Here is a 71,383-nt window from a genome sequence, read left to right on the forward strand (position 1 = left end):
CTGTAGAATTTCTCCTTCTAGCAAATGATACATCCCTTTACTGTTGAAGGCATTTCCAGTCAAGTCTTCTGTTACCTGCAGCCTGAAGCATTCTAACCTACAGAGAGCCCACTCCTAGATTCTTCCTGGATCTGGTTTGTAAGAATTACTCAGACTTAATGACTTTGATCCACGAAATGATGGAGAAACACCTTTCCTGGGCTAAAAAGGGAAGAGGTACCAGCTCTCCCGTTCTCCTGTCCCAAACCCAATGGCTTTAGCCCAAAGGGCAGAGGAAAAAGTGCAGAGCAGACGAAGCCCAGGAGTTTGAGCAGTAGATGTGCTGCATTTAAATTCCAAGTGCCACCTGTCTATTCATAGGCACAAACCCCAACCCCCAGGAGATGTTGGTTACTTTACGGTTGCTTAGCAACCAGTGATCACCCTTCTCCTGTACTGCAGTGCCCAGCTTTACTTTTGGGGGACCTCCTCTACCTGATTCTCAGCAGTTAGCTCAGAGAGGTCTGACTTCTTCCTACCTAATCAGGATACCCCATCCCTCTGGAAACAGTGGATGGTTCAGAACTAGGCACACAACCTGAGCCAGTCTGATGAGACTCCACCTCGGTCCTTGCAGGGCAGTCTGCGAAGGGTGAAGCCAACACAGCGAGAGGCAGAGCCAAGAGCTAGAGAATGGCTCAGGCTTAAAAGCACAGCTGGATCTCGGCTTTTCAATTCCACAAGCCAGTGAATTTCTCTCTTTCTTTTCATTATCCAGCATAGCTTGGTCTTCTGCCCTACCTATCCAAAGGAATCTTAAGTAAGGCAGTTCCCCCACGAGGGACACTGACCCAGACGCTGGGAATTGGATTTGGCTTGTACCCCTCTCAAGACCCTGCATTGAGACCGAGGTGCATTTCTTATGTATAACATGGTAGATTGTAGTAGTGATAATACGGTTTCCCATAACATTCCTTGTTTCCTTTTGGTAATGGAGCCCCTCTTTCTTCCAGGGAGCTGTACCATGTAGTAGAGATGAGGTTCAATGAATCTTCCCTCCCACACCCTCCCCCCTCAACACCCTCCCACACACACCCAAAGAGTCCAAGACCTCGGCCTGTCCAACTGGAACTAGTCCATTAAGAGCGGCTAGTTTAGGGGCGAGCCCATGACCCAAACTGGGCCATTCATACTGCTTCATGGGACTTTTGCTGAAACGCATGGAGGAAAGGGTCTTTCTTAAAAGGATGCTCTCAGCTTGGCATTGCTGGGGCCGTGTTTGCCAAACTGGGGTAAGCCTTGAAGAGAAGGACACAGCACAGAGGAAAACGGGGCACAAATGTGCGTCCTCATTTTCCAGAGCCAGCCTCTGCCAAAGCGTCACCCTTTATACTCCCAGATGCAGGACTCTTGTTTAGTGTAAGCCAATTTGAGTTGGATTTTTGTCACTTCCTATCAAGACTCCTAATGAATGCATTCAATAACAAATGCAGCAACACCAGCAAAGAGCAGCACTTGTGAGAGTCCCCGTGGTAGATACTGTGATAGGCTTTTCTCATGAGTAATCTCTCATTACCCATTGAGGACACAACTCCCATCTTACAGATAAGGAACTGATGTTCAGAAAAGTGTCCTAACACATCCAAGGCTATCTACAAGGTAGCCACTAGCCTTTGTGAGAATCAGGAAAAGGTGTCCCCTCTCAGAGGAGGCCTCCGAGGGGCACATGGTTAGGTGGATGGGATCTCAAGGTCTCTATGCACATTGGAGAGAGAAGAGAGCCCTTCCCCGAGCCAGACACATGCCAGGGGGTACGGCCTAGGAGTTCGGTGTGGGCTGCATGGCAGCCCCCCCCCCCCAGGCAACCAGGCACCTTGGTGCAGGTCACACTCATGCTCCTGAAGGACGCCCCAGCTGCCCAGACCCAAATGACCTCACTCATATGCTGTACAACCAAGCCTGGAATTTCAGTCCTCCTTGTCAGTTCCGGTCCAGACAGAGAAACACAACCTGTAATAGGATGTAAATATATTAAAAGATGCATTGCAAGGAATTGGCTTATGGGATTCTGGGAGCTTGGAGGCAAGTCCAAAGTCTGAAAAGGAAGCTGGAAATTCCCAGGCAGGAGGTGACGCTGCAGTCCGGGGGCAACACTTCATCCTCCTCCAAAATCCTAGTTCTGCTCTCAGGGCCTTTCCGCTCCCTGGACGAGGCCCACCCACATCCTTGAGGATAATCTCCTGTACTGAAAGCCAACTCATTGTAGATGTTAATGGCATCCGAAGACCTCCCCAACAGCACCTAGGTTCATGTTTGATGGGTTTACTGGGGACTGTCACCAGCAGAGTCAGTGCATAATGAATGCAGGTGGTCTCGCCACTCAGATTCCTCTCCAGGAGTCTCCAGCCCTCATCTTCCGGTGTGGGGCCATGGCCTAGACTCGTCTGGCAGGGTCCTGGTTCACCCTGCCTGCCCCAGCGTAATTAGCAGCCCCCTTTACACTTTCAATAATGTCTCATTTGTATTGTGGAAGACAGCATAGAAATTCCTTAAAGACCTAGAGGCAGAAATACCATCTGACCCAGGAATCTCATGACTGAGAATACACCCAAAGGAATACAAATAATTCCACCATAAAGCCAGGCACGCGAATGCTCATTGCAGCCCTAGTCACAGTAGCAAAGACATGGAATCAACCGAAGCACCCATCAATGACAGACTCGATAAAGAAAATGTGGTACATATACACCATGGAATACTATGCAGACATTGAAAGGAATGAGATCATGTCCTTTGCAAGGACATGGATGGAGCTGGAGGCCATTATCCTTAGCAAACTAATGCTAAGGATAATTGGGTGGAGGACACAATCCCACAAGGTGCTGTCCCTTGCATGGCCACGGTAGAGGGAATGAAGAGGCTCCTCTGCATTGGAGCCCTGGGACTCCTCCTGTTTCCCACATCCCTCCTTGGTGCATAAATATGTCAGCAGCCAGCCCCACACCTCCCAGCTCCACACCTCCCGGCTCCAGAGACAGCAGGGCCGAGTGTGTGCGGCATCAGAATAGGTCAGGAGCCAGCTCCACACCTCCCAGCTCTGGAGACGGCAGGGCCGAGTGTGTGCGGTGTCCGTGCAGAATAAGTTGTTCATTGAATTATTGAAGAAACACACACGGAACACTGCCCTTGAACTGGAAACACATGGAGGCTCCTGTTTGGTTCCTGCCTTTATGCAGCTCACACTTTTAGGGGGAAGCAGGTGGGCAGAAGAACGGATGCAATACCTCACACCCAGTGCCCTGCACAGGGAAGGGAGGGAAAGCCCGGGAAATTTCTAGCCAATTGCAAGATGCACGGATCCCAGCCCCAGTGAAACTTAGGATCCGAGGTGGTCACAGAGGGAAGCCACTCACTGTCGTCTTCACAAGCACAGCTGCAGAGCTAAGGCTGCAACGCTGGCACCGCCACGCTGCTGTCTTGGGATCCACTAAGCGCACGTTCAGGCCGTGCTCCCAGGCTGAGCTCCGGAAGAAGAGCAACACACCGTTTTTGCTTGACTCCACTAATGGGCAACCTTGAAACCGAAAGACTGGCTTCCCTTGTCTTCTAGGCCAGAAGGCCCACTCCCGGGCCTGGGAGAGATGAACAGGCATCCTTGGCATAGGCCGCAGGCCCCACTGGGAAAGTGGGTTCTCTAACCCCATGAGGGCTGGGTTAAAAGTTGGGCCCCGCCACTGACTGGCTGTGTGCCCCAGAGCCTCCGTTTCCTCCTCTCTGAAGTGGGAAGACTATGGCATGAGCCCGGGAGAGGATTCGATGACGTGACACTTGGAGACCACTTGGCAAAAGGTCTCGCCCTATTTGGGCTTTCCAGGGGCACACATTGGGTGGCTTAAAACTACAGAAATGTATTCTCTCACAGCCCTGGAGGCCAGAAGTCCAAAACCAATGTATCTGCCAGGCTGTGCACCCACCAAAGGCTCCAGAGGAGGCTTCTTCTGCCTTTGCCAGCTTCTGGTGGCTTCAGGCATTCCTTGGCTCACAGCCACATCACTCTAGTCTCAGCGTGGCCTTCTCTCATATCTTAAATCTCCCTCTGTCTTTCCCTTACAACATCACCAGTCACTGGATTTCAAGCGCAGCCAGATAATTCAGGGTCATGTCCTCTCAAGATCCTTAACGTGATTACTTCTGCAGCGACATCATGTAGAGCTTCTTCCAAATAAGATCACAGCCGCAGGTTCCCAGGATCAGGACGTGAACACGTCTTTTGGGTGAACACCACTTAACTCACTAGCAGCACTCAGCAAGCGACTCTCAGAAACGGGGGCTCTGAGGACAGCGGCTGTTCGGATTCAGTTCTCTGCCTGTCTCTACCCTCCCTAATTCTAGGGAGAAACTTCATTTACTCTGCAAACCCTAGGACTCCCTAAACCTAGCTGAGGTCTCTCCCGCATCGAATTTCAGAAGGCTTCAAAATAAAGCTGTACAAATGTGTGGATATGAAAAGTCGCGGAGAGGGTGCCAGCTTTTTGCTGTTGGTGGTGGCGGTGTTTTATTTTTTCTCTCTTAGGGAAAACAGTAGGATGGAGTAGAAGAATGAGTTTTCTGGCCGGGCACGGTGGCTCACGCCTGTAATCCCAGGACTTTGGGAGGCTGAAGGGGGTGGATCACAAGGTCAGTAGATCGAGACCATCCTGGCCAACATGGTGAAACCCTGTCTCTACTAAAATACAAAAAAAAAAAAAAATTGCTGGGCATGATGGCACACACCTGTAGTCCCAGCTACTCAGGAGGCTGAGGCAGGGGAATCGCTTGAACCCCGGAGGTGGAGGTTGCAGTAAGCCTAGATCGCACCACTGCACTCCAGCCTGGTGGCAGAGCAAGACTCTGTCTCAAAAAAAAAAAAAAGAATGAATTTTCCATCAAAATGGACAGACTTGGTCCATGGTCAAAATGGACAGCCAGCCCAGGTTTGCGTGGTGGTTCTCTAAGCAGAACCCAACCCCTGCTGACGATGTTCTCTTCTGCTTCCGGGGTCCAAGCCACCATCCTGTCTCCTCTGAACCACTGTGGCTGTCTCCTAACTGTTTCTCTGCTTCACTCTTCCCCTGCCGCTATATGTCCTTGACACAGTAGCCAGAAGGGTCTGGGAAGACTGAAGTCAGAGCATGGCTCTCCTCTCTCTCCAGAACCCTCCATGGCTCCCCATTTCACTCAGAGTCAAAATCAAAAGGCCCGTAGATGCCATCATGGCCCGATTTCTTTCCCTCCCGCTACCTCTCTGCACACCTCTTCTGTCACCTACCTTCTGATGCTGGCCCCGATGCCCTGCCTTCCAGCCACTGGCCCTCTTGTTCTTCCTCAAAAACCCCAGGTACAGTGGCACCTCAGGGCAGTGGCACTGGCAGACACCCCATTATCCCAGCAGGCACTTCCAGAAGTACCCTCAGCTCTCTGCACCCACTCCTGGTGTCTTTGTTCAATAGTCTCCTTCTCATTAGAGCCTGCCCTGCTCATCTTGCTGAAATCTGCAACCCCCTTTCCTAGCCCTCCAGATGGCACTGAGCTACTCACCTGCCCCACATGCCACTCACCGTGGAACACGCTCTACCACGCACACGTGCAGACCCCTGCCCATCGCCTCTTCCCACTGGAAGGTGAACTCCGTGAGGGTGGGGACGTCTGTCTGTCTATCCCCTGCTCTATTTTAACCGTCTGACAAAGCAAGCACACTCAGCGCAGTACTTATTAGAAGGCAGGGAGCAGAGCAACTGTTCTGGGACTGACTTCCTGGTGGAGGAGGAACAGAAAATAAACACGTAAGCAGACAAGTAAGATAATCGACGGGTGGAAAAAGTACAACAAACAAAATAAGAGTAAGGCTGCTCCAGGACAAGGGGCTGGGGAGGGGACCCCTGAGTAGGAGGCAGCCTAGTGGACGTGTCAACCATGAGCAGCCATCAGTCAGCCACGAGGAGGCTGGGGACGCAGCCTCCTAATGTGTCAGCTCTGAAAGCTAATGACTGTGCCTGCGTGTGCGCGCACGACATGCATGAGCTGGAAATGCAGCTCCATAATTAGATTACATATGTCTGTGTGTATATATATGTGTGTATGTATATGTATGTCTGTGTGTATAATACACACACACGTGTACATATATAACCTATATATGTATATAGGTTGTATATGTGTACAGTATACACATAATGTGAATATGTGTATTATATATACACACACACTTATATGTACACATATATAATCTCTATATCAGAGAGACTGACCTGCCAGCAGATGGGCAGACATCTGTCAGAGGGGACAGAGTGGACATCTGTCAGAGGGGAGAGAGTGTCTTTATTCCTCAAGTTGGTTTCTCAGCTGCCAGGGCAGTGGCCAAGCCCTTCCCCAATCTCACCTTATGAAACAAGGGTGACAGGCATTCAGGGATAGCAAACCCATCTTTCCTATCCTATTTTGGGCCCTAGAGAAAAGTGTAATTGTGCATTTAAATTGTCGTTTGGGATAAGGGGAGCAGAGCACACAGCTATTGGAACCACAGTTTCTCTTCATGCTATCACACGAGGCTGGCACCTGAACTATATCTGGGAGGCTGCGGAAAGTGGGAACAGAGTTTCAGATCCATGCTGGAAGAACAGCGAAAGGCTCCCGAAGGGCTCCGGGTGGCGTCTGCTGCTGAGTCAGCAAAGGACTTGTCCTGGACACAGGGGCTGTGGGAGCTGAGCATGGGATTTCAGGTCCTGCTTCACCTCCTTCTCACAAGGAAGAAGCTGTCCACTGCTCACTCCTGGTTAAATTCAAGGAAGAAGGGACACACAAGTGTAGCAGCCCTACAGAAAAAAGGAAGACTTGTAAGTGATGCTATTAGTAAACCATCTTGCCTTCCAGCCCGTGAAAACAAATGACTTCAACAAAGAAAAGTCAACTAACCAGAAAGTTTACAGACCAGTGAATCCCAAAGAGCTAGCATTATGTGCCCGACTGGGTTCTCAGAGCTTACTGAGTTATCTCACTTAATCCCTACCCCAAACCTGATAAAGTAGGTGTCATTGTTCCCATTTTACAGCAGAGGAAACAGTCTCAGAGAGGTTAAGTAACTTGCCTGGGGTCACACAGCTGAACACATGGCTAAACGAACACACATTAATACCTCCCACATTGCTTCTTCCAACATTTCCTCCCTGTTTTTGGCTCTGAAGGATCCCTTCAGACACCATCACAGGGAATATCAACATGATAGGAAAGTGGCAGCCTCGCCCCAGGCCAGGAGTCCCTGATCAAAGCCATCGGCTATGACTTGATCTTCACCTGGCTACGGACAGGAGAGCAGAATGGGGCCCCATTCTGAAAGTCAGCCTCCACCACAAGTACCGACTGTGCCTGCATCTCCGTGGACAGCGGGAGGCCAGGCGTAGGTGCCTGAGCCCCTGGGGGAGTGGAGTGGTGTTGGTTCCAACCGTAGTAGCCCCGTGGCCTGGGTCTAGTGACTCGGACTCCCCAGCCCCAGTTCCTCATCTCTGAAATGGAAACCTTCTCTGGACCAGCTTCCCAGGGTACCTGTGAGGAGGCAGCGAGCTGCTTCCTATCAAGGCTTAAGGCAGCACCTGTCAAATGCTCTGTCAGCCTTGGCTCTTGTTAGCCTTTTCATTATTTGCTTGCCTGATTCTCAGCTTGTGTTACTGTGTGCATGACACCGACGTGTCCCCAAACTCCTCCCCACAAATGTCACGTTCCAGTGCCTCTCCTTATTGTGTTCTCTCCTTCCATTCATATTGCATTTCAACAGTAATGACAGCTACTCATTACTGCACTTGTAATGAGCACTTGTTTGGTGCTTGGTATTATGATCAATGCTTCCGAGTGTGTTACGACATCATCCTCATCGTGCCTTGGGAAGTGGGAACTCTGCTGGTCCCATTTTACAGATGAGAAAACTGAGGCAAGGCGATTAGAAGTGGCATATCTGAGGTCACAGGGCTAGAAAGTGGAAGAGGGGGAATCAGACCCACGCATCTGGATGGTTTCCTGCCCTGCTCATCACTGTGGTGTCGGGCTGCTCACGTGTTTGGTGAGTAGCCGCAGACTCAGAGTCCACCTAAGGTGAAAAGCAGGAACAGGATTCCTTCTCATTTCTTTGTAAGGCAGAGCCAGGCTCGTGGGTGTCCCCGCTTTGTCCCTGAAGGGACAGCTTCTCTGTGTCATCTTTGCCTCCTCTGTCACTTATACAGGTGCCGCAGGCCTGTGAAGAGCTGACCCACTCAGCTCCCAGAGCAGGTAAAAGAAAACGGTCCCAGGGTACAGGAGGGAACCTGAAAGAAAACAGATGGGAAGGTGAGTGAGTAATTAAATCAGCACATCCCAAACAGCTAAGGGAGGGGACAAGGAGCAAAGCAATTAAGGCCAAGTATGAAGTCTGAACTCACAGAATGGGCACGTGCTTCCGATAAACCCTCTACTCAAGCTGCTGGGAACACAAACACCAACCAAAACAACACATGCACATGCTCTTTTGTGTTGTGTTTCTGGAATTCTGTGATGTCTCTTTTCTCATAGAATTCTTCCAGAAACAGCCCAGTACAGAATTACAGGTTGAAGCACTGTGAATAGGGGCTAGCTCTGCCCCAGGTTAAGGGTTAATTTGTTTGAGTTTCAGAACAGGCAGGTGAAGCTCTCCTGGATTTTAAACAGATAATGTCCTTGTCATGTAAGAGCACTTAGATAGAAGGCTGGCTTTGTCTCTTAAAAATAAAAAATAAAAATAAAAAATATATATATATATATGATGATGTTTGTTGTTATTGTCGTTGCAGTTGTTGCAGAGATGAAAAAGAAATCTGTGTCTTTAAATGAGGAGGGGCTGTGTAAGGAGGCTTGGGCAGCAAAAAGGCTAATACGCTGTGGAAGAGAAGGAGTTTAATCTAATTTAGTTGGAGGGTGTCTGTCTGCGGTGTTGTTTTTTGGAGTGTGGGAATAGAGGCGGGAAGCTGCCCCCTTGAATGGTCCCTCCTGAGCCAGGAGCAGTGGGGAGCCAGTCGACGCCAGCGATCCAAAGCCCGGCCTTGAAAGAGGATTAAATCAATGCTCTGATTTGCAATTCACACTAATGCACCCCGTGGAACCTTTGGTAATATTTCAAACCACATTTCAAGGGAAATGGCCATAAAATAGCTGCCTAAATTGTGCTGGAGCCACGTCGGACACCCCACTCACCCGCTTCAGGATAGGGGTGCTTTGGGGTTTATTTCTCACCTTCCCCAACCCTCCACATCTCACCACCAGTGTTTTTAGGCGGAATTAAAACTTCTGCGCCTGTTGAATTCGCTGCAACTTGCATGGCCTTTCTGGTGGAACAAAGTGTGTTTTCTTTGCTAAGTATCACTTCAGATCACTAAAGGTATTTTCCCTGGAGAAAAAGATGGGGGCACGCCACGGGGAGCATGCCTACTTGATCAGAAAACATAATTTTCTGTGCATGTTTTATATCTGATAAGCTTCTGCAGAAACTTGATACTAGATGAGGTCAGAGAAAATAAGGCCTATTCACATCAGACCTGTCTGCATGTGAAGCAATTATTGGTAAATAGATCAGTTTTCATTCTTATACTTGAAGGTAGAATTGGAAATGTCCCGGACTAAATACAAAGATTGACGACCCGAGAAGACGAGAGAAGAAACACAAGAATCACTTAACGTGGATCCTCACACTTGAATGTGGCAGGAGAGCTCATTCAAGCAGCAGTTACTGAAAAGGCATTACCACAGCCTGAACCACTTTCTAGCTCAACCCTCATCAGCACGATTTCTGTTTATGAGCTTCCTTCCCCTGCCACGAGTTTACTCTCGCAATCAGCTTGTAACATGCTAAGCTTATGGTTTAATTTATTTCTATTGCTGAAAGACTCAGTACTTTTTTATCTTAAAGAGATTATTTGGGTTTTCTCTAATCCCATTTCAGAAAACCTCGCACAGTGTTTATAATTTCCATTGACTATTACATAATGAGAAAAGATACAACTTTGATTTTTAGCAATATCCGTGTCAAAGTACTTTATACTTTTGACTTTGTGAGTTTAAATGGAATGAAACTGGGCCTCTCTTTCAATTCCCCTCCACCTCCAAAAAATATTTAGTTCTTGTTCAAAACACTGCCTGACTCCTGAAATATTCTCTTTCAAAAACCTCATACTTTCCCCGGTGAACGTTTGCAAGAACTTGAAGGTAGATAGTGTTTACTGATAGCTTTCTGATAGACAGATATTTTTAGGTGGTTGGGGGTAAAAACATATTCCTTGTCTCTGCACGTTATGTGAAATCATGTTTAATTATAAAGTTTCATTAAAAACCTTTGCTCAAAATTTTAGAAGCCTAATAAGATTTCCATTAATTTAAACATATCACTATTCCCACGACAGCTCCAAAGCTTTCTTTTCCCTCTTTCATCCATGGTTAAATATGTAAATAAAATGTCTAAAGTCATTCTTCAAAGAAGACAAAAGAAAAAAGAGCTGAGGGAAAGACAGCCATAAAATTCCTCCCAATTCTCCATAACATTTGCCAGAGGGGGGTCGGTTGCCAGCCAGGGCTGAGCAGCGGGGGACCCCGGCTGCTCCTTAGACTCACACATCTCAAATCCCACACACAGGAAAAAAATAAAATAAAATATCTTTTCAGCTGGGGCCATCAAAAGAGCCTTTTCATTTATTAGTTACAGACTTATCTTCCAGTTGCTGATTTCTCAGAACCCTCATTTCTCTATAATAAAGTCTATTTGTTGGTTTCCATCTCAGCTGGACAGGGTGAAGCACTTCTGCCTACATTTTTATAAAAAACGAGAGAAAAAGGCAATCTGAAGTGGTTATAGCTAAAATAATGGGCCTGAACACGGCTGAATTAAAACAGCACAGAAAAGATCAATTAGGAGGCACTTTCTCAAATACTTCACACCCAGCTCCTGGCGTTTGGCTCTCGCCCTTGCACTAAATATTTCCAATAGCTGCTGAGGGAGAGACACTAAAAAGGAAAAGAAGGAAAATGGGGCCCAGGAAGGACCTTTGCAAGGAAAATTCTAGAAAAGCCAAGTGATTTCCGCTGAATCAATTTTAATTTAAAGGTTCTGAAAATCACCTACTAGACAAAAACAAAACAAAAAAACCCACTATCATAATAAAAATGACATTCTTTTAAAAATGAAATCATGCGATTTTTCACTTGGGAAATAACACAGTTGAAGGTGGTGTTCTAACTGCCCAGAGTTTCTACCTTCTTTTTCACTTTCTCCCTCACCCGACTTCCTCCAGCACCTCCCAGTGAGACCCAGGGCACCCAGGGACAGGGACTCAGGGGTGGGTGCCTGAACCTGCCTATTATTTCTGGGATTCTGGGCGCTCAAATGTCTGTTGAACGGATGAATGAATGAGTGGAAAGGTGAGACTTCCCCAAGTTTCTTACCGCTGTAAAAATTGTAGGGCTTGTTTTAATTAAAAGCCAATACTCTCCGAGGAAGTGGCCCACTTCTGCACGGCGTGCAGAAAGCTGGTCAGTGACGGGGGTTCCTGGCGGGCCCCTCTCCTTCCCGGGCGCTTCCTAGGGAGACCTTGCCCCGTGCGCAGCGTCCCCACCGCGAGGGCCTGTGCAGCCGCCCCCCAAGCCGGGTGGAGCGCCGCCAGCCCGGGAAGCCCCAGCAAGGCCTCCGGTGATGTCCGCACACCCCACCCTGCTCCGTGGAGTTAACCTCAAACGGGCAGGGGGGAAGCGAGGCCGGTGGACGCGGGACTTGCTCCTCTGACCTCTCACCGCCACCCAGACCCCCGCCCCGGAGGTAGCGGGAGATTGCACACGCGATCCTGGGAGTTTCCGAACTTTGAAAGATCGTGACCCGGAGAGACCCTGGGAGGAGAGGGCCGCCCACCTCCTAGGGGTGCTGTTTATTTAAGGGTCAACCCAGGACGCTACGGGAAGCACCTGGCGCATCCTTGGGAACCGTGGGGCTTGGGGGGCGGGCGCCCACCGCGAACGCCCTGGGCGGGGAAAGGGAATGGGGAGGGGACGTCCTGTCCTAAGTGACCCCGTCACGGACGCGCCCCAATCCGAAGCGGGTGAGCTCAGAGGACCGGCCCAGGACGCTCCTTCTCCACTTTCCAGGAAAATCGAACGGCGTGCGCGCCTCCGCGTCCCCGCGGGAGCTGGAGGGTCCCCGGGCAGGCGCTAACGCGCTCCTCCCACGACCCATCCCATCACACCCATCCCACCCCACTCCGGGTCCTCCCACGGAGCTGCAGCCAAGGAGGGCGCTGGCCGGGCACATCACTCGCCAAATCACATAAATACCCCACGAGCGAATGACTTCCTATAATAAATAAACTCAGCCGCCGAGAAGGCATCTCCAGCCCTGCTGGCGCGAGGCCCCAGCTCTGCGGCTTTGGAGGGGGCGGGGGTCACCGCGGTACAAACCAAGCCCCCACTTCCCGCCGGGTGGGAGGCGGTGTTCAAAGTCCCGGGATGCTTCCCGCCCCTCCCCCTCCCCGCCTTCTTAGAGGAGACCTCGGAAGAGCGGCCCTAAAATCCGGATTCTCAGAGCCCCTCCCCCTCCCCTTGGCTCGTCTCTTTGAAATTTCAAAGCAAACCCCTCCTCGGAGCCCGGAGCCTGGAGCCCTGGGCTGCTAGCAGCTCCCCAGCCTCGGGAAGATGCGGGCAGGTTTACAAGCAAGGGGCCACTTTATGGCCCAGGCTATAAAACGCAAATCCCACCTCTCTTTGAAAGCGCCCTCCGCCCGGGACTCACCATAAAAGGAAGATGCGCCCCGCGCCCCTCGCCGCGGACAACCCACCCCCTTCTCCCGCCAGTCCCCGAACTTCCCGTAACCTCGGCGTCCTCGGGGTTCCAGGGACCATCCCGGGGACTGCCAGGAAAGGGGCCGCCGGCGGAGAGGGCAGCGAGAGGCAAAGTCGGAGGCCAGGCAGAGAGAGGGCGAGGAGAGGCGGGCGGGACTGCCGGAGAGGGTCGCGGCGCGCAGAGCCCCGCGCGCCAGGCGGGCTGTCCCGGGGCTGGCGGGCGACGCGGGCGGGACTCGGCGCTGCCCCCCCCGCGGGCTGGGCTGTGGGCGGGGGGGTATCGGCCCCCGCGGGGCCCGGGAGCCCGCGGCGGGGCGGCGGGGAGGAGGGCTGCCCCGGGCCGCTGCGCTTTCTCATGCAAAGCAGTGGCGGGGCGGGGCGCGCGGCCCGGGGGCGGGGCCTGTCAGCGCTCGGCTTTTCTGCCCCCATTTGCCTTTTTGCGAGTCTTCTCATCCCGGGACGCAAACCTCGAAGCAGCTGCCGGCTGGGCCCGGCCGAGGCCGGCGCAGGGAGGGAGAAGCCGCGCGGGCCGCGGGGGCGCCGCTAGCTGGCCCGGCCTCGGTGAGCCCGCGCCGCCCGCCCGCTCCAGACGCGCCACCTGGGCGCTCCAAGAAGAGGCCGAAGTTTGCCGCGGCCGTGAGTTGGAGCTCGCGCCGGGCCGCTGCGCCGGGAGCTCCGGGGGCTTCTCTCGCTTCCCGGTATTGTTTGCAAACTTTGCTGCTCTCCGCCGCGGCCCCCAACCGGGCGGACGCCGGGCACGGAGAGCCAAGCCGGGGGCGCTGTGCGCAGCGCTCGGGCCAGGAGGGGCGGGCATGGGCGGGGGCCCGAGCAGGGGTAGAGAGCGGGGGCCAGCAGCAGCCCGTGCCCGGGAGCGGCGGCGCTGAGGGGCGCGGAGCTCCCCGCGAGGACACGTCGGACGCCAGCATGCAGCGCCCGGGCCCCTGCCTGTGGCTGGTCCTGCAGGTGATGGGCTCGTGCGCCGCCATCAGCTCCATGGACATGGAGCGCCCGGGAGACGGCAAATGCCAGCCCATCGAGATCCCGATGTGCAAGGACATCGGCTACAACATGACTCGCATGCCCAACCTGATGGGCCACGAGAACCAGCGCGAGGCGGCCATCCAACTGCACGAGTTCGCGCCGCTGGTGGAGTACGGCTGCCACGGCCACCTCCGCTTCTTCCTGTGCTCGCTGTACGCGCCGATGTGCACCGAGCAGGTCTCCACCCCCATCCCCGCCTGCCGGGTCATGTGTGAGCAGGCCCGGCTGAAGTGCTCCCCGATTATGGAGCAGTTCAACTTCAAGTGGCCCGACTCCCTGGACTGCCGGAAACTCCCCAACAAGAACGACCCCAACTACCTGTGCATGGAGGCGCCCAACAACGGCTCGGACGAACCCACCCGGGGCTCGGGCCTGTTCCCGCCGCTGTTCCGGCCGCAGCGGCCCCACAGCGCGCAGGAGCACCCGCTGAAGGACGGGGGGCCCGGGCGCGGCGGCTGCGACAACCCGGGCAAGTTCCACCACGTGGAGAAGAGCTCGTCGTGCGCGCCGCTCTGCACGCCCGGCGTGGACGTGTACTGGAGCCGCGAGGACAAGCGCTTCGCCGTGGTCTGGCTGGCCATCTGGGCCGTGCTGTGCTTCTTCTCCAGCGCCTTCACCGTGCTCACCTTCCTCATCGACCCGGCCCGCTTCCGCTACCCCGAGCGCCCTATCATCTTCCTCTCCATGTGCTACTGCGTCTACTCCGTGGGCTACCTCATCCGCCTCTTCGCCGGCGCGGAGAGCATCGCCTGCGACCGGGACAGCGGCCAGCTCTATGTCATCCAGGAGGGGCTGGAGAGCACTGGCTGCACGCTGGTCTTCCTGGTCCTCTACTACTTCGGCATGGCCAGCTCGCTGTGGTGGGTGGTCCTCACCCTCACCTGGTTCCTGGCCGCTGGCAAGAAGTGGGGCCACGAGGCCATCGAAGCCAACAGCAGCTACTTCCACCTGGCAGCCTGGGCCATCCCGGCGGTGAAGACCATCCTGATCCTGGTCATGCGCAGGGTGGCGGGGGACGAGCTCACCGGGGTCTGCTACGTGGGCAGCATGGACGTCAACGCACTCACTGGCTTCGTGCTCATCCCCCTGGCCTGCTACCTGGTCATCGGCACGTCCTTCATCCTCTCGGGCTTCGTGGCCCTGTTCCACATCCGGAGGGTGATGAAGACGGGTGGCGAGAACACGGACAAGCTGGAGAAGCTGATGGTGCGTATCGGGCTCTTCTCTGTGCTGTACACCGTGCCGGCCACCTGTGTGATCGCTTGCTACTTTTACGAACGCCTCAACATGGATTATTGGAAGATCCTGGCGGCGCAGCACAAGTGCAAAATGAACAACCAGACTAAAACGCTGGACTGCCTGATGGCCGCCTCCATCCCCGCCGTGGAGATCTTCATGGTGAAAATCTTCATGCTGCTGGTCGTGGGGATCACCAGCGGGATGTGGATTTGGACCTCCAAGACTCTGCAGTCCTGGCAGCAGGTGTGCAGCCGCAGGTTGAAGAAGAAGAGCCGGAGAAAACCGGCCAGCGTGATCACCAGCGGTGGGATTTACAAAAAAGCCCAGCACCCCCAGAAAACTCACCACGGGAAATATGAGATCCCTGCCCAGCCGCCCACCTGCGTGTGAACAGGGCTAGAGGGAAGGGCACAGGGGGGCCCGGAGCTAAGACGTGGTGTTTTTCTTTTTCTTCTTCTTCTTCTTTTTTTTTTTTTTTTTTCATAAAAGCAAAAGAGAAATACATTAAAAAGTGTTTACCCTGAAATTCAGGATGCTGTGATACACTGAAAGGAAAAATGTACTTAAAGGAGTTTTTGTTTTGTTTTGTTTTGTTTTGTTTCCAGCAAAGGGAAGCGCCCCCAGTGAAGTAGCCTCTTGTGTAACTAATTTGTGGTAAAGTTGTTGATTCAGCCCTCAGAAGAAAACTTTTGTTTAGAGCCCTCCGTAAATATACATCTGTGTATTTGAGTTGGCTTTGCTACCCATTTACAAATCAGAGGACGGATAACTGCTTTGCAAATTCAAGAGCCTCCCCTGGGTTAACAAATGAGCCGTGCCCAGGGCCGACCCCCAGGAAGGCCACAGTGCTGGGCGGTACCCTGCAGAGGAAAGGTGGGACCTGGGGCCGCCTCCCGCCCCAGTGGACTTGGAGTCGCTTAAAATAGACTCCAGCCTTCACCAGTAGTCTCTCTGCAAGACAGAAACCTCCATCAAACCTCACATTTGTGAATTCAAATGATGTGCAATACATTTTTTTTTCTCTTTCCTTGAAAATAAAAAGAGAAACAAGTATTTTGCTGTATATAAAGACAACAAAAGAAATCTCCTAACAAAAGAACTAAGAGGCCCGGCCCTCAGAAACCCTTCAGTGCTACATTTTGTGGCTTTTTAATGGAAACCAAGCCAACGTTATAGACGTTGGGACTCTGATTTGTGGAAAGGAGGGGGGAAGAGGGAGAAGGATCACTCAAAAGTTACCCAAAGGGCTTATTGACTTTCTATTGTTAAACAAATGATTTCCATGAACAGATCAGGAAGCACTAGGTTGGCAGAGAAACTTTGTCTAGTATTCTCTTCACAGTGCCAACAAAGAGTGGTTTCTGCTTGTATGTATTTGTAATATATGATATTTTTCATGCTCCACTATTTTATTAAAAATAAAATATGTTCTTTAGTTTGCTGCTAGTCCCTGGTTCATGGTGAGGTTTCCCTTCTCTGTGTGTGGAGAGAATACAGGACACTTTCTCCCTTTGCTTTTTAAGCAAATTCTAGGGGTGTGCTTCTAGCCAGAGAGTACTGGTTAGTTATCTATATAAAATTGCAGATCAGAGGATTCCAAGATGGGAAGAATGATTCACTTGTGGGTTTCAGAGGAAATGCAGGCAGGCAATGTGTGAAGTTCAAAGTCGTTTCTGTGACTGTTGGTAGCTGGACATGAGGGCTTAGTTGTAGACACACGTCACCAAGGACAGCCTCACCACTAAACATGGACCCACTCATGAGCCTGGATTAGCCTGTTTTAATATATTTAGAGAGTAGAGCCAACCGATTAGGAGAATTAAATCATTTGTATTCAATTGACCTGCTGGCCTCAAATGGTACCTAGACAGAGCTGTATACATCAGCTCGAAGTGTGCTGGCTTTGCAGTGACTCTGAACCATGAAGACATTTACAAAACAGATTATAGACCTGGACGGGATAAAATACCTGCTCAGGGTGGCGAATCCTTAAGAGGAAGTTAAGCAGCTTTGGAACTTCATGGTACTCGGTTCTCCAGGGTTTGCTGTTAGAACTGGCCCAGGTCTGCTGGTCAAAGGCACAGCTACACTCAAGTTCCAGCCAGAAGGAAGCAAGGGCACAGTACAGTCCTACTGTGGTGAGGACTCTATTAATATAAATCAAGCCAAGCTGCCTCTGGGGCCATGCTTTTGTCCAGCTCCAAGTTAAACAAGGAACTCTGGAGAACTTGGAGCATGGATGACAAGCTTACCAACAATGAGGGGAGCCTGGAGCCAGTGCAGTCTGTTTTCTGAAGAGGGTGTTCAGAAATTCAACCTGGTAAACATAAGATCACCCATCAACACTAGGGCTGGAAACAGACTTACATTGGTTTTGGGGGGCTACTGCACATGGCCGTGAATATTTGCAGGGCACAGGAGCAGGCAGATCGGTGGTTTGGGAAACACCAGCTAGGTAGGCAAAGTAAATGAATCCAAAATTCCAAAGAGCTTTCAGTGCATTAAAAAAGAATGTGGGAAAGCTTTAGAAATGCCCCCAAATACAAATTTCTTTGTTGATTGCTTTCACCTAGTCCCCCAAAAGACTACATAGAAATATTGATGTCTCTGTGCATGTATGTGTATAGCGTTTCCTTTTTGTCACTCTTAGGGAAAATAAAAATAAAGTATTTGGAATAGAACTTTCAGAAAGTCCAGAAGGGTAACACTGTCCGGATGCTGCTGCAAGCCACAAGGCTGGATATAACCCAGAGACATTTGGTTCTACAATACCCGGACTACAGCAGCTTCAGACCTGCCCATGCTCAGATGTGTAGGCTTGAAAATGTGGTCCCAAAGAAAGACATATTCAACAACATAACCAAGAGCCTTTGTTGTTATGTAGCCCTGAAAGTGTCTCACTGTGGATCCATCCCAGAAATGACGGATCTTGCTTACGAATCTGAAGGGATTGTGGCATGTGGTTGGGTTGGGTGCAGCTGGGTGAGTTTAACAGTGAGCAGTGCAAGTAGCAGCTGTAGAGCTTCCAAGCAAAACACTCCAAGGTCCTCTCTCTTTCTCTCTCTCTCTCTGCTAAGCTGAAATCTGACCCTGCCTCACATACAGACAGTGAGTTTTAGGAGAAGCATCAAGGCCTAAAAGTCAGAAAGCTGAAAAAAAAAAGAAAGAGAAAGAAAGAGAGAGAGAGAGAGAGAGAGAGAGAGAGAGAAAGAAAGAAAGAAAGAAAGAAAGAGAAAGAAAGAGAAAGAAAAAGAAAGAAAGAAAGAAAGAGAGAAAGAGAAAGAAAGGCAAATCACTAGTCCTTAGATTCTCTTTAGCTCAATGCAGGGTTTCCAAAGGAATTATTGATAGCGTTAATTTGGAGATTTCTCAGCATCCATGCCCCACGGCCTTAGTTTTGGAAAAATGGCAGCCTGTTTTGGGTGGCAGTGGTGGAGTCATAGAAGCCCAGAGAAGGAGATTGTCCAAGATCTACACCCATTCATCCCTCCCTTCCTTCCTCCAGCCTCCAGCCCTTCACCACTCACCACATGCTAAGGCTGAGAAATAGGACTGGCACCTGGTCTGTGGTTCTGCGGTGGACAGGAGAGACTCGCATGGCACATCTTATATGTGCTTCTGTGAAGCGTCAGGGCAGGAGTCCTAAAAGTGGATGTATTTCCACGGGTCCTCTAAATGCATATACAAAGCAGAAGATGCAGCCTGTGTGAGGTCATAGCAAGGGGAAGCTGCAGGGTCACGTAGAAGGCAAGAGAAGTTATCAACAGAATCAAAAACTCCATCAGGACCCAGACTGGGTCTGGCTTGTGATCCCCTATGTCAGCCCACACCTTGCAGCGGGCTTTGGATGTAGTAAGAATAACTACAATAATAGCAATGGCTGTGATAATAGTAATTGTAGCAGCACAGCCCTGAGAGCACTTGCCGTGTGCTGAACAGGTTACTGGGACTATCTCAGTGAATCCTCACAACGCATTCAGGGAGGTACTGTCATCAGCCCGGCTTTACATGTGAAGACCCTGACACACAGAGGTTAAGTAAATTCCCAGGGTCACATGACAAGAGACCCAGAACAGGAAATGGGTGGTCTGATAACAGTTCTGGAACCCCCAATTCAGCAAGCAATTGTTGAATAAATGAGTGAATGAAGGATAGCTGACCACTTTACATGCATTCATTCAATCCTCTGACAAACTTCGGTGGTACCCCTCTCATGCTCATAACATTACAGATGAGGAATTCGGAGCACAGAGAATTTGTGTCACTTACCCAAGGTTACACAGGCAGCAAGTAGAGAGTCTGGCATGCAAACCTGGGCTGTGGGGCTCCAGACCTGCACCTCTGACCACCAGGCTTTCCCACCTCTCTGGTTTCTCAGGACTTGACTAAATCATTTCATCTTCACAGCAGCACCGCTGCACCTTTATTCCAAGCAAAAGGGGAACAAGGTTGCAAGGCAAAGAGCAAAGGCCACTTGGCCAGTGTGGGGGAGTCCAAGGAAGGAGGCTGCGGCAACCTGCATTTTTGCAGCAGTTGGGAGGGTGCTAGCAGTGGGGTTGGGGGGAAGCAGGTGGGTGGAGAGGTCCTTAGAAGGTAGAACCAGGATTAGGTTTTATGTAGAGAGGGAATAAGAAGGAATGGTCAGGGAGGTCCGCACCGTTTCTGACCTTGGTGGCAAGTAGGTCTCTCCAGGGACAGAGGAGGGAGAAGGGCAGACCTCAGGGCCAGGTGAACAAAGAGGAGGTTGCAAGGGGAGCTGTGACTGGGAGCAGTCCCTTAACCACCTGGGCGCCGGGTGCCCATTTTTACTATAAGAGGATTGGCAGAGGAGATTATGTAAACAGCCTTATCCAACGTCAAAATACGTGATCCAGATAGCGCTAAGGGGGAATACAGCAAGGGTCTTACAGGAGTGAGTTAGGAGGATCCATCCACTCCTGCCCATGATAACTCAGCCTCTAGATCGTTAACTTAAACTTTGGGCAACCCGAGCAAAATTAACATCAACTCCAAGAGCTCATAGTTTTAAATTCTCCACTAGCATCTTTGGAGATGCTGCTTCAAGACAGAGAAACAGAAGAGAAAAATCAAGAAGTATTCTTGAGGCCATAGATATTATCCTACATTCTAGATTATTTTCTCAGAAGGAGGAGAAAGACATATAGAAAATGATAACAGATTGGAGTGCAGACCGGCATCTTACACTTAAAGGATGTGCAGATATAAACCTCATTTAAGACTGAACTATATCTTGCCTTCTCTATGAGCTGGTTTGTAGTTTGACTCAACCACTTACACATTGCTTCACCTTGAGCAAGATACCAGAACTTTCCTGCCTCTGTTTCTTCATCTGTAAAATGGGCACGATAATGTTACCTATCTCACTGGCCTGTCACTCACAAATAGATCTCGCTTACTGAACAAGTATTACATGCTCAATTGCTTTAAGTTCTCTGTGTTTATTAATTCGTCTACTCCTCACAACAGCCCTAGGAGACATGGTATGAGATGAAATAAAACCATTTGTGTAAAGTACTTGGAAGGCTGCTTGGCGCAGAGCAAATGCTCAATAAAGTGATCTATTTTTATGTTTTTTTGTCCCTCCCCACAAAGAAAGTTAAATCCTGTAAGCTAATGAGTAGCGCTCTTTAAAAAAAAATGAGTTTTTTTCTTACAGAAACACTTTTTCCAATACTACTGTGTTCAGGTTCCACAGAAAACCCACTGATCTTTCAAGTTTAAAAGGCAGGCACAGGGACTCTACGGCAGTGAAAAATATTCTCTGTCTTTCCCTTTGAACACAATAACATCACAGCTGACTTCCCAGGAAATCAGACCTCATGCACGGACACCTCTATACGCAAATGGATAAAGATGGCTGTAATATGGAAATGCAGAAAAACGGTCAGACTTCAGGGAAGCTCGCGAAACACGCGCAGGCAGCATAGTGTGGGGTGTTTTTTAATGTTTTATTAAGAGTGATAAGGCCAAGCTGGAGGGAGGAGGGAAGGAGACGTTTGAAATCTGAAAGAATACGTTTCAGCTGCTGAGGTGAGCTGCCGTAACTGGGGACACTCCTAGGAAAATGACTCTGTTGGATCTCACACAATGTCCGCAGCCCATCCGGACTTCCCCAAAGTCCGCGCCTGTCGCTTTGTTATTCTAAGACTTTCTGAATGTTTCTGTTTTTATATACATTGTTTGGTACCAGGCTGCCCGCCTGGGGCCTTTGGTTTATAGGAAGGGGTTCAAAACAGCAACCCTTGCCACACGCCCATCTCCTTCCCAGACCCTGGGGGCTTCAGGGGCTCTGTAGACGGGATGGGATTTTCCCAGGTGGTCTTTTGCAACAGATGTCCTCAAAGGATGCACTTTGTGGCATTTTAGGCAATATTTGCACTTAAAAAAATCCACAACCTATCCTCACTATGTTTTAAGTATTTTAGGCAGAACTACAAAGTGATCCACCCTGACATGATGAATCCGCGCCCGTTTTCCAAGGGGGCGATGGTGATCGGGAGCTGCAGGTGTTGACTTTGATCAGAATTGACAAGCTCGTGGGGTGGTGCAGCTCTTCCCCTCCCCAGCCCTCCCCATTCCACCCTTGCCCCCAGGGCAGCAGCACCTGTTTACCTCCCGCACTCTCCCTGCACTATTTTTGCTTCTCATAAAACACTTGGATGTTGTTGGCTCTGAATAAGGTCATTCGTTTGCGAACTGCCTCTCTTCCTGAAGCTCATCTGAAACAGTCTTACTGAACTTGGGTCAGTATCACCTCGGTTTCTTTGCATTCCAGGATCACAGCAGAAGGCTCAAATTTGAACTAAACTCAGAAGCATTTTAGGTCAGCAAAACTTTTTTTTTTCCTTCCAAGGGACTTTATGTATTAGGAATGTAAGTGCCAACTTGCTTTTCCACACATGACACAGGGCAAAGAGAACATGAGATAGGAAGAAGTGGTGATTCTGATTTGCTATCATGATGACTCAGGTCTAAGTGGACAGAACAAAAGCAATGAGAACAAGAGAACAAGGCCAATTATAACATTTGACATTCTTCCATGGCAGTCATGCTTGTAACCATTTTCAAAAAAAAAAAAAAAATCCTACAGCAATGTTTTAAGCTGAATCTTCTCTCTTGAGTAAACAGAGGGCATCAGAGCAAAAAACCATGCAATAGAAAGGAAGCATCAAATGAAGCTGGAAATGTAGTATTTTTAACTCACCTCTACCTTCTAAAGGCTTTATTCTTTCCAAGACAAAAATCTTCACACATGTCCCAGGATAAGCCAAGGAAAAAAAAATCAGGTAAAATAATCCCTCTGGGTCGGGGGTGTGCATGTCACTCTGTCTGGTGAGGGGAGCTTTCTTAGTGAGATTAAAAAAAAATGGGGGGGGTGCGTGTAGGAGTGGAGGAAGGTTCTAGAAAAGATTTTGCTTCATGATTAAAAAAAAAAATGATGAGGAAACCTGTTCTTTTTTTTCTGCACATAATGTGGTGTGCGAGAATCACATATGGAGCTGTTGCAACCATTTCGTGACCATGAGGCAATACGCCCAACATTAAAGCCAAAATTCTGAGATGGCAGGTAAGCAAGATAGAGCCAGCCTCGTGAGCACTCATTAAACGACTGCACCCCCAGGATTCTTGTTATGCCAAGTAACCAACACTGCCTGGATCCCCCTGAGAGTGGCAGGTTGGGTGTTCTGTGCCTCTTAGGAACATACACCTGATATAGCAAATTAGTCCCTGGTGTCTCAAACCCTACTATGCACACAAATCACTGAGGCTCTTGCTAAAAGGCAGCTTCTGATTCCGTAGGTCTGGGTGGGACCCCAGATTCTGCATTTGTAATACGTTCCCAGGTGATGTCGATGCTTCTGTTTCTCCTGACCCCTTTGAGTGAAGAATCTATTTGGCCACCCACTTGAAGTTCAGAGCACCCCCACTCATTCATGGCTGTAATTATATGGACACATCTTGGGCATCACTTCCTGGGTGTCCTATAGTGGACTAGCTGTCAATTAAAACCATTTCTTATGTTGAGTTAACATTTGCTTCCTTGTGACTATTTCCTATTATTATCTCTACTTTTGCCACATAGAGCTTCACAGAGCAAGTCTACTTCTTTTTCCACGGGAAAGCCCCTTATGTATGGGAGCTTCTTACAAATGCAGAATTTGGGGTCCCACCCAGATCTACTGACTCAGGAGCTGCCTTTTAGCAAGAGCCCCAGTGATTTGTATGCACAGTAGGGTTTTGCGATGCCCAGGACTAATTTGCTATATCAGGTACATTTTCCTACGAGGCACAGACCACCCCACCTGCCAACTCTCATGGGATCCAGTGAGTAATATGTGCTCCCTAGATCTTTCTTTTTATTCTTAAAACTGTCGCCCAGATAACTTGGTTTCATCTGGCGAGCTGTCCCCTGAATGTGCTTACCATGGTCTCAATTCTTATCAAGGAAGAATGTGCCCAAGTAGAGACAATTCTCCAGGAAGCGTCTAACAAGGAGTGGGATCATTAGACACCCTCAGCAAACATTATACAAGATAATGGGACACTAAAAGCATTTTTTATTAAAACCAGGGACAAAACAAGGCTATCTATGATTACCGGTCACTACCCCGAACATGATTCACCCTGAAGTCCGAGAAGAAGAGGAAAGAAAAAGGAAGGTAAAACCATTGGAAACTGTCGTTATTTGCAGCTGTTGTCATTGAAAAGCGACTTGGCTGGAAATAGAATTGATGAGCTTTTCATAAGGAGACCAGGACAAAACATGGCTATAAAAATCAATAGCATCCTCATGCGCCAGCATTAACCAGTTGAAAATACAAAGAAAATTTAAGATCACATATGCAATGCCTACAACAAGCACAAACTATCTAGAAATTAACGTAGGGGGTGTGCAAGCCTTTTGGAAGACAATGTGAAGATGTTCTGACGAGCATAAATAATTGGCTCAAATAATTGGAAGTTCACGTCAGGTGCCTGTAAATATGTCAATTATCCCCAAGTTAATTCCTAAATATAATACAATTGCAACTTTAAAATATGTGTGTCTGTGGAACTCCACAAAATGATATTAAATCCATAAAATTTGAGCAGTAGTCAAGGAAAAAACCCTGGAACAGGGATAAGAAAGGACATAATCTATCAGTGAAGTACACCGTGAGTCTACAGTAACTAAGACAGCATGGGCCAAGTGTTAAAACAGACAAAATAATGGAACAAAATAGAAAATCCAGGAAGAGTCTCAAGTGAATTTCAAATAAATAAGAAAGGATGGATTACTCCGTCAATACTGTTGAGGCTTAGTTTAGATGTGGGGAAAGTAATATTCCATCCTCACCTCATGCCTTTCACCAAAATACATGTTGGATTGATAAAACATTTAAACATAAAAATAATACAGTAGTTAGGGAGAAAATGTTATCTAAAATTTTCATTCAATAGAAAGAAAATACTGGTAAATATTTTTTATAAACTTACCAGGAAAATGTCGTCTTAGCATGACATCGAAGCTAAAGCCATTTTTTAAAAAATCATCATTTCACTACATAAAAATGTAAAATTCTGTAATGTAAGAAATCAGTTAATTAAAAATAAAAATGCAAAATCTCCATAAACAAAATTAAAAGACAAAAACTAGAGTTTCTTGTCTGGGTCCACGAGTAGACAATTCAAATCAGAAGAAATACTAGTGACCCATATACCCGTGGAAAGTTATTTAACCTCACTTCTAATAATCCAAGTGTGCATGTATAAAAACGTGATCATTTGTGCCTAACAGGTCTGTCCTTTTTTTTTGTTTTGAGACAGAGTCTCACTCTGTCGCCCAGGCTGGAGTGCAGTGATGTGATCTCAGCTCACTGCAACCTCTGCCTCCCCAATTCAAGCAATTCTCCTGCCTCAGCCTCCCAGGTAGCTGGGATTACAGGCATCCGCCACCATGCCCGGCTAATTTGTTTGTATTTTCAGTAGAGACGGGGTTTCACCATGTTGGCCAGGCTGCTTTTGAACTCCTGAGCTCAAGTGATCTGCCCGCCTTGGCCTGCCAAAGTGCTAGGATTACAGGTGTGAGCCACTGTGCCTGGCCAAGTTGGTGCTTTTTTTTTAAAGCTGATAATACCTGGATTCTGCTCAGGCATGGAGAAATGGACTCCCCGTATCACATGAGTGGAACCATAAGGTAGCTCACCCTTCCTGGAGAACAACTGTGACGTGCACCTAGTGCCCTTTGCAGCGTACATGTCCTTTGACCCAGCAATTCCACTGCCAAATAAATGTTGTATTGAAAATTGGGAACAGTCTAAATATATACCAGTAAGCTGACTGTTCAAGCCAATTATGGAAAACCCTTAAAATAGAGTAACATGTAGTCATTAAAGTAATTATGTAGAACCATGTTATTAACATGGGATAATGGCCACATGGCCTTGCTAAGCAGGCTAATTTTCAGACAGGACAGACCAGGGCGGCCCTTCCAGTTTTGTTTTGTGTGGTGTGTTTTTGAATTTGTCCACGCCCCTGTGCCAAATCAGTTGTTAAACATTTCAAATATTACCCTGTGGTTACTAAACAAAGCAAGTTATATAATTCCTAAATAAGACAAGCCTGGACAACATAGTGAGACCCTGTCCCAAAAAAATAAAAAGAAAGAAAAGGAGGAGAGGAGGGAAAGGAAGGGGAGGGGAGAGGAGGGGATGGGGGCATGGTAAGGGAAGGGAAGGGGAGGGGGAGGGAAAGGAAGGCCAGGTGCAGTGGCTCTTGCCTGTAATCCCAGCACTTTGGGAGCCTGAGTGGGCAGATAACTTGAGGTCAGGAGTTTGAGACCAGCCTGACCAATATGGTGAAACCCCATCTCTACTAAAAATACAAAAATTAGCCGGGCATGGTGATGGGTACCTGTAATCGCAGTTATTCAGGAGGCTGAGGCAGGAGAATTGCTTGAACCCAGGAGGCAGAGGTTGCAGTGAGCTGAGATTACGCCATTGCACTCCAGCCTGGGCGACAGAGTGAGACTTCGTCTCAAAAAAAAAAAAAAAAAAAAAAGGGAAAGAAAGTAAGGCGCGCAGACTTTGCGGTATCTGCTTATTCTGGAGCAAGCGTTAAAATGGTGTCTGTTTCATGAGTGGGCATGTGCAGATCGCTATCCTAGTATTCATTTCACCCCTTTTCTCTTTGGGGATCCATGCAGCTGGGGGAATGCGATCCTCACCCCGTCTCCACTGGCTGACTTCATTGAGATATCCACAAAGGTGGGCACTGACCGAAACCAACCCAGTTGGTGTGAGGCTCAGGCGTGGGTGGGCACAGACACTCTCTCTTCCTCTGGGTCATGCAGCACAGGATGTAGGGTTCAAAGGGCCTCTGCCATGCTTACTATTTCAAGGGCCCCCGATCCCAGGAGAAGGTCAACACTTGGAGTGAGGCTATTTTCAGAAACTCCAACACTAAGCCACGGTGACATGACACGCCTCGAAGCAAACAGTGCCTGGATAAAATCTCTTCTGCGCTTTTCAGTCCATAAATTACTTTTTAGAGACAGTTCCGTGGGGTTTTCTCTTACTTGCAACCAACTGAGACAGGAATGTGACTGTCACAAAAGCAGCTGCCTCACTAGGCAGGAGACCAGCCAGGGGAGCGGAGTGGATTCGCCCGGGTGTTCGGGTTCGTTTGTTATTCCACAGTGAAACACCTCAAAACTTAGGTTCTTAAAATGACTCTTTTATTCATATTCGACTCACAATTTGGCAAGTCAGGAATGTTGTCAGGAATCGGCTGGGTCGTTTGTCTCTGGCCACCTTGGCAATGGCTGGGGTGGCTGGGGCTGGGGGATCCACTTCTGCTTTTCACTTCACTCACAAACCTGGCGTCTCGCTGCCCCCTTGGTCTCTCTCTTCCCACAAACCGCACATGGTGGCGCCTCCTCTTGGGCCTCCTCCCACGGCTGTGGCTTGGGCTTCCCCACAGCATGGCCGGCTCAGAGTAGTTAAACTTCTTACACCGCAATTGGCTCTGCCCAGAGAGAGCATTCTTTAAGAGACAGACAATGGGGCTGGCCAGGGTCCCCACTGCCATGCTGTCCCTCCCTCCCTCCCTCCCTCCCTTCCTTCTTCCTTCCTTCCTTCCTTCCTCTTTCTTTCTCTCTCTCTCTCTCTTTCTCTTTCTCTCTCTCTCTTTCTCTCCTCTTTTCTTTCTTCAACAGAGTCTTGCTTTGCTGTCCAGGGTATACAGTGCTGTGGTGTGATCAGAGCTCACTGACTCCTGGGCTCAAGTGATCCTACCCAACTCACTCTCCTAGGCCTCCATGCCCAGCTAATTTTTAAACATTTTGTGTAGAGATGGGACCTCCCTATGTTGCCCAGACTGGTTTCAAACTGCTGGGCTCAAGTGATCCCCCTGCCTCAGTCTTCCAAAGCAGTGGGATTACAGGCATGAAACACTGCACCAGGCAGCCCCAACCTCCCAGGCTCAGGGATCCTCCCAGCTTAGCCTCCCGAGCAGCTGTGACTACAAGCATGTGCCACCATACCCAACTAATTTTTTTTTTTTTTTCTTTTTTTTTGAGACGGAGTCTCGCTCTGTCGCCCAGGCTGGAGTGCAGTGGCCGGATCTCAGCTCACTGCAAGCTCTGCCTCCCGGGTTCACGCCATTCTCCTGCCTCAGCCTCCCGAGTAGCTGGGACTACAGGCGTCCGCCACCTCGCCCGGCTAGTTTTTTTGTAGTTTTAGTAGAGACGGGGTTTCACCGTGTTAGCCAGGATGGTCTCGATCTTCTGACCTCGTGATCCGCCCGTCTCGGCCTCCCAAAGTGCACCCAACTAATTTTTAAAACTTTTAGTAGATATGGGGTCTTGAACTCCTGGGTTCAAGCCATCCTCCCTCCTCAGCCTCCCAAAGTGCTGGGATTACCACCACGCTCTTTTGACAAAGCAGTCACGTAGCCCGCCTAACTTCAAGGAGAGGAAAGTGAGTCCCTGCCTCTCAGAGAAGGGGACAGGACCCTGTGGCCTCTCTTACCACCCGGGACAGGGTGCCCCTTAATCCACAAAGAGAAAGAGCGGAAACGGCTTCCTTTCATCTCCTGCCCCGGACACCCCATCTTTTGTTTTCTCATAAAATGGCAACAGAAGTTGATTCTAGATAGAATAATTAACTCCTTCCTGCCACTGTGAACCCGTCCCTGCCTTTTGCGGCACGCTGATTTTTAACCAGAGGAACTTCTCCTTGAAAGAGGCTGCTGGGCAGCAATTTTGTCAAACGTGCTCACAGTTTGGGAGCCACTGGAGGACTCCGGATCTGGTCTCCAGGCGGACGAGGGACACTTTTTGTGGGCTGAGTTTGTTTACTCCTGGAAAAACCTGGCTTCCTGTTTCTAAGGGGGAACAGGTTTAAAAGGCCTCATAAAAAAGGCTCTAAGGCCCCTTCACATCAAATGGCTCTTCCACAGTAACATTTGATGAGTTAAGTGTAAAGGAATCAGAAACATAAGGATTAAATTTCCTTGCAGATACACATAGGTTATAAATTAGGGGGGGGAAGAATCATGTCAAAACATGTTTTGGCATTTCGCCAAGACTGAAAAGATTTGAAAAACGGTTTTGAGATGGTAGACGTTACTGTGTTCTCTCTCAGCCCATCCTTCCCGGTTTGTAAGATTTATTTATTTTTCAGTAAACGGCAGGAGAATTGTAGACGTGGGTGGAGGGAAGTGGTTCTAATTCAAGTTACTGAGTTTTTAAAATTTTATTCCTGAGAGATGGTCCTGGATGGGGACATTCAGCATTCTCGTTTTGTGTGGGTTTTAATTGAGATTTCAAAGAAAGGCCTGTAGCTTTTATGGCTTTCAGTATGTTTCTTATTTAGATTAAGGGCCCAGGAAGCACAGGGCTGGTTGAGTTCAGTGGTCTGAGTACGGCTGCCTGGCCTTTCTTTCACCTGTTTTCAAGAGATTTATGCATCTGCAGGCTTTACATTTCATCATGGATGGAGCAGATTCTCTTCTTTGGCGGGTGGACAAAGAAGTTGAAGCTCCAGTACTTAGGAAGTATACAAAAGTAAAACCAGAGACGTGGGGATTTCTGCTTAAGAGGATATTTCTGGGGAAATATTTCACGATCTAGGACTGCAAAGATATAAACAGACTTTTTTTTTTTTTTTTTAAGATTTTCATTTAGGAAACGTTCACAAATCTGAGTTGTTAAAAATGGGTCCAGCGGCCAGGTACAGTGGCTTACACCTGTAATCCCAGCACTTTGGGAGGCTGAGGTGGGTGGATCACGAGGTCAGGTGTTTGAGACCAGCCTGGCCAACATGGTGAAACCCCGTCTCTACTAAAAATACAAAAATTAGGTGGGCGTGGTGCTGGGTGCCTGTAATCCCAGCTACTTGGGAGGCTGAGGGCTCTGAGGGAGGGGAATCACTTGAACCCAGGAGACAGAGGTTGCAGTGAGCCAAGATCGTACCACTGCACTCCAGCCTGGGCGAAAGAGTGAAACTCCATCTCAAAAAAAGAAAAAAAGGGTCCAGTGACGCTGTCAAGACTGGAGTTTTGGTGTGTGCCTGTGCAGCTGGTCCACATAATTTCTTGAGTCACTTAAAAAAGACGGCGAGTTTTGAGCCAACTGAAGAGCGCAAGGGACACCACAGGGGCCACCCAGAAACATTGATTTCCCGGCTTTAAAAAACAAAATTGACAACAGGAATGTTTTCCAGGGCAACTCCACCTACTAATTATGTTGTAGCTCCGCCTGTCATCAGCAGAGACAAGAAAGACTGGTCACCAGGACGTGAAAAACAGCAAAAACCTGTCCCCCTGGGCCACCCTTGACCGAGGAGCAGCCCTGCAAGATGTGTGGGGGCGAGCGCACAGTTCCTAGAAACACATTTCAGTTCCTACTGACCAGGGCACAGGTGCAGCTCCAAGCACAGCAGAGTCCACTCAAGTGGCAGCAATGATTTAGCATCACCTGGATGCCTCTGTCCATGTTCGGTGTTGCGAGTGTAGAAGGAGGTGGAGGAAGCACAGAGGAAGAGGAGGTTCGTGCATCCACCAGCAGCCCATCCTTAGCACTGGGTAGATCCGAGAGGGGCTTCTGTGTAGGTCTTTCTCCCGTTGTCCCTCCCAGTCCCCTCTCTTCCTCCCTGCCTCAGAAGGCTGACCCAACATGGCGCATCTCTCAGGGCCCCCTGACCTCTGGTCCAGTTTGGCCAACAGAGTGGTACCAGCAAAGGAGACAGGAGGACGGGGAGAGAGTGAACTTCCAGGGCATGGGTTCTGCCCTGTCCCTCCTGGCCAGGCCTAGTGTGGGGTTTGTCCCTTCCCTGCAGCTCCGGCTGTCGCGGGCTGTGGTTCCTGGATCGAGGCTGCAGGTCTTGGGAAGAGGCTTCTGCGCTGAGCTCCTCCTGGGCCCCATCAGACTGGTTCCCGTGCAGTGACACCCACTTGGCTGTTCTCTCTGGGCCTCGCCATTCACTTATGTTTCTCTTAACTCTACCCATTGTATGAGACAGGGTTCTCTAGAGGACCAGAACTAATGGAATAGATATATCGATAAAGGGGAGTTTATTCAGCAGGAACTCACGTGATCACAAGGTCCGACAATAGGCCATCTGCAGGCTGAGGAGTAAGGAGAGACAGTCCCAGTTCCAAACTTGAAGAACTCAGAGTCCGATGTTCAAGGGATCATCCAGGAAGCATCCAGCACGGGAGAAAGAGGTAGGCTGGGAGGCTAGGCTGGTCTCTCTTTTCACATTTTTCTGCCTGCTTATATTCGAGCTGAGCAGGTAGCTGATGCGATGGTGCCCACCCAGATTGAGGGAGGGTCTGCCTTTCCCAGTCCACTGACTCAAATGTGAATCTCCTCTGTCAACAGCCTCAGACACACCCAAGATCGATACTTTGTATCCTTCAATCCAATCAAGTTGACACTCAGTATTAACCATCACACACACCTTGATCAAGCGTCCCTCTCTTAAGTCCTTTCCAGGGAAACTGCCTGTCTTAGGGAGCTTGTGCTGCTCCAGTAAAATACCATGGGCTAGGTGACTTCACCAACAGACCTTTCCTGCTCCCAGTTCTGGAGGCAGCACAAGATCAATCATACAAGATCAAGGTGCTGATTCAGTTCCCTGTCAGGGCTCCATCCCTGGAGAGTACACAGCAGCCTCCTTACTGCCTGTCTTCAGTGTGTGGGGGTAAAGTGTCAGGCACTTTCCTGTTCTGATTCCATCATGGGGCCCCCACCTTCCTGGCCTGATCTCACCCCAGTCATTCCCCTAAAGTCCTCACCTGCTAATACCATCACACGGGGGGCCAGGCCTTCAACCCATGAATTCTGGGGGAACACAGCCCATGTGCCCTCTGAGAGCCGCCCGTCTCCTGCAGGAACCCCCATAGACCATCTTCTCACATCAACTTAAGCTATTTAATTCCCACAGATATTTATTGAATACTGTTGGGTCTGGGAGAAAAAACAAATAAACAAATCTTACCATTACAAGTGTATGAAAGCTTATCAGGCATTTAATACATAAGATCTCCTTCCATCCCCACAAAAATATTATTATTCCCATTTTCCAGAAAGGAGAAATGAGGGTTAAAGAAACTGCAGGGGTAAAAAAGGATGTTTGCACAGCCAAGGCTACCAATTAGTAGCAAAACAGTTATTAATCCTCAGGTTGATTTTCCTTTAAATAATTCATTGAGATGACATTCACACATGCTTTGTGTTAGAACACGTCTCTGCAGGGTTGAAAGCACCCTCACCCCTGGCACCTGGTCCTGTCTTCTCCAGGCAGATGTAGAGAATAGACGGTTCTGTATGAAGAATTTCCAAAATGTCATGGACCAGCGGGAAACTTTTTTTTCCTTTGGGACAGATTGGCCGTACTAGAAAATCATGCTTTTCTACCTCAGCTGAGCATTTCTACTTCTGTGGGTCATTCCAGTCCCATCTGATTGACAATCCCATTTCCCTGTGGGTCCTCCTCCTCCAGACCCTGAGCTCCACCCAGCCCCCCTCATTCTCAAGAGAACCCTCTTCCCTGAAGATCTGGAGGGTTCTTTCAGAGAAGAACCTGATAGCTCTTCTCCACTCCATATGGCTTCAAGTTCGTGCTTATTCTCACCATCCTTTCACTTCAGCCTGTGGCCCCAAATCTCCTGTGCAAACCCTTGGGCCTGTTCTCTCGATCTCAGTCCTTCCTCTGTTTACCACAGCTCATGTTTTCTTTCCCCCCAGAAAACTTAATAAATAAACCCCCTGTAAGCAGTTGGATTGTGTCACCCAATAGATACATCCAGGTCCTTAATCCTTGGTTCTGTGAATGTGACCTTCCTTATTTGGAAATAGGGTCTTTGTGGATGTAAGTAAGTTAAGGATCTTGGGACGTGATCATTCTGGATTTAGGGTGGGCACTAAATCCATAATTGGAGAAAGGAGAAGGAGATTTGAGACACAGAGACGCAGGAAGAAAACTGTGTGAAGATGGAGGCAGGGATTGGAGTGACACAGCCACATGCTGGGGGTCACCTGGAGCCACCAGAACCTGAAAGAGGCAGCAAGGAGCCTCCCCTAGAGCATTTGGAGAGGGCATGACCCTGTGGACACCACAACTTCAGACTTCTGGCCTCCAGATCTGTTCAAGGATAAATTTCTGCTGTTTGAAACCACCTAGTTTGTGGTGATTTGTTATGACAGGAAACTCACACACGTCTCCAAAAGTGTGCTTAGACAGGGGCTGTGAGAACACAGATTCTCAAGCTGGACAGGCTGAGTCTAAATCCTGCCTCCTGCCTCCTGCTACCTGCTAGCCGTGTGACCTTGGGCAAGGATGTAACATCTGCGCGGCTCATTGGTAAGAGAAGAACACTATGGCACCTTGGTCATGGGGCCGAGAGGACCAAGTAGGTCCATAAATGTGACCGTCAGAGCAGCCCCTGCTACACACGGCTGCAGCCCCACCCGCAGCTGGGATTCCACCCCGCCTCCTCCAGCCATGATTGTCTTGTCTGTTCATCATCTCAACGCAGACCCTTGGCACCGTCTGTAAGCCTGCCTTCTCCTTCGCTCCTGTCTCCCGGGAATGGGGGTCCTATGTGGTCTGTAACAGCATGCTCGCCGGCTCCCTATCCCACGCTGCTGCCCGGGCTCTGGCTGGTTTTGAGACCCCCTACCACCATCTGGATCCCGAGCCATGGCCTCTGGTCTCCAACGGGTCTGCTTGTCCGCAGGTCTTCCGCCCGGAGCCCTGACACGCACTGTGGAGTTCACACACTCACAGGGTCTGCGCTCCCCTGGTGGGCAGGACCACATTTCTACTGGTTTAAGAGCTGTTCAATCTATGGACACAATTATCTGGCTGGGGAGTAGCAAGGGGCAGGGGAAGAATGAAGAATGCTGCCTCCCCCAGCCTCAGGAATTGGTAGGCACGGTCCTGGGGCCTTGTTCAAGCCAAGGCCCAGAGACACACCAGGGGCGGCCACAGCCTCCCAAGCCTCCATGAAGTGCCCCGTGGCATCTGGGATGGTCCAGGGTCACCTTTCCCTGTTTTTTCCTCAACCACCACCCCTCCATCTCGGACAGCAAGTCACTGTAGGCCAAGGGGCTTCTGCTGTGTCCACCGGGTATAGCTTCCTTCAGAGACACAATAGAGGCTGCACAGAGGCAGGACGTATTAGGGTGTAGAGGACACACTCCCAGAACTGCCACGCTCAACTCGCCCTGTGCCTCCCGCACGGCAGGTCCTCCCGGGAGCTGAGGAGGGAGTCTCGTCCCATGATATCAAAACAAAACCATGCACAGAATCCCTTTGGCTTTGGGATTTAGGCAATGAAACGCAGGGCATGTCCTGCCACGTGATGGCCTATATTTGTCTCAGGTCCGCCACACATTGGCATCTTCCAGAGATGGGGCCCCACCCTCCCCATCCCGTCCACTCTCCCATCTTAGCCATCTGCAGGAGAGACACAGGCTGGAGAGACACAGGCTGCTGAAGGGCGGTTGAGAGCTGGCTCCAGCCCCGTGGCCCTGCCCTGTTGTCTCAGCACAGGCAACCTGCTGCTGATAGGCTGAAGAGCGTGAGGATAGCAAGGAGAATGCACACCAGCATCCTGAAGGCAGAGCCATTTCTCCAGTGCAGCCACCTGGGAAGTGAACTTGGTGGTGGAGGACCAGGACACAACAGGCCCCTTCCACTCCCTCCCCACCCTGCCCATCTCTTGCGCTGACTCAGACGTTTAGGGGCAAACAGACAGAGACAACTGCACCTGGGTCTGTAATGAAATACTAACTTCAAAAGGCTCAGCAGCTGTTTTCTGGAACTTGGCAGCCTGACTCCAAAGTCCCCTCAGCCCTCAGTCCAGCCTCTTTGTTGCCAATGCCTGACACGCTGGCCACAGAGCAAAGTCGAGGTGAACATTGGACCGTCCTGAAGCCAGGGGAGCACAGTCATTGTCATGATGGTTTTGTTTGTTTGTTTGTTTGTTTTTTGAGACAGAGTCTCGCTGTTGCCCAGGCTGGAGTGCAGTGGCGCCATCTCGGTTGACTGCAAGCTCCGCCTCCCGGGTTCACGCCATTCTCCTGCCTCAGCCTCCCCAGTAGCTGGGACTACAGGCGCCTGCCACCACGCCTGGCTAATTTTTTTGTATTTTTTTAGTAGAGACGGGGTTTCACTGTGTTAGCCAGGATGGTCTCGATCTCCTGACCTTGTGATCCGCCCGCCTCGGCCTCCCAGAGTGCTGGGATTACAGGTGTGAGCCACCGCGCCCGGCCGTCATGATGTTTTTAAAAGCCCTCTTCATCCATGGGTGTATGAATTGTTCCATCTTCTCGATTCCTCACGTTTTCCCTCTGAGCACAGCACCTTACCCCACTGTTTCAGACAGGTTTCTTGGTAGCAAGCAACAGAAACTCCCTCTCCAGCCATTTTCAGCTAAGGGGTGGGGGTGAGGGGTTGGAGGGGAAGGGGACATGAACAGGAGGCCAGAAGTCCAGAATTTGGAACCAGGAACCATGGGGCAGATAGCCTTGCCCTGTGCTTTGTGTGGTTACAGTTAACATAAAAATTCCCAGCGGTCCTCAGTTTCCTGCCCTGATCCACAAGAACCCTGGTTGAGACTGTCCAACTGGCTAGGCCTACACCAGCTGCCATTCCTAGGTTAAGCTGGGTGGGAAAGGAGAGAAGTTTTCCGGCTTCTGTAGTGGGAAGGAGGGTCTCCTTCCCAAGATAATCATGAGGATGGATTCCCAAAAGTATGACTGTTCCCGAAAGTCGGACTTTCTTGGGAAGAGAAGTCTGGATGATGGCTAGCCTCCTTCCCTGCAAAATGGCAGGTGTCCACAATGCAATGATAACACGGTAGGTCCTGGGAACGCCCTGCAGGGTATAAAGTCAGTACACCCTGACCACACTACGGGCCGGGGCGCTGTTTCCCTCCTCTTTGTGGTTCCAGGTTTCCCTGCAGAAGCCTTTGTACGGCCCGTGCATCTTGTAGGCACCTCTCCCCCGCTCCACGCCTCCCTGCCTAGGCTGTCTTCATGGGTCTCTACAGAGGGCAACCCAAGTTCAAGCAGCCGGAACGGGCAGCCGGCTGGAGCTTGGGTGGGGAGTGAGTCCTGCTGGCCAAATCTGACAGGAGATTCTCCATGGGACATGAACACCATCCGGCTTTATACCAGACAACACGCGAGCCAGTCCCCTCAGGAAGGCAGCCTCTCGCTATGTGGAGGGCTGCGGGGCAAGGAGGGGTTGCTCTCTGTGCTAGCCTAGATTGCAACTGAGCAAGAGATTAAGCTGAGGGCTTTGACCTTGACGCAGCCTTCACAAGTCCAGGAAGCGAGACACCAGAAACCTGACTCTGACTTCAGGCCAGGCAAACAATTACACGCACTTCGAGTATTTCTCTCCGGAGCTGTGTAAGGCACAGCGGAGATTTCCTCTCTGAACGGGGCTGTGTTACCCAATAGACCACCTAGTAACATGCCTGGGATGCATGATGGAAAAGCAGGGATGCCAGGAATTTATTTTTATGAAGTTGGTATTTCAAAAGGAGCATTGAAGAGAAGTCAATATGGCAGGTGCCGGCGGTTTGCCGGACTTCCTTATGCTTACCTCACATGTTAGAATTGTTTGGTTTTGAATTATTTGCAGGGACGGGGGCTAGTGTATGTTTTTCTGTGTCGGATCTCTTTGAAAGTCTCTACCCAGCCTGCCTTGCCAAGATAAAGGCCAGTGAGGCCCGATACTGGCACACTTGCTGCTGTAGCAATGTTTTTCTGTTTTGCTTTCCTCACTGAGGCAAAAGTTTTAAAATTATTGTTACTGTTTTTGTTGCTGTTTGCCTGAAAGGTTAAAATTCATTTGGGTGAGCTTCCAACGATGATTGGTTTCTCTGCAGCCAATACCTTCCACTGATTTACACCTGTGACTCTCAAAGTGCGAGACCTTCAGATCCACTCAAAGTGGATGGGTGTGTGTGATTGGCCGGCCAATTGCCATCACCTGGGACCTGGTTAGGAACACGGGCTCAGCTCCACCTCAGACCTGCTGAGTCAGAAGCGCTGGAGGCAGGCCGCCAAGATCTGCTTTAACAAACTCTCGGAGGGTTCCAAGGCGCGTTATGGTTTGAGAACCAATGGATTTGATTAGAAGAAAAGCAAGAGATGAGACAGACGTGTCCCTGAAGGAGGACGTGTCTCCTTCGCAGGTGCACCATCCATGGATTTCTGGGAGCTTAGCGGAACCCCCCAGTGGAAGAGGCAGGAAAAGGGTGAGTCAGTCAAGCCCTCGCTTTAACCTTTGATGGATGCGCTCTGTAAATCTAAAGCCAGGCAGCTCTTCTCACCCACTTCCCGCTCCTGCATTTCTAGCTGAAGCGGGGCGGCGGTGGTGGGGGAGCGGTGAGAAGAGAAAAGAACCGGGGGGAAATAAAGGCAACAGAAAGGAAAACCAACTAAACCACGTTAAAAGATGGAATTCTTTGACAGAAGATTTTAAACTACTTACACTGCAGGGGTTGTTTTTCTGTAGAAAGCCACTACTTTATAAAGTTTAAAAACTGTTTAAATGTAAATAAGACAAAAGAAGAAAGTAAAAATCGCTCAAAATTCCTTCACCCAGAGATAACATTAACATTGCTGTGTTTCTGTTTACTTTGCCCATAATTTTAAAAAATGACAACGTATTTTTTATCCTTTTGAGTGAAATCTGTGTTCTCATCCTGGAGGATTTCCTTGGGACCAGTTCCTCTAAGTAGAATTCCTAGGTTCAAGGCGTGGACTGTGTTTTCTATAAAGGCAACGCTTGATATAGAAACAGTCTCACCTGATCGCCCTACAGAATGGATGAGCTACTTTTACGCTTTCCCCTAACAGCAGAGGAGATTTTTGCAGAGAATATAAAAATCTTAGTGCTTGTAATTTTTTTTTTTTTTTTTTTTTTTTTTTTTTTTTAAGATGGAGTCTCGCTCTGTCGCCCGGGCTGGAGTGCAGTGGTGCGATCTCAGCTTGCTGCAGCCTCTATCTACCTCCCAGGTTCAAGTGATTCTTCTGCCTCAGCCTCCAGAGTAACTGGGATTACAGGCACCTGCCACCATACCTGGCTAATTTTTGTATTTTTAGTAGCGATGGGGTTTTGCCACGTTGGCCAGGCTGATCTCAAACTCCTGACCTCAGGTGATCCACCTGCCTCAGCATCTGAAAGTGCTGGGATTACAGGTGTGAACCACCGTGCCCAGACTAGCTTGTAAATATTTCAATGAAAATTCTCATTAGCCACCTCAGTACTGTCATAATTACCTAAGAATCTTCCCACGGTCATCAGAATATGTTCTTCCGAAGGCACGTTCCTTCTGCTGTCCTTGTGATCTCCAGACACACAACAGGCCCCACTAACCTGCAGTGGGCCAGTGTGCCCTGGACCACGTGTAGCCCTTTCCTCCCCAGCACCTGCCCCTCCCCATCCTCTTTGCATTTCCCTGCATGCGGGAAGTGTGCCCCTGCATCCAGTTTCCTTAGATATACGGCGTGGAAACCACGTGCCCATCAGAATTTCAGTCACAGTCCCCCATAGCTAACCACTACCTTCCAAACCTTGTATCCAAAAGACAAGGAATGAAAAGGTGTTTATTTTGGTGATTTTTTTTTCTCATTCCTAAGGTAATATTTGCATGGAAGTATTTGCATGGAAAATTTTGGCATAGAGAATACAACTGTCATCTGATAACATTTCTGGATTTCTATTGTGCATGTCTACATAGATTTATCATTTTTACCAACATGGGTTCATGTCACCATTCTCTTTTATGATGTTTCCACTTGATATTATATATTATAAACCTTATTCCATACCAATGACTGGACAACTATATGCCATTATTTTAAATGGCTTTAATGTATTCCATAATACAATTTCTATAGTTTATCAAACGAATCTCTCACTAGTAGGTGTTCAGGTTGCTTTCTTTCTTTCTTTCTTTTTTCTCCAAATATAAAGGGTATTACTATACATGCAGCTGTTATGAGCTTGTGGGATTATTCCTGAGCGGAATTGCTGGGTCAAAGGGTTTGAGCATTGCTAAAGCTTCTGGTTCAAATTGTCAGATGCCCTCGAGAAGGATGAATCAATTTGAACCCTCACTGACCATGTATATTAAGGGAGGAGACCACCGCTCATATTGTCTTATGCCCAATTTCTACCTCCAAAGAAAGAAGAAGTAAAAACTAAAAGGCAGAAATGAAATCCACAGGCAAACAGCCTGGCACCGCACCAGGGGCCTGGTAGTTAAAGATTGACCCCTGACCTAATTGGTTCTGTCATCTATAGATTACAGACATTGTATAGAAATATACTGTGAACATCCCTATCCTGTTTTGTTCCGATCTAATTACCGGTGGATGCAGCCCCCAGTCACGTACCCTCTGCTTGCTCAATCAATCACAACCCTCTCACACGCACCCCCTTAGAGTTGTGAGCCCTTAAAAGGGACAGGAATTGGTTACTTGGGGAGCTCGGCTCTTGAGACTGAAGTCTTGCGGATGCCCCCGGCTGAATAAACCCCTTCCTTCTGTAACCCGGTGTCTGAGGAGTTTTGTCTGCCGCTCGTCCTGCTACGTATGAACTCCACCTGCCTCAGAACCTCGTAACATTGGTTCTTATATTTTTTTCCACTTTTCACAGTGCTATTGGCATCTGCTAATTTGCAAGGCTTTGCTCAGAAATGAGGATGAACATCTTTTCATTTTTCTATAAATTATTTGCTTTTCTACTTTGGAATCATTTGCTTGACTTTTGCCCATTTTTCTACTGAAGTGTTTATCTTTTCTGATTGATTTAACAAAGCTACTATGCATCATAATTTTCCCAGTTTTCTTTGTCGCTTTATTTTGTTTAAGGTCTTTTTGGAACAGAATATATTTTATTTTGCATAGAGTTAAATCAATCAATTTTTTTCCCATATTAGTTCTGTCTCCAGTGTCCTGAATGTAAAGTCTTCTAGTACCTACATATTTTTCTAATGTTTTAACAATTTTATTCTTTATGTTTAAAATGCTAAAAAACAATTTTGGTGTAATGTTATTGTAGTTATAGGAAATATAATTTGAATTTTTCCTAAATTGTTGTTCTATTATTTCAAAAGTATTATCTCAATTTGAAATGGTGACACATGTAAATATATGTCCATACTTAGTTTCTGAATTTTCTACTCCATTCTGATATTTTCTTTTTACCACTGCATCAATAATATTTGCTTTAATTTTATAATATATACCTATTTTGGTAATTTGAGTCTCTCTTTTATTCATTCAATGACCTTTATTTGGCATCTACAATGTGCTAAACTCTATGTGAGACCCTAGGGGGAAATGAGGGGAAGTGACCCCTCGTCATTACTCTTCTCTTACATATTTTTATTACCCTCGTGCATGTATTTTTAAGGTGAAACTTAAAACTTCTTTGGTCAGATAATCTCATGGGCCTTTTTAATACTAAAATGTGTTACCTCTATTCATTTGGATAATACTGAGAACCTTATTCAGTCTTCCTAAAGAACGTGGAAACCTACGAGGGTGCTTCACATGTGCTGCAGAAAAGCATTTGGTTCTCTTCCTGCTTTAATACATTATTTCAAAGTTGAATATTGTGTATTTCTTAAACATATTTATAAATTCTTTTGGTTTCTTTACTCATTGATTTATTTATTTCAATGTCTTTCTCCTTTTTACTTCAATTATTTTTCTTATTTGCACGTATGCCTCATTTTATAATAGTATATTCCTTGGAGATATGAACGTGTGTATATGATTTTGGTACGTGATTTGGTCCAAATTAAGTCAATTATTGACTGAAATGTGTCTTTCTTTTCTCTCTGAGCTTTCTTTTTTTAAATATTGAACTCATTTAAGGTGATATAAATGTTTATGAGAAACAGCATATCCTATAAGTTTTAGTATTCTGTAATTGTTTTTCTTACATCTGTAATTGAAGTGTCTATTTCCTGTTTACTTAGGAGACCTTTAGAAGGTGAGTTTTTAACGTTAGAAAACTGAGTTTCTCATTTAAACTTTCACAAGTGTGCCTCTGCCGCAGTTGGAAAGCATGGCCCGTTCAGAGGTATTAGGCTTTTCTTTGTGTCTGATCTATTGTTTTTGTAGTTGGTCCTCAGGCGGCTTAATAAAGGATCTATTTGCTGAAGGGTACAAAGCTATGACAATGGGCTGTGGTCAGGCCAAGTTGTAAGCACTGGGTGTTTTCTCCTTTCCCCTGTCTCCTAGTGCTCCACAGGGAAGTCTGGAAAAGTCCCTGGGGGCTGTGCCAGATGCGGTTCTGAACAAAAGGCTTAGCAGAAGGAAACAGAAATGGCTTTGCCCCTGGCATGGGTCTGTGCATCCCATCAGTGCCTTTATGAGAAAATGGGGAGGCAGGAGCAAGGGAGTATGAAAGAAAGCACTAGAATAGCCACATACCATTCTCGTCAGAGCAGCTACCACCATTGAAATACCTGCACCCATGCAGTGCTGTCCTTCAGGGGATGACCATGTGATGAGGCTGACAGTGCCTGTCCCTGGGGCATCTCACGGGGATCCTCTGGACCAAGATCTGCACCTGTTATAAAGGAGAGTCAGAAATGACTGTATGTGTGTGTATGTAGACCTGTGTGCATGAGTATGTATGTGTATATGTGTTTTTGTGGGTGGTGTGTATGTACATGTATGTGTGAGATGTATACATGCATGGGTGTATGTGCTGTGCTAGTGCTATGTATATGTATGTGTATATATTGTATGCATGTGTTTACATGTATTTATGTACATGTGTGTTTATATGTATATGGCATATGTGTAAATGCATGCATATGTGTATGTGTACATGTATGAGGTGTGAATGTGTATGTGTTTATATGTATGTGTGTATGGTACATATGTATATGTATGCATGTGTGTATGTGTGTGTGTATTAGGTGTGAATATGTGTGTGTGTGTTTATATGTATGTGTATATGGTACATATACATGCATGTGTGTATGTATGTATAAGGTGTGAATATGTGTGTGAATGTGTGTGTATGCATTTATATTTGTGTATGCATGTGTTCGTGTGCGTATATGGTGTGTATGTATATGCATGTGTGTATGTGTGTGTGCATGTATATAGTGTGAATGTATGTGTGTGAATGAATGTGTCTGCATGTATATTTGTGTTCATGTGTGTATATGGTGTGTATATGTTTGTATGTGTGTGTGCATGTTTATGGTGTGAATGTGTATGTGTGTGTGTGTGTTTATGTGCTTATGTGTATATGGAGGTTGGTAGTGGTGGTATTATAAGCAGAGTAAATAGAATCAAAGGGTTTCTGGAGCCTGAGCCATAGACTGGCACTTCTCAAACTTTGGGTCCTGGGACCCTTTTACCATCGTAGAAATTATTGGGGATCCCAAATCCCAAAGAGCTTTTGTTCATGGAGAACATATTACCTACATTGTTAGAATTTAACCCGAAGAGTTTTTAAAATATTTGTTTAAAGATAACAATAATGATACCTTTGCATGTTATCACAAATAACATCCTTTTCATAAAAACTAACTATACTTTCCAAAGCCAAAGTATTAGAAGAGTGGTGGTGTTTCCCATGTGTGCATGCCTCCTTCGTGTCTGGCGTCATCAAAGACAACTGGATTTCATCTCTGCGTCTGTGGTGTTGTCTCAGGTCACGTGGGCTCTAGAAAACTCTGCTGCACTCCTGGAAGAAGGAGAGTGAAAACACGTCTAACATCCCACAAAATGGCATTGGGGACCTCCAGGGGTCCCCAGCTCACCCTTTGAGAACCTCTTTTAATTTTTATATTTAAAATTTTTTCAGAATTATTTTGACACAATATTGGTGTCACTGTAGGAGCAGCCAACGATCTGACAGATTTTCATAAACATGAGGGGCTGAGGCATCGTGGCAATGCAGCTGGGCCTGGGTGGGGGTGTCACACGCATGCTGATGGCTCAGAAATGAAACGAGATTTGGTGGAGACCCCAAGTCACATGCGGCCAGCCAGCACAGACAGGCCCACAGCTCTTTCCACTCTCCTGGGAGTCAGCAGTGGGATCCAGGGCTGTTCTCACTTTTTCCTGTATGTCAGTGAGGATACAGGCAAAGCTGCTGAAAGACACCGCAGGACAAGGACAGAAACATCTGACTTTATTGTTTTCCCCACCTGTAACGTCTGGAGGTGCGTGGTCAGGGTTGGCAGCTGCTTCTGCTCTGCGAGGCTACCTGGGGAACCAGGACCCCGCCGTGTTGTTGCCCCTCCATTCCCTCGCGTGCTGCTCTCGCCCTCCTGTGGTAGCTGTTCACCAGCACCCATGGGCATTACACCTGCAGGAAGGGGGAAGGGAAATAGAGGGTGCAGGGCAGACCAGCTCCTCCTTAAAGGAGAACTCCAGGGAACTGCTCACCTCCCTGTGTGTCCCCGCAGCAGGCTGCAAGGGAGATTGCGGCTGCAGGCCCTAGCCAGGTGTTTCTCTTACACCCAGGAGGTTCTGTTTCTGTAAAGAAGGGAATGACCAATTCTGGGAAAGTCTCTGGCACATCTTGGGACCTTCTGCATCTTAGTCATTCCACGAGCTTTGTCTTTTGTTTGTTGGTTTGTTTGTTGGTTTGAGACTGAGTCTCACTTTGTCACCCAGGCTGGAGTGCAGTGGTGCAATTTTGGCTCACTGCAACCTCCGCCTCCCGAGTTCAAGCTATTCTCCTGCCTCAGCCTCCCGAGTAGCTGGGGTTACAGGCACCTGCCACCAAACCCAGCTAATGTTTGTGTTTTCAGTAGAGACGGGATTTCACCATGTTGGCCAGGCTGGTCTCGAGCTCCTGACCTCAGGCGATCCACCCACCTCGGCCTCCCAAAGGACTGGGATTACAGGTGTGAGCCACCGTGCCTGGCCTGTCTTCATCCTTTTCACCCTGAGTCCATGGCAACTAGCCCTGGAGCAGGCAAGGGTGAAAGGATATGGACACTCTGTCTTTGGAGAAACAGCTAATTTCCTTGGCAGTATTCCTTTTTAGATGACTTTCTCAGGAGTCGCTAAATAAATCTGGCTGTTCAATAAGCATCTTCTAGAAATTTTTTCAATGGACAAAGGATTCCTATTTGGTCTGCTTTGTTTGGATTCGTTTCGGTCTCCTTATTTCGTCTCTGGGAACTTTGACCTGATGTAGCTGAAATGTCGATTCGGTGCAGTCAACTTCTTGTAAACCAACACAGCGTGCCGTTTAGAAAGCCAAACCAAGCAAAACCCCAAACAATACAAGACAAAAAATATCCCCTCCAAACCCTAGAGAGTCCCATTTGAAATCCTCGGGGGTTGAGGTGACTCCCATTTTGATGTATTGTGTGGACTGACCAGCATCTCACATGTAGGAGCTTTCTGGGGGCCGTGGCTCCCAGGGTCCCGTGGGGAAGAACAGTGAGGTGCGCACAATGCAACGGGATCCTTAGGGCTATTTTTGTCACAATGAATCCGCGGGAGGCAGCAGCTTCGTCCTGACCCACTTCCTTCTTGCAAGTGCACTCGTAGCCGGAAGGGAGCGTTGGGAAGGATTTTCTATCAGCATCCAGCTTGCTTCCCCTCTTCCCTGTGACTATCCGGGGGAGATGCTGCCTGGCTTTTTGCATTTGCATTTCGGGACACATTGCAGATATTCACACCTGAACACCGTGTCCATCTGTTGGCTTCTGTAGGCATGCACTCCTGTCACCTCCAAATTGCATTTCCCCATCTGTGTCCTTATCATCAGCTTAACTCCTTCAGTGCAATATTCATTTCAGTTAGCAAGACACAGATTAACTGTGGACAGGGAGTTCAGGTGTTAAGAAAGAGGAGAGGGCCAGGCACGGTGGCTCACACCTGTAGTCCCAGCACTTTGGGAGGCCGAGGCAGGTGGATCACTTGAGGTCAGGAGTTCGAGACCAGCCTGACCAACATGGTGAAACCCTGTCTCTACTAAAAATACAAAATGAGCCAGGCGTGGTGGCAGGCACCTGTAATCCCAGCTACTTGGGAGGCTGAGGCAGGAGAATCACTTGAACCCAGGAGGTAGAGGTTGCAGTGAGCCAAGATCACTCCACTGCACTCTGGCCTGGGAGACAGAGTGAGACTCCATCTCAAGAAAAAATAAAAGAGGAGAGGAAGACAAGAAAGCATGGCTGAGAAATAGTGTGGTGCTGTCTTCTCTAAACAGCCAATCTTAGAGGATACATAGCATGAAACCTATGCATGCGGGAGAAGCTAACATTCTGATAGAAATCTCATAGTTCAGGAATCTATAGAAAGTGTAAACCCCAGAAAACAGGAGGAGCCCGAGGATATGGTGTAGTTCATGCCGCTGTCTCTGAACAAAACTGTATCCAACCTCTAAACACAGCCACTTTCAAGAAATACTCCAAAGACAAAGCTCCGTGACTAATCTTGGTCTACGGGCTCCAGGGTTTCGAGCCCACCTTATTGATAAGTTCTTCCAAATGTGTATTACTTTGTTTCAATTTTAATGATCGGTGGTGACAAGGGACCTTTTCTAACATGTTATATTTGACCAACTGTAAGATGGTTATGAGGCATCCAGATCCTTCCTATTAGTTATTTCTCAAACTTTTTCTTTCTGTTTTTTGAGACAGGGCTTTGCTCTGTCGCCCAGGCTGGAATGCAGTGGCGTGACCACAGCTCACTGCAGCTTCAACTTCCCGGGTTCAACCAATCCTCCCACCTTAGCCTCCTGAGGAGCTGGGACTACAGGTACGTACCAGCATGCCTGGCTAATTTTTATATTTTCTGTGGAGATGGGATTTTGCCATATTGCCCTGACCAGTCTAAAACTCCTGGGGTCCAGTGATCCTCCTGCCTTGGCCTCCCAAAGTGTTGGGATTACAGATATGAGCCACTGCACCCGGCCTCAAACTTTTTCAATCAGTGAGCTACTTTAGACAGCTAAAGAAGCCTCCCCAACTCGTGTTATGATTAAAAAACAGTCATCATCAATGAGAAGGCTGATACTTTTGATGTGTGTTTTATTAAATATCATAAATAAATGATTCATTCAGGCTGGTACTGGAGGTGTGGAAACTCTTGCAAACATGGCCTTGGCAGGTGCTGATGTGGTGAGAAGACTGATAGGGTGGATTAGCCTGTCACGGGAAGGACCGTCACCTGTGCTCTGTGGCAGACACCTTCCTTGTCGCACTGGGAGTTCTTTGTCAGAGCTGCAGTCCACACAGCAGGGGTCTCTGGTCCAGTCCTGTACCTGTGGTTGCATATCTGCACCAAGATGAGAGGACGAACCGGCTGACTGCATTGGTTTTTGTAATAGCAAAGAATTGGAAAGAAAGCAGACTTTCACAAGTGGTTTGCACGCTGTTTTGTATTAGGGTGAAGCCATTAAAAGGAACAGTGAGGGCTGTGTGCACACTGGGGAAAGGTCTCCAGGACACATAGTAAGGGGCAAAGAGCAAGAAGCAGAATGTAAATAAACATGATTGTGTTTGTGCAAAAAGAACCATATGCTCATTGACTTGTACAAATACTCAGAATATTCTGAGTCTTTTCCAGAATGAAAGGCCACACCTGGAAGTCTTGTGAATGGTTATTTTCCTGGACAGAGAGTGAAGATCAATCAACATGGGACTGAGGGATGTGGCTTTGCATCTTAATCTCTGTATTTTCTTTTATCTATCACTTTTGTAATACAGAAATAAACAGCTTATAAATGAGGGGAAAGTAGGAATCATATTTTACGAAAAAAAAATTTCTGAGGCAACTGAGGAAAACAGAACACAGTCTGGGTCTTATAGGACATTGCTGAATTACTGATGCTTTTCTGAACACAACAATGGTAGTGTAGTGTGTTTCAAAAAGACTTCTTCGGTCTTAAATACACACTGATGCATATACAAGTGAACTGACAGGATTATACCTTCAAAAACTCTCTGCGTATATAAAAATTAATTTTGCAATGATTTAATAGGTAACTTTGTAAGATGACCAAATAACAAACAAAGATCTATAGTTTCTTTATGGGGGGAGTAAGAAGAGTCCGTGGTCACGTGGGAGGGCCAGCCGGGTGTGGTTGCAGCTTCCGAGTTCTCAAACTTGCCATCCAGACCCTGGGTGAGAGTGGGGGAGATGGAGGACGCCTGGGATGCAGAATGTGGGGAGGAACCCGGAGCGGGGGTCGCCCCCGTCTGCAGATCCCACTGCACCCTTCCTCACGCGTGGCGCCCAGGATTCCTGCTCACCTCTCCCTGCAGGGCTGTGCCTCCTAGTGTTTAAATGCTGACAACTAATGCAACTGTGTGAGTGTGTGTATTTGTGTGTGATACAAATGTGTGCACCTGTGTCCGTGTGTGTGCTATGAACATGTGTGCCTGTTTGTGTATGTGCGTATGGGCCTCTGTGAGAGTGGGGGTGTATATAGGCAGGTACTTGCATATATGAATGTGTGTGTATATGAGTATGTGTGTTTGTGTGTATGAGGGTGTGTGTGTGCTTTGTATACCAGTATGAACGTGTGTGCATCTGTGTGTGTGAGAGAGTGGGAAGTGGGGGGGCATGTGTGTATATGAGTGTGTATGCAGATGTGTGTGCATATGAATGGGCATGTTTTTGTGTATGTAAGTATAAATATGCGTGCCTGTGTCTATGTATGTGAGTGTGTTTGGGTGTGAGTGTGAGAGTGTGTGGACATGTGTTTCTGTGAACGGTGCATGTGTGTATGTGACTGTGAATGTGTGTAAAACTGTGAGAGCATTGTATGTGAATGTGAGCGCGTGTGCGTGTGCATGGTGAAGACTAACGTATCTGAAGGCAATTAGGCCTGTGGTGATCTGTGTGATTTCTGATGTAAAAGAGCCCCTGCGAGGGGCCTTCCCCAGCTGCCCCGGTGGGAGATCCCAGCCACAGAGGGCTCAGGGCTGTCCAGAGCTTGAAACAGAACCCAGTGATGCCATAACAAGAGGCAGAGGCAGAGTCACTCAAGATAACCTTGAGGTTGGGTTGTTCCTATCTCAAGTCTCTAAGAAGGCATTCTTTGCTTGTTTAAATATCCTCTTTCAACAGAAAGTGAGTCTTCCATATTATATATATAATATTATATATATAATATTAATATAATATAATATATATTATATATTTATATGCATATATAAGATATGCATATTTAAAATTATATATATATTTAATATGCATCGACAGGGAGCCATTAAAATGCTTCTGTCACCCCTTATATAATTTCAGATCTGAGGCACCTAGGCCTGAGCTGGGCAAACCTCAGATGCAGAAAGGCCTGGATGGAGAAAGGTGTGTTTGTTTTCAGGAGAGACCTGGAACTCCAGCAGGTGCCGGGGGAATCACAGCACAGCCTGATGCAGGTAAGCCGGGCCCTGGCCCGGTGCAGAGAGGAAGATGCTGGGGGGTCTCATGCACCATTCAGATTCTTTGGCTTCCAAGTGTGTTCCCTGCTCTCTACACCCCTCCTCCCTGCAGAGCATGAGATGCAGGAACTGCTGGGATGCCGTGGGAGTGCCTTGGGCTTGCTTTGAGGCAGTAGTTCCCAAGCCTGAGCATCAGAACATCCCAGCGGTGCTGGCTAGAACAGAGGATGCCAGCCCCAGCCTGGAGTACCTGAGTCAGGAGGCCTGGGAGGGACCCAGAAACGTGTACCTGTCACAAGAGCCCAGACGATGTTGGTGCTGCAGGTCCAGGGCCACACTCTGGGAGTTACTGGCCACACGTGATGTGCCTGTGTTTCAGATCGACCCGGGGACAGGCAGGCAGCTTCTGGCTTTCAGGAAAAGCACAGTTTGGGTTTTGTATCTCTTGCTTGTATGCAAAACATCCACAAAATTAAGATTTTCAAAAAATTGTGGCAAAATATCCAAAACGCAGTTACACAAACTTTACCACCTTACCCCTTGTGAGTCTACGTCTCAGTCATGTTCAGTGCACGCATGTGGCTGTGCAGCCATCACCACCGTGCTGCCCCCGCACGCTTTCTGCTTGCACAGCTAAAGCTCTGTGCCCAGTACGCGCCAACCCCTCATCCCCACCTCCCATCCCGTCCCTGAAGCCATCGTTCCACTCTCTGTCTATATGCATTTAATTAAGTCTGTAGCTCACTGTGTTTTGGGCAAAGTCGTGGTGACAGTGCAACTTGAGGCTGATCCCACAGAGGAGACGGGCAGGTGACTGTGTTAAATTACTTGACAGTGCAGCAATCAAACAGCTGCCTCGTGAGAGACAAGGGGTGGTAAGAGGCTCAACCAGGTAGTTTCTCTTCCTCCTCCTCCTCCTCCTCCTCTTTAACTTCAGGCTAGGAAAATGCTGTGGGTGGAGCCACTTTGGGAAGGTGGAAAGCCTTTTACCCCCAGGTTGCCTCGGTAAGAGGTTCCCGCTGCGATACTTGAAAGCCCAGTAGACGTGTCTGAATTTATAATACACTCTTGAAGTATTCACTCATAATCCCAAAGGGATTTTCACAGCCATGAAGAGGATGGAGAACTTTTGGCCAGCTCAGGTGTGGGGAAAAACTTCTAGGAGGGCTATGTGTTCAGTGGTATTAAACAGACTTTTGGGAAGAGGGCGCCAGTAGCCACAGACTCGGAAAACTCTCAGGCACTTAATTCCGTTCAGCAGATGTTTGATGTGTGTTAATTCTCTACGAGGTACAGACATGGTGGGAGAGAAACCTTCCGAGGTGCATGGTGCTCAGTCAGTGATCGGAGTTAGAGGAACGTCAGGTAACCAACTGTCCCATCGTGTCATAGGGATGTAGAGGCCCCTCTGTGTGCAGAGCCCTCTGCTGAGCACAGCTGCCCAGTGGCTTCCCCTGTGGGGAGCAGAGAGGCGGGCCCTTGGTCACGATGATAAGAACCTCCTCCTAGTGAGGGCTGCTGCGACCAGGCTGCACTGGGGGTGGTTTCCTTACTTCCTGTCATGGAAGCAGATCGTTACAAAAGAACAAGTTTTGTGACCGCTGGAAATACGAATGAGGTCTTATGACGACATCAAAGAGGAATTCCTAACCCAGGCCTGGGAGGGTGCGATGGGCTGCTGAGTGGAGATGGTGCTGGAGTGAAGAGGCAGAGGACGGAAAGGAGTATGCAGGCCTCAGAGGAAAGTCATCCCACTGACATGCATCCCGTCCAGAAAGCTACTGAGCGTCCCTCCCTGCCAGGCACAGGCCTAGCCCCGGGGATAAACAACTGAACACAACCTGCTGTCATGAGCTTGTGTTCTTGGGGGAGGGGTAGTAGCAATAAACAGGGTGGGATGTAACACGGGCTAGCTTTGACACAGTGGTTCCCAAGCTTGAGCATCAGAACATCCCAGGGGTGCTGGCTAGAACACAGGATGCCAGCCCCAGCCCCGAGCACCCGAGTCGGGAGGTCTGGGAGGGACTCGGAAACGTGCACGTGTCATCATAAGAGCCCAGAGGATGCTGGTGCCGCAGGTCCGTGAGCCACACTCTGGGAGCTGCTGCTCTCGGGTGATGTACTTGCATTCAGATCACCCCAGGGACAAGCAGGCAGGTTCTGGCTTTCAGGAAAAGCACAGTTTGTGCTTTTAACATATAGGATATGTTCGTGATAAGTGCGAAAACTACAAGGAGAGAGAATAGGAAAACTATGGTTGGGTTATTGCAATTTTACATAGGATTGCAAGAGAAGGCGTCATGGGGAAGGTGGGATTGGAGTAAAACTCTAAAGGATGTGATGACATGAGTCATGGTACATCAAGGAAGGGTTTTCCAGACAAAGACCAGATGTGCAAAGGTCCTGAGGCAGGCACTTCCTGGGAAGCTCAATATGAGCAAGCACAGAGTGGCCAGAGGAGAATGAATGTGAGGGAGAGGATGGAGATGAGGTCCTGATGGGGACAGGGAACACTCCATGCTAAGGCTTCTTGGCCACTGAAGGCTCTCTGAGTTTCCTTTGAGTGAGATGGGAGCTACCGAGGTTTTACGAGCAGAAAATGGGCAGGACTTGGTTAATGTTTTCATAGCCTCTCTCTGGCTGTGACGGGGAATGAAACTGAAGGGGAGCTGTGGTGGCAGGAGACACACCAGCCAGGAGGTGGCTGCCCCAACCAGGTGTGGAAAATGGTAGATGAGTCTGAGGTGCAAGCAATGGTGTGAGTGGCAAGTAATTGGATGGGACCATATTTCAAAGACAGAGTTGATAAGATTGACCAGCCAATAGGAGATGGAATTAGAGGCAAGAGAGAGGTCAGGAACAACTCCAGGGTTTTTGGCCAAGCCAGCATGAGTCAGGAGTTGCCATCTTCCCCTCATTGTGAAGGGGGTCAGAGCAGGAGGTGAGAAAATGAGAATTCATTCTAGGCAGACCAAGCGACAGTACCAAAGCAAAGTAACCATGGAGTGTGTGCGGGGAGCTGCCAGCCCCTGGAGACGCCAAGGAAGGGTGTGGGGTGGATGAGACCAGACAAAGACGAGCACACATGAAGTTGAGAAGCCTCCTCCCTCAGCATCCGCTCATCCAGAGTTTGGGATTTTCTGGGTGGGTCTGGCTGGCAGAAGCTGTGCAAGGGCTCAGGGATGCTGCTGGGAGAATACCAGATTTCACTTCATCCACGACATCACTTGTAAATTCGGTTGTTATTTTGTACTCTTCTAAGAAATTATGTTAACACTTACATTATGGTGTGTTACTGTTGTGTCACTTAGATTTTGCCCTTTACGCCTATTACATGCATATTAAAAGCGCCCTTCCACACTTAGACATAGAGATTCATACCCTACATCTCTGCATGCATGCAGAAAAGGCACAAAATTAATTGGTTAAGATTTTGCAAACGTCTTCACATTCAGAGTTTGACGCCTCCGAAATACTTTGAGACTACATCATCTATGTTCAGGTTTTCCATCCACCTGGGAACTACACGTGCTTATGAGCGACAGGGAAGGCTGCCTTCTTTGGAAGAGTTCCCCACCATCATCTCAACAGCCCTTCTGCACTGTTGAAGCTGCTACATACTTGATCTCTGTCGACGTCTTAGGGAAGGCCAATATGTCACTATTGCTGCTGGATGTGATCTGTTGCCAGGCACATCCTGATATCAGAAACGTTAAGATGTATTAAAAAGATCTGTTTTGGAACCAATCACATAGGAGAGGATTTGGGCCATCATTCCAATCTTTCGCCTTAATGTTGGAGATAATTTATATCCAGAATAACATTATGAAAGGCCGAAAGGACAGGAGAAGGAGTTGGGCTGACAACTTTCCGAGGTGGAATTATTCCAGGCGGTGCCAAGACCCAGCATGTGTCCCGGGTGTGGGTGACTGGAGTGAGGTAAGATGTCGACCAGTGGAGTGAGAGGTGGTCACGTTCTGAGCTGTGGCTGTTGGCAGGGAGTCCATATGGATGGTTAAGCCTCCTGGGACCATGGCAGGAGATGGAATGGAGACTTCAGCAGTGCCCTGGGGGTGCTGTAACAAAACACCACAAACTGGGTGGCTTAGAACAACAGGAATTGGTTCTCGCAGCCTTCTGGAAGCTGGACGACTGAAACCAGTGTGGTAGTGTTGGCTCCTCCCAGTGGGCCTGGCTTCTGGGGTCCCTGGCAATCCTCGAGGTTCTGTGGCTGACACAGGCATCACTCCAAGCTCTTTCTTCGTTGCTGCGTGGCCTCCTCTGTGTGTCTCTGTGTGTCCTTGCCTCTCATAAAGACTCCAGTCATTTGGATTTAGGGCAGACCCTCATCCAGCATGAATTCAGCTTACTTTAACATGTTTGCAAAGATTGTTTCCAAATAAGATCACGTTCTGAGGCTACAGGGGGCCCTAGTTTGGGGGCACGCTGTTTAACCCAGTACAGAGAGAAAGATTGAGCCAGCTCCTGAGTTATGCATGGAGAGTGAGGGGTGGACAAGAGGCTGGTCAATGGCAGGGGTGAGGAGAGGAGGACGGGCTGGAGCAAACCCTGGGGGCCGCAGGGCAGGAGGGCGGGGCAACCTCACAGGGCCTCTCTGTTGGTGGGTTTGGCCCTCCCAGCACTTCTGTCCCATCCCCTCGGTAACCTCTAGGCCTCCTGAGCCTGGGAGCTCTTTGGTGTCCTGGTGTCCACTCCAGTCCTTGCCCTCTGCCCACTCCAATGGATGTGGTGTTTTCTGACCTTCCCTAATTCCTGGGCCATCCTCACCCAGAAACAGCTCCAGCCCATCATCCCTTTGGCAGAGCCCCAGGCACACTTTCCGCCCTAAGATAAAATCAAACATCAAAGGAGTATGAAATTTCACACAAGGGCGGAAGAGCGCTGGTCCGGAATTGGCAGTGGAGGCTAAGGGAAAGCTAACTCCTGTTGTCACTAGACTGGGAGTCAGGACAAATGGCCCCGTGTGGAAGCCGGGGGAATGACCTCATCTCCTGAGGCCACAGTTCTCCATCCATGAATCCAAGAGCCTGGCTTAGGGGACCGACCGTGAGGGCACCTTCATGTCCCAAACTTTCTAAGTGAAAAAACGGGCAGGCAAGGGAGCATTCCACAGCCATTTCTGATTCCTTGTTTCTCTTTACAAAATGTGTTTTTTCGCATTATGGCTTTTACTCCTCACCTTATCGTTGAAATAGTTCCCAAATCTATAATCCTTGTGCAAACCATAACAGCTTAATGAATTCTATCAGAAAGAGAAAGCAACCAGTTTATTACAGACACTTTAACATTCGTCTGTGATGCAGCTTCTATTCTGTTGCACGCTGGCACCACTTGAGAGCTTAAAGATACATATGTACTGGGGAGAATAATGAAATAATGACCCCCGCAGGCATCCAGGTCCTGATCCACAGAACCAAAGGCTGGTAGGTCACAGGCAAAGGCGTCAGATCGGCTGACCTAAAGTAGGAAGAGGATCCGGGATTATCCAAGTGGACCCGATGTCATCACGGGGTCTTTAAATGGAAAAGAAGGCAAGGTGGAGGGTGGTTAGGGAAGAAATGTCAGAAGGATGTGATATGAGGACCCACCAGGCTTTGCTGGCCTTGAGGTGAAAGAAGCGGCCCCAACCCAAGGAATTATGGAAGTCTCTAGAAGCTGAACAAACTGAGGAACAGATTTTCCTCCAGGAAGGAATGCAGACTGCTGAAACTTTGAGTTTAGCCCAGTAAGACCTGTTTTGGGCGTCCAACCTTCAGAGCTGCAAGATAATGAATTTGTGGGGTTTTGCTGTTGTTTTCATTTTCGTGGTTTGTTTTTTGTTTTTTGTTGTTTTATTTTTTTTAGATAGAGTTTCAATCTTGTCACCCAGCCTGGAGTGCAATGGCGCAATTTCGGCTCACTGCAACCTCCGCCTCCCGGGTTCAAGCGATTCTCCTGCCTCAGCCTCCTGAGTAGCTGGGATCACAGGTGTGCACCACCACACTCAGCAAATTTTTGTATTTTTAGTAGAGATAGGGTTTCACTATGTTGGCCAGGCTGGTCTCGAGCTCCTGACCTCAGGTGATCCACCTGCCTCAGCCTCCCAAAGTGCTGGGATTCCAGGTGTGAGCCACCGGGTCCAGCCCAGTGTTGTTTTAAGTGACTCCATCTGTGGTGACTTGTTCCAGGCTGGGTAGGAAACTGATGCAATAGTTATGCTTGAGCCCCACCCCAGACCAATTAAATCAGGGTTTCTGGGCAGTGAGGCCTCTGGATGCTAATACCCAGCCAGAGGCTGCTCGTGAAATGCCGCAACATTTATTTCATAACTATTCCTGACCTCCAGTAAACTCGGCAACCCGGTAGGAGCGGATTTCCTTGTCTGTAGAATGAAAAGTGGAGAAAGTTCATCAACGGACCTCGTCTGAACTTCTACTGAGGGCCAGGATGGGACAGGTGTGTGTGACAGAGAATGCACAAGGGTTCCTGCCATGGCAGGGTGTTCATCTGTGAAGGCTGTAGCGACCAGGGTTACTGACAAATTCAGATACTTAGGAGGAAGAAATCAATTCCGGACAGATCAAAGCCCAGTGTGGAAGCCTCCCCACTACCAGAAGCAGCCAGCTCAGCTCCCGTGAAATCAGCGAGGAGGGGAGTGCGTTCCCTGGGGCCTCTTCCAGTGGCCATTGTATCACCTAAGTTTATGGAGGGTGGGAGGGAAGAGATTCGTTTGGGTGAGCAGGCAGAGCTATCTTGGGGGCCTGCCCAGGCCAGCACTCCAGGAAGGCTGCCGCAATGAGGGTGTCCCCATTTCTCAGCTCTGCTCCCCAGCACTGATGCTCTCTTGGGTTCCAGGAAGACTCAAGAACCCGAAGCTCCTGCCCTGACAGCCTGAAGCCTCCAGCCAAGCAGGAAAGACAGGACCCTTTTCCCAGACATCCCAGAAGAAGCCTCATGGCAGCTGACTGGTTCTAATCTAGTCCCACAATCATCCCTAGACCAATTACTGTGACCAGGAGAACACTCACAGAGCCATGTCTAGTCCACATCCTGAGAAGGGGACAGGCCCCTGACAACAGGGGCCGAACCTTGTCTTTGGGTTACAGCCATAGGAGATGAGCTTGAAACCAGAAGGAGCTTCTGATGAAAACATTCTGAGATCTCTTTGATCTTGCTGAGCTTGAAGAGGCTGCGGTTCTCCCGATATCCCAGGCCCAGGCCTACACATGGCTGCCATGCAGGACAAGTTGATCTGTCTGTCAGTCACCTTCATGCTTCCTTCCAAGCTGACCCACCCATGCCCAGCCTGCCGTCAACTGCAGAGTCAGGGTGAGGCCAGGAAGCTGTTTGCAAAGGTGTGTGCGCTGTCAGGCCAGGCTGGGGTGTGTCCTGGGCCGGGAGGTCAGCAGCAACGCAAAGTGGGCAGGGACATTTCTGTGATGTCATCTTGAATGTGTTCCCCAGAGGAAGTCCCTTCCGTAAAGCCAGATTCAAGAAGTCCTTGTTTATAAAGCTCAAAGGACACCATCTGGTCTCTGAAAGTCTTAAACGTCTGAAAACTTAAAGTGCTGCCGTGTGGCTTCCCTGGAGGCAGATGGTGACATGGAGGTAGAGTGTGGCCTGACTTCTGTGAGGAGGATCCCTGTGGTGAACCTCTGCAGAGGGAGAGGCAGGCCAGGGAGCAGGCAGAGGGAGAGGTCAGCCTCCCCGACGGGACCCAGGACAGCCACGACCCACCCCACAGAGCATTCTGGAGCTAGAGTTATCCCTAGCAGTGTTGAGTTGGGTGGGTCTCTATATTCCCTCATGGATCTGTCCCTGGACCGTGGAAGGTTTGTTGTTGTTGTTTAATTGTAAGAGCTCTTTATATATTCTGGATATTGATCCTTTATCAGACATATGACTTTCAAATATTTTCTCCCATTTTGTGAGTTGTCTTTTCACTGTTTTGGCAAGCACCTTTGATGATGCGTAAAAGGTTTTAATTTTTATGTAGTCCTTGTTTTGTTTTGGATGATGCTGTTACTCACATTATCACATACAGTGCTGCAGCACAGGAAATCAGTACGTCCTCCCAACCTGTAGCAAAGAAAAGGGCCCAAGCTGAGCGCATATTTTGTCCCCTATGCACTGTGACTGGTTTGGAGATGGGCAAGGACCTAGTTTGTCCCAGTGAGGTTCAGTCCAGAACTTCTCTTAGAATGACTGGGGAGAAAGATTTACCTACCTACCTCTGAGGCTAAGAGCAAGTTAGGAACTTCTGGAAGCCATTTGGTCACCATGAGAGAAGGGCGTAATAGAGAGAGGAAGGCAGGGAGAGAAAAGGTGTGCATGTGAGTGTGTGATTGATTGGTTATGTGCATTGGTAATCGACAACTTACCCATGCTGCCTTACACCAACTTGAATTGTGCTTTCTTTCATTTGCAATAGAGAGAGCCGGATGGATACAGAAGTTACTCTGGAAGTCTTTTAATGCCTCTCCATTGAACAGATGAGGGAACTGAGGCCCAGGGAGGGGAACCCACATATCTGATACATTTCATCAGGAACCATTAAAGGTCTCTTGCAAGACGCACATCTGTTCAAATATTTGCATGGACCTTCCTTGTGAGATGAGATCTTTGTCTCCATTTTGCTCTCACCTCCTGTGCTAGGAGAAGGGACACCTTGGGATTCCTTGTTTCCAAAAAAGCTAAGGAAGAAATCACAGAGGGCCCCTGATATGGTTTGGCTGTGTCCCCACCAAAATCTCACTTTGAATTGTAACAATCCCCACGTGTCAAGGGCAGGACCAGGTGGAGATAAGTGAGTCATGGAGGTGGTTTCCCCCATAGTGTTCTCGTGGTAGTAAGTCTCAGATCTGATGGTTCTATGGGAGTTCCCCTGCACAAGCTCTCTTGCCTGCCACAATGTAAGATGTGACTTTGCTGCTCATTCGCCTTCTGCCATGATTGTGAGGCCTCCCCAGCCATGTGGAACCATGAGTCCATTAAACATTTTTTCTTTATAAATTACCCAGTCTCAGGGATGTCTTTATGAGCAGTGTGAGAACAGACTAATATAGCCCCCAAGTCAGTAAGGGAACCAGGTTCTATATAAAAGACCAAACAAAATTCATATTTGAAACTTATCTTGAAACAATTTTCAGAGTTCAGAGAAATAAAACAAGGTTTACACATTTTTTGACAAATTATATGGGGTGGAAAGTGAAAGATTTCTTCCCATACTAGCACATTTCTTTATATCCCTGCAGAATTTTCCTTTGTTTATTTAAATAAAAGGCAACATAATATGCATATTTTTCTGCAATTTGCTTTAAAAGAAAAGTTAACAATATACTGTGACTGTTTTTCCAGGGCAGAATATGCCAAATCAACTACGTTCTTTTTAATAGATCCATATTTCAATTTCATTCAGTAAACACCAAGGTTGTTTTGATTTTTGTTATTACAAACTACTCTGCACATATATCCTCAGGCATAGAAAGCTGTAAATCTAGGGTTAGGTACAGAATCACTTCCAAAAGTAAGAGGTCTAGACAGAGGTCTGATTGCAGACTCTCGTGCTGTTGAGTGACCTGTGTGGATTTCTCTCAATATATTTATTGTTTGGGTGTTTTGATATCTGCTAAAATATGTCTTCCTTATAATATTTCCTATTTGAACATATTTTTAACTATTCTCTTGCATTTGTCTCTTCAAGTAACCTTTAATAAATGTGACATGTTAATAAATGCTTCATTTAAATATTGATTGGATATACCCTAAATTTCTTAATTTACAACTTCATGCTATTAAGTTTTCTTTTATCCTTTTCAATATAGTCTTATAATTTCATTCAGAGAGAGATAGAATACATGGGTAAGAATTGTATTGCTTCTTTTCACTGTTTTTAACTATTACTTCCTTCCTTACCTTATTGAATTAACTAGCAAGCCCAGAACAATGTTGAATAACCCTGGTACCAGCAGATATCACTTGTTGCTATCTTTAATCGTAACTGCCTTTCATGTTTCACCAATTTATCTAATGTTTACTAGTTATTGTCATATATCTTTTACTATGTTAGAACTTCCATCAATAGCCAAGAGAAAACAGTAATAATTATCCAGTTTCCTCAGAATTTTTCCCATTTAACGATTGAATCATAGTTTTTAGCCTTTAGCCTATTGTGGTAGTTAGCCTTCAATAAAATGCCCAATAATTCTCGAATCCTGGCATTCACACACCAGCAAGCTGTCTCCCTCATCATGCAGGGCTGACCTGTGTAATCAGTAGACGATGTGGAATAACAGAGCATGAATTCCAGAGCTGGGCCATAAAATACCTCAAATTACTTGCTATGGGGGAATCAGCTGCCATGTCGTGAGGATCCTCAAAGAGTCCTGGAAGGTCCATGTGGCCAGGAACTGAGGCCTCCAGCCAACCACCATGGGTGCCTTCCAGGGGTGCCATCTTGGGAGCCAGTCTGCTGCCCCATTTAAGCCTTCAGATGACCACAGCCCCATGAACATCTTGACTGCAACTTCTTGAAAGACACTCTAAGCTACAGCCACCTAAGGTGCTCTGGGTACATAATGGAAACTGTGATAAAATACATATCTTAACAGCTTAACAGGCTGCTAAGGTTTGAGGTGATTTGTTATGCAATGGTAGATAACTAATGCACATACTAATTGATTTTTAAATAACTCTTCCAATGTTATTTCATCCTTTTATTACTGGGATAAAATAGTTTAGTCATGGTATATTATTCTTTAATACACGGATGGATTCAGTTTGTTGATAGCAAATTTTGAGTTTTATTATTCTTATTTGCAAAAGTGATTAAACTCAATTGGTATTTATGAACCTGTTTGTCAAGAACTGTAATTCTGGAAGTTTAATTGGAGCTCTGACAAAGGCAATTCTATTAAACCACTCTGGGAAGCATCTGTATAATGAATGCCCCTCTTGGAGATTTACAATGCTTGTTAGAGCAGTGTTTTTACCACCTGAATCCAAATTACCTAGGTGTCTGCTAAATTCAGATTTTCCGGCTTTATTCAATAAAAATCTGTGATTTGGGTCTGGAAACCCGCATTTTAACAAGTTACCAGGGATTCTTATGCACACAAAAGTTTTAAAACTCTATCTTAATATATTAAAGCTTCTGGGAAGTTCAACAATTAAAAAAAAAAACTCTTAATGGTAAACAAATTCATTTTTGAGGGAAGGTTTTTTCCTCTTGTTGTTAGATACATTTCTAAAAATATTAGTTCAGATTTATAGTTGTATGTTTTAAACATGTATATAATACTGTTTATTAGATTTTGGTGTCAGAATTTTATCAGTCTTGTAGAATATACTATAAAATTTTCTGTGTTTTTATCTAGGCTTCAGGATAGTTTAAATCACAGAGCATTTACCTGTTCCTACAGGGTCAGATGGTAACTTTTTGACGTCCTTCTCATTTTTAAATAATTGTTATCCAGATTTTCTACTTCTTTATTTAACTCTGGTAATTGCTCCTTTCATCCAGATAATAAGTATCTATTAGTATGAAGGTATACATGGCATTCTCTAAGTTTTATAAATCTCTGCCATATCGCCAAGTATTTTGCCTTGTTTCTATCATGAAAAATTTAGTTTCTCTCGCTCTCATTCTCGCTTTTGTTCTCACTCAAGTTTGCCAAGAGATTTATCTCTCTTAGTCTATTCAAAGCTGTGGTTCTTTATCAATTCTGTTTTTAACTCCTTAATTTTTTTCTATACAACTCATTTTTTTTCCATTTCACCTATTTTATTCATGAATTTCTTATTTTTTCTTAGCTTCTTCAGTTAAATATTTAATTCATTTGTTTTTAGCCACTTTATTAATAACAACAGGATGTTCATTATAGGAATTTTCCCCTGATTACAGATTGGGTTTTTGTTGTTATTGCTATTGCAGTTATTTTTTAACCATCATCTTAAGCAGAGTTTGAATTTGTGTAAAATATACACATAATTAAGAGTATCCAGGGCTTCTAATTTGAGAAGCGTTCCTTCTCTGCTCTCCTAGTGCCCCACGACTTCCTGCTTGCTTTCCCAGGAGAAAGCACGCTGGATTATTGCAGCTCTCTCTGGTCCATTTCCATTTTAAAAAGGTGCTTTCAGCATTACATCATGATATAGTACTAGTTTTAGACATTATCTGTTAACTGCCTGTTAGAAGAAACTATAGTCTCTTTTGTATGTGGCCCCTGCCTCCTTCCCTGCCACTCTCCCAGTGTGAGTGAAATATCTGAGATTATTTCTATAGCCCAGTCACTTCTCAGGGCTTGTATTTGGAGCATCTTGTCTTGCCCAGTTTTTCCTGTGAATGTGGAAGAAAGACTTGTCAATGCACCTGGCTGGACCCAGGCTCTTCTCTCCTTGAGTAGCGGCAGCAACCACGAGTCTTCAGCTTGACCTCTCAAGTCCACAGCGGCGGCCTGTGGATGTCCATCAGGGACTAGCTAGAGGTCCACAGCGGCAGCCTGTGGATGCCCATCAGGGACTAGCTAAGGTGGCTACATATTTAACTTGAGCCTCAGCTAATACCTGAGAAGGTTGGCTTAGAGCTTCCCATTTGGAAGAACTCATAGTTTTTGTCTTGCACTTTGTTTTGTGTTTTTAATTCTTGAGTTAATTTTTCATTTACTGTAAGTTCTGGGATACATGTGCAGAACGTGCAGGTTTGTTACATAGGTATACATGTGCTATGGTGATTTGCTGCACCCATCAACCCGTCCTCTGGGTTTTAAGCCCTGCCTGTATCTGGTATTTGTCCTAATGCTCTCCCTCCCCTTGCCCCCCACCCCCTGGCAGGCCCCCGTGTGTGATGTTTCTCTCCCTGTGTCCATGTGTTTTCATTGTTCAACTCCCACTTATGAGTGAGAACATGTGGTGTTTGGTTTTCTGTCCTTGTGATAGTTTGCTGAGAATGATGGTTTCTGGCTTCATCCATGTCCCTGCAAAGGACATGAACTCATTCTTTTTCATAGCTGCATAGTATTCCATGATGTATATGCGCCACATTTTCTTAATCCAATCTATCACTGATGGGCATTTGGGTTGGTTCCAAGTCTTTGCTGTTGTAAATAATGCTCCAATAAACATACATGTGCATGCCACAATGAGATACCATCTTGTGCTAGTTATAATGGAGATTATTAAAAAGTCAGGAAACAACAGATGCTAACGAGGCTGTGGAGGAATAGGAATGCTTTTACACTATTGGTGGGAGTGTAAATTAGTTCAACCATTATGGAAGACAGTGTGGCGATTCCTCAAGGATCTAGAACCAGAAACACCATTTGACCCAGCAATCCCATTATTAGGTATATGCCCAAAGGATTGTAAATCATTCTACTTTGTTCTATTTTTATTTCTTATGGATATTATTAGTATTATTATTCTATTTTTATTTTATTTTATTTGAGATAGGGCCTTGCTCTGTCACCCTGACTAGAGTGTAGTGGCACAATTAAGACTCACTGTAGCCTCCACCTGCCAGGATCAGGTGATCCTCCCACCTCACCCTCCAGAGTAGGTGGGACTACAGGTGCACTACCGTGCCCAGCTAGTTTTTAATTTTTTTGTAGAGACAGGGCCTCACTGTGTTGCCCAGACTGGTCTCAAAGCCCTGACCTCAAGCAGTCCTCCCGTGTTGGCTTCCCAAAGTGCTGAAATTGCAGACGTGAGCCACCGCACGCAGCTTATTATGAAATATTTTAACTTACACAAGTAAACATAGTATAATGAACTCCCAGCTTCAGAGAAAGCGAGAGAGAATAGTGAGCCACTCAGCTTTAAGACTGTCAACTCACAGCCAATCTGACTTCATCTACACCTCCATCCACTTTCCCTACTCCTCTATTATCTTGAAGCAAATCCTAGAAATCGTATTTTATTCATAAATATTTCAGTGTGTATCTCTAACAGATAAGGACACTTTCTTTAATATAACCATGATGCCGTTATCCGAAAATAGTAATTCCTTAATATCATAAAAAAAATCCACTCAGTATTCAAATTTCCTGTTGTCTTCTAAAAGTCACATGGGGTCAAACCAAGTCTCTTTGATTTTAGGTTCTACTTGTTGGTTTGAACCAGGAGCTGAACAGCTCTACACCTGCTGACTGGCTGTACTATCTTTTGTTTTCATCTCTGGAGTTCCCAGCCATTTTTTTTTTCAATATTTGTGGAAGAAACAGTTTCTTTTATCCATTTCCTAGTTTCAGTTTTGCTAATCATGTCCTTATGGGGTGTTGTGTAGTATTTTTCTCTGTCCTCTGTGTTTTTTTGTGGATTGCAAGCTGGAGTGTTGGGGTTCATGAAACTCAATTTTTTTAAACAGGAAATCTATCTACATGAGGTGTTGTCTCATGAGGAGGCATACAACGCTTGATTGTCTTTCATTTTGTTATGTTAACAGACCTGTGTTCAATGCCTGGATCCATTAATTTTAAAGAAAGCTTGCCAAATGTTAAACTCTGTTCTCTTGTTTCCTCATCTGTTCAGTGGAATAACTCCACAAAGAGAAGCTTCCTCTCAAATACTATTTGGTAATAGTTTGGCAATATTTAAAGTCTTTTTCTTTCATTAACATACATCAACAACAAACATAATATTTGCTATGTATAGTTCCATGTGTGTACATGGAAACCGAGGGCTCTGAGTTGGCAGAGACTCCCAGAGCTGCCTAAGGAGTTTCATCAATAGATCTCTTGTTGTTGGTCAGCAGCTTGGAGACAGTTCCTTGATGGTGCCTGGCTGTCTAGAAGAGGACAGTCCACTCCCCATTCTCACTGGAGCTTGGTGTGTCTGTGTGACTATGTTCTGGCCATTGAGATCAAAGTGGAAAACGTGAGGCTGCTTTCATGAAGCTGTCTTAAAAGGCAGCTTTGCTGGCTCCTGACCTCCTCTTCTTTGCCGCCTCCTCATGCTTGGAATACATGGAATCCAGAAGAGAGGGCTGGAGGTCCTGCAGCCTTCTTGGACTAGGAAGTCAAGCTCCACACCCTAGAAATAGCAGACATAAAAGCCACAAAGTCCACAGATCCCGGAAACTCTCCACATGCCATATTAACCTGAGCTGCCCACCTGCAGGTTGCTTTCACATGAGAGGGAAATAGATTCCTATCTTCTGTAAGATACTGTGTTGGGGATAAGGAGGTTCTATTAATCTTGATGCGTGGAGTTGTCCAGCTCCCACATCCTCCCAGGTGAAGCAGCTCTTCTCTTCACTCTGCAAACCTTGGAGACCTGCTTGGAGAAGGGCTGTGGGGAGCACGGGTCCTCTTCTCCTTTGGCACTCCCTCCTTTGGCACTCCCTCCACTGGCTCCAGCTCAACAACCTTTGATTTGGATGACACATGACCCCACTGAGCTGCTCCAGTCTTGAAGTAGGGTTAAACGGGAAGTAACGCACTCCAGATACAACTCTGGTCTTATCTCCGACCTCTTTAAAGCATCTGTGGAGGCACAGACGCCAGCAGCAATGGCCTCCCTCCCGCAGGATTCTGTCATCTCCTGTTTCCAGGCACCTGGAATCTTATGGGGCTTTTTAACTTCCCATCATAAAACAGCTCTCTCTGTCATCCAAGGCATGCATGGGCCATCTCAGCCCTTTGATCCCCTGTCTCCCTAACAATGCTCACCCGTTTGGACTGTGTTTCTCTAACATGTCTGGTTCTGCCACCACACACACACAAAAAGGACCAATGTGGTTTCTTCTCTGTTATGATCATCTTGTCTGGAGAATTTGCCAGAATTCATGGAGTTGCATAAAGGAGCTAAGTGGAAAAATGGACTATGTTTAAGCTCAATTGTTTTGCGCTACGAAAATACAAAAATATGCCTCCACCTTGCTTCTTGCAAATTTTATCGAAGGGTCTAGAAATTGACAATAAGGCATAAATGTCATCTACCCTATCTGAGCCTTTTGAGTCCATAAAGCAAATCATCACCCTCTAATTAAGACCTGCTTGTTTTTTTTTTTTTTTTCCTGATTAACAAAAGGTTAAGGGGGTTATTTTTGATATTTCATGTGGGAGCTTCACATTTGGGTGTCAACGAATATCTCAGATCAATGTGTGTGTTCACAGAGCCTTGTGTGGTGCTGTGCATCGTGCTCCTAATCCCACTTTTAGTAAATAAAAAAGAATTGAGGTGGTAGAGATAGCAAGTGCACACATGGGGCAGAAGGGATTGGTGTGAGACTAAGCATAATCTGATCTAATAAGAGACTCAAGTTTATGAGACTCATTACGAGACTATGACACACATGTGCTTATTTCCACTTTACAGATGTGGAAACTGAGCTAGCGAGTGACACAAACAAAATTCTAATTCCAGCCTTGTCTACTTCCAAAGCCCGTATTCTTCCCCTCCACTGCTCCCCTGCTGTTGGTTTGGGCCTGGTAGTGAACCTCGGCTGCTACCAAATTTATATGTGGGAGGTCCTTGTAGGAGAGCATCTGGAAGGAAGAGGGCGTAGGAGACCTATCTTGAGGTTGTGTTTGCACAGAAAGGAAGGTCATTTCTCTTGCGGAGTGGGAGACTGGAGATTATAAGGGGGCTAAATAAAGCACCTTAATGTAGGACTCCAGTCCCAGCAAAGGAATATGACAGAACCAAAAAGCAAAGCCAGGCAACTCACGTAGGAAGGTGGTCCCCGCTGGCTCCCTTTCCAATTTCAGGAGCGCTGTAGAGGCTACGGGGCTGCATTTCATATTCTCTTCCTTTACTGATTACAAGTTGATACATGAAACCACAGGGAAGTTGTTGAATCATCTGAACGACATTTTTCTGTCTGACTTAATATATTCTTCAGTTAAAAGAACGCTCTAAAGAGGTTTTGTCCCCGGGGTTCCATCCTTGGCTCCCGGATCTCATTCCACAGCCCCACCTGAGACTTCCCCTGAGCTTCAGGCTCATTTATCCAAGTGTCTGCCGTGCCGCCACCTGGATGTCCTGCAGGCACTGCCGCTCAGCAAGTCTGACTCTGAGCCCCTCTTCCTCCCGCAGGGGCATCTTCGAGGCTGGCCCCTCTGTCTGCCCCACGCACCTGGGCTACAACCCAGATCTTCGAGACTGGCCCCTCTGTCTGCCCCACACACCTGGGCTGCAACCCCGGAGCCTTAACCCCATCCCTCTTCTTTATCCTCCCTCTCTCAAATCACCAAACCCTCCACCCCAGACTGGGACAGTCACTCTTTCTTCGTGCTCACAAGCATATCTATCAATTGCCGAGTGACCACATAATATCCTATTTATCTGCATATGCGTCTATTTTCCCAGCTGGATGATGAGCAACCTGGAGGCAGGGTGAAGACTCGTTTCATCTTTTGATCTGTAATCCTCAGCAGCACCTGACATGAGGCCTCAATAAATATTTGTTGCATGATTATTGTTGAATGACTTGTAGACGCAAAATGCTGTATAAGCGCGAGATGCAGCACAGGGGTGTGGAGAGAGGTGGACAGAGAGGAAATTTAATTACAACTTAGACTTGCTCATGAACGCAGCCATGAGCTGCATGCTAGGGGTGCAACAAAAGGGCAGGAAAGACCCCACTAGAGCCCCCAGTGACAGACAACGAGCATGTGAACAGGTTCATAAGGAATCCAGGATCACATTGCCGTGTGTGTCACACAGGCAGTGCCCCAGGTGCTGTGACAGGGAGTGGCGGGGTGACCTGCTTTACAGAGTGATCATGAAGGGCTGATTGCCTGAGGAAGTGAGAGTGAATGCAACTGTGAGGAGAGATGCCAAAAGAACATTCCAGAAAGAGGGAAGAGCAGGCGGAAGAACATTCCAGAAAGACGGAAGAGCAGGCGTGATGGCCCTGCCCGGGAAGGGCATGTGTGGAATACTCAGGCCGCCTGGAGCCTAGTAGGGTGCAGGGAGCGTGACAGGAGATGAGGTTGACCATGCGCAGGGCCAGGCCTGGAGAAGCCCGCAGGCAGGGGAGGGGCGGGAGTTCATTCTCACACCCATGAGAAACCAATAAGAATTTTTTTGTTTGTTTGTTTTGAGATGGAGTTTCGCTTTGTCACCCAGGCTGGAGTGCAGTGGTGCGATCTCAGCTCACTGCAACCTCCGCCTCCCAGGTTCAAACAATTCTCCTGCCTCAGCCTCCTGAGGAGCTGGGATTACAGGCGACCGCCACCACACCTGGCTAGTTTTTTGTTTTTTTGGTAGAGACGGGGTTTCACCATGTTGGCCAGGCTGGTCTTAAACTCCTGACTTCAAGCGATCTACCCGCCTCAGCTTCCCAAAGTGCTGGAATTACATGTGTGAGCCACTGCGCTCAGCCCAATAAGGGATGCTTTTAAACTGTTAATCAATGAATTAAGATAGTTGATATCACCATCTGCAGTGGTGACTTTGACCCCAACTCCTGGCTCCACACTAATGAAAATAATCCACTTGGCAGTCGGGAAGGCCGTGCAGGTGGGCAAGGTGTGGGTGGATTCTCCTCTGGAAGCAAGCCTGCGTCAAGAGCCTTCACCACGAGGAGCTTTTCCTGTAGTGGTTCTCAAAGGCTCGGGAGGCAGCTGGACCAGTCCTTTCACTTGGAGATTGCCTTCCTTTGTGGCTCTGGTCAAGTCAGTACACACCTTCTCCAGGGATTGCACGTTGTGGCTCGTTAGGGAGATCGAATTTGGTGAATTGCCACCTCTGGCCCTGTGGGTGTTTTCTGGTGTCTTTAAAAACCATGGTCCAGCGCGGCTTCCTGACCAACTTGTTCGCTGGCAAAAGCCAACAGCAGTGAGTCAGGAGTGAGAGAGCAGGTGGACCATGGCTCTACAGTCCCCGCGACCGCATCTTCCTCTGAAGAAAAGGCCCAATAAGGGGTTTTCAGCAACTGTTTGGAGAACAGATTGGGAAATGAGGCTGAGGGCGGAAGTACGGAAACCATTTAGGAGACAGACTGTAATTGCAGGGGCCAGGCAGGATAAGGTGGGGCTTAGACCAGGTAGTGGCAGTGGTGTTTACAGACGTGGGTGGTTGAGGTGCGTGCCACTCTACAGAGGTTAACTTCAGGAAGGCAATTCCAAATTCAAAATTCAGCCCAAAAATTCCATTTCTGAGTAGAGGTACAGGCACACGGTAAGACACACGAGTCTGGAGCTCAGGGTTGGGTTGGAGATATACATTTGGGCCTGTTTAACATAAAACATCCAAAGTCATGAGAATGAATGATCTCATCTCCAGGAAGGTGTTGGAGTGAGAGAAGAGGAGGAGCCAGGAATGACCTGGAGGAAATTCTGCACAGAGACTGGAAGGAAAGGGAGGCCCAGCAAGTTACCTGGCACAGGGGCGGCTGGGCAGGGGAGGGAAGACCAGGAAATTGGGGGCCTGGAGACTGAAGCAGAGGAGAGCTGCAAGGAGTAGGAAGCGAGATGGTCACATGCAACGTTGCTGAGCTTCAATGACCCACAAGTGACTGAAACATGCAATTAGAAGGAAGACATTCTCGCGTTTGAGAGCAGAGAAGGGCAACTATAGTTAATAACAACGTGTGGCCTATTTCAAAATAACTACAGGAAAGGGCTTCAGATGTCCCCACCACATAGGAATGGTAAACACAGGGCCGATGGACACCCCAAGTACCCTGGCTTGATTATGACACCTTCTATGCATGTAACTGAATATCACATGGTCAGATAAATATGTACAAATATTAGGTATCAATTTTAAAAACTAAGGAAAAGCAGAAGAAAAAAGCGATCATTGAATTGGAAGTAACCAGCATCCTGCAGAGAGCTGAACGTGACGGGCGGCGGTGGAGCCAGACCAAGAGGCTGGAGGAGCGGACAGAGAGTGTGGCTGTGAGGAGGTGAGGCTGAGCTTGCGTGGGCTGTGCTGTGGAGAGAAGCCTGGCACAGGCAGGGGTGACAGGTGGTGCGCAAGACAGAAGAAGGTCTATGACTCACTAGAGTAGATGAAGTAAGTCAGTGTGTCGAAGAAATGACCCACTGAGGAGAGATTGAGTTTTCTGGAAAATGAAGGGTCAGCAGAAGGCACAGCCATTGAGAGGTGGAGGGCAGAGGTTTCCAGAAAATAGGAAGAGGACCTGGCTGTTGACTGAGGGAAGGAGCATTCTCTCCATCAATGCAGGAAGAAGTGAGATGGGTGCAGATACCAGAAACACCATAGATTTGGTGGTGGGCGGTTGAGGTGTTTACTTTTGCAAGGAGCCGTGAGGGCCGTAGAAAGGTGCTGGGGGAAGCATCTTATCTCCATAACCACAAATGGAAGCTTTTAGTCAACTCAGGGACCACCTGGCATTTTCCAAAGGCCACCAGGATGCTTGACTCAGGCAAGAACCACAGAGGCTGTCTTCTTTCTGGACGTTATCAGCACTGGGCGGGCCAGGAGAGCTGAAGCTTTCCCTGGAATTCAGAGAGAAGGGAGAACACCGTCAGGAAATGAGGCCTGGAGTGGAGGTGCAGACAAGGGCTGGCCCATGGCAGGGACACGGGGGCGGGGGGTGGGGGGTGGGCAGGATTCTATGAGCAGAGTGTGCGTGGCTTTCATGCCACATCCAGCTCAGAGCATTAGGCCACCCTGGGAATGACACTGCCTGTAGCCAGAATCCACAGCACAGATCACAGCTCAGGCATGCGCTCCGTGGTTCCCTGGTTAAAGTCCAACACAGCCCCTTAACCAGAGCCCAGGCTCCTGCAGGATCTGACCTTTGTGGTGGAAGTGACCAGCCATCCCATTGGCTCAAGTCAGGGGTGTCCTGAACTCAGGACAGGAGCCCACAGAAGCTGGAGCGCCACCCCCCACCCTGCCCCCGACCACCCCATGACCTTCAGGCTGTCTACGCTGAGGCTCGGATGCTGGGCTTCTGGTACATTTCTGGAACGTTCCAGCCTCGGGGCTTTCACTCTTGGCCCCACCTTTGTCTAGAATACTCTGCCCAGATCTCCACGTGGTTTCCAACTCTTGTCATCCAGGCCTCAGTTCCAACGTGGCCTCCTCTAGGAAGCCTGCCAGGAACACCCCCTCTGAACAAACCCACATCCCGCCCCTTCGCCCTGGTTTACTACTGGGAACAACTTTATCTGGGAGTTTGTTTACTTATTCAGTGTCTTTGTCTAGGAGGCAAGCTCTTTGAATATTCATCCCATAAACGAATGAATGTGTCAGAAGTAAGTTTGTGGCTGGTGTTGAGGCCAGGAGAAGGGGATTGGGGATGAAAGATATAAACAAACCCCAACCACACAAACACAAGTTGTGTTTGTCCCCTGTGGCACCCCACACCTAGAGGCACGCCCACAAGTGTGACTGTGTAAACTCACGGCGGATGGCTGGGGTGGAGAGGAGGGAAGGCCTTTAAGTGTGTGCATTTCCTATTTATTCCCAGAAACCCATCTTCTAACTGCAGGCTGCCCATCTCCCCGTTTAAGCTTCTTCCTGGCTTTTAATTCTGTTACATCTTCATTTCAGAAACTGGCTTTTTGTGATTCTGTCCCTGGACTGCATTTTCCATCCCTCCCTCCGTCCCTTTCTTATTCTGCTCCCTCCTGCTGGCAAACCCATCTCCCTGCCCCGCTAATCCCTCCATGCTCTGTGGAGTCTTGGGGTCAACTCAGTGTCATATTTGCTTTGATTCCCTCCTCTGCTCCCCAAACAACTTGGGTTCTGTGTAGCTACGATGTGGGTCTCAGACCAAAAAGTAACTTGGCTTAGGTTTTAAAAATTCTATCAATTGTCCCCCTCTCTTTTAAATAGACTTTTTAAAGAGCAGTTCACAGCAAAATTGAGCAGAACAGAGTTTTCTTATCCTCCCCGCTGCCTGACACAGGCACAGCCTCCCCCACCATCAGCATCGCCCACCAGAGGGTCCATTAGTTACACTTGATGAACCTGCAGTGACACGTCATTATCGCCCAAAGTCCATAGTTCACATGAGGGTTTACTGTCGGTGCTGTACATTCTATGAGTTTTGACAAATTTATAATGACTTGTACCCAGCATTACAGCATCAGACAGAAGAGCTTCACTGCCCTAAAACTCCTCCACACTCTGACCATCCCTCCCTCCCTCCCACTCACCCCTGGCACACTCTGATCTTTTTATTGTCTCCAAAGTTTTGCCTTTTCCAGAATGTCATCTAGCTGGAATCATTCTGCATGTAGTCTTTCAGACTCACTTCTTTCATTTAGTTATATGCATTTAAGTTTCCTCCATGGCTTTTCACGAATCAGTTCTTCCCATTTTTTTAGCCCCTTATTGACTGTCCTCTTGTGTAACCAAGACAGCCACCGCAGCAGGTGAGAGAGGTGAAGGCACAACCTCGGAGCTTCGGACTCTGAGCCGCCAGAGGGCTTCGGGAGCCCTGTGAAACTTGCCCTTCACCCCACCCCCACAAACCCTCTCTGCATGAGGTCGGCTTCCCTAGATTCTTGTCTCCCCCCACCACCCACCCCCTACCATTCCCATCAAGTCCCATAAAAATATCAAACAAGAAAGTAAAATCTCTCCCTGTTTTTCAAAAGCAAAACTTTAACGAATGGTCTTTGATCCACAAATGTAATTAGCATTAGAATTGGAGATGGAACGGATATTTGTCTAAAAGCATTAATTTAAATCCTGGCCCAGTTTTTTTCCTTATCAGTGCTCTAATTCTAACAGTGCCTGTGGCAGAATCAGAAATCAGAGGGAAAGAACAAGTGGGTCTTCATGCAGCTAGAATGCCGGGGAAAATTACATGGAAAACATTTTCAGCATCCAAACGTAAGAGTTGGAGTGACCCAAGGAAGGGAGTTAGGTTAGCATGTTATAAACCCAAATTTGCCACCAAGACATAAATGATGGACCATTTCCACTCACCGTGGTTTATCTTCATGTTTTCTTTCTCATAATCTACAAGGAAAAGGGTAAGGAGCTAAGAACAGAAGCTTCCAGCCATCGTCCTCTGGCCACCAATCAATTTGTCTGTAAGTTTCTTTCCCTGGAATTTTAGGAGTTGTCATATGGTGCTTATAGGCAATTATTTTATAGCCAACGTTGAAGAGTTCAAAGGAGGGTTTTGGAAATGAAAGACTTTTACATTATTTAAAGTGGAAGGGACATTTAAATCTAAATTCTTCTTGTCAACTGCTGTATTAGGGAACTTGGGTGGCCATCCCAAAGTGCCGTAGATCATGTAACTTAGACATGTACTCTCCCTCAGTTCTGGAGGCTGGAAGTCCAAGCTCAAGGTGTCAGCAGGGCTGGTTCCTGCAGAGGCCTCTCTACTTGGCTTGCAGATGCCGCCTCCTCCCTGTATCCTCACGTGGTTGTTCCTCTGCACATGTATGTCCTAATCTCTTATAAAGACATC

General features: G+C 47.7%; 2 protein-coding genes across 2 annotated transcripts; one reads left to right on the top strand and one right to left on the bottom strand.

The window, feature by feature from the left end:
• Positions 1-1,992: 1,992 nt before the first annotated feature.
• On the bottom strand, positions 1,993-13,284 carry LOC140712827 (uncharacterized). The gene is made up of 4 exons (XM_073021314.1): positions 12,782-13,284; positions 6,267-8,309; positions 5,577-5,772; positions 1,993-4,705 (listed from the first exon to the last, which is right to left on the bottom strand). Exons 1-2 carry the CDS (start codon positions 13,282-13,284, stop codon positions 8,096-8,098), a joined length of 717 nt encoding a protein of 238 aa, XP_072877415.1. The 3' UTR covers positions 1,993-4,705; positions 5,577-5,772; positions 6,267-8,095.
• FZD10 (frizzled class receptor 10) lies at positions 13,274-16,557 on the top strand. The gene has a single exon (XM_008005220.3). It carries the CDS (start codon positions 13,756-13,758, stop codon positions 15,499-15,501), a length of 1,746 nt encoding a protein of 581 aa, XP_008003411.1. The 5' UTR covers positions 13,274-13,755; the 3' UTR covers positions 15,502-16,557.
• The last annotated feature ends 54,826 nt before the right edge of the window (positions 16,558-71,383 follow it).

The sequence above is a fragment of the Chlorocebus sabaeus genome, chromosome 11, assembly GCF_047675955.1.
Source record: "Chlorocebus sabaeus isolate Y175 chromosome 11, mChlSab1.0.hap1, whole genome shotgun sequence".
Classification (NCBI taxonomy): domain Eukaryota; kingdom Metazoa; phylum Chordata; class Mammalia; order Primates; family Cercopithecidae; genus Chlorocebus; species Chlorocebus sabaeus.

Excerpts from the sequence above, each read along its gene's own strand:
- LOC140712827 (XM_073021314.1), bottom strand. The coding sequence starts at position 13,284 with ATGAGAAGACTCGCAAAAAGGCAAATGGGGGCAGAAAAGCCGAGCGCT. Across the intron at positions 8,310-12,781 it reads GGGCGCATCTTCCTTTTATG|GTTCCCTCCTGTACCCTGGG; the intron begins GTGAGTCCCGGG and ends GTTTTCTTTCAG.
- FZD10 (XM_008005220.3), top strand. The coding sequence starts at position 13,756 with ATGCAGCGCCCGGGCCCCTGCCTGTGGCTGGTCCTGCAGGTGATGGGC.